General features: G+C 35.7%; 4 protein-coding genes across 4 annotated transcripts; 1 reads left to right on the top strand and 3 right to left on the bottom strand.

Annotated features, from left to right (window-relative positions):
• Positions 1-12,713: 12,713 nt before the first annotated feature.
• Positions 12,714-20,186, top strand: LOC145639059 (uncharacterized). Its single transcript, XM_081690177.1, has 3 exons — positions 12,714-13,198; positions 17,696-17,844; positions 19,271-20,186. Exons 1-3 carry the CDS (start codon positions 12,943-12,945, stop codon positions 19,943-19,945), a joined length of 1,080 nt encoding a protein of 359 aa, XP_081546303.1. The 5' UTR covers positions 12,714-12,942; the 3' UTR covers positions 19,946-20,186.
• A 1,447-nt stretch (positions 20,187-21,633) lies between these two features.
• LOC145637915 (putative serine/threonine-protein kinase At1g54610) lies at positions 21,634-26,596 on the bottom strand. Its single transcript, XM_081688918.1, has 8 exons — positions 26,069-26,596; positions 24,961-25,245; positions 24,503-24,820; positions 23,729-23,956; positions 23,125-23,225; positions 22,718-22,826; positions 22,337-22,636; positions 21,634-22,213 (listed from the first exon to the last, which is right to left on the bottom strand). The coding sequence occupies exons 1-8, from the start codon at positions 26,594-26,596 to the stop codon at positions 22,010-22,012; spliced, it is 2,073 nt and encodes a 690-aa protein (XP_081545044.1). The 3' UTR covers positions 21,634-22,009.
• A 3,511-nt stretch (positions 26,597-30,107) lies between these two features.
• LOC145640307 (uncharacterized) lies at positions 30,108-31,784 on the bottom strand. Its single transcript, XM_081691607.1, has 4 exons — positions 31,613-31,784; positions 31,424-31,530; positions 30,974-31,328; positions 30,108-30,892 (listed from the first exon to the last, which is right to left on the bottom strand). The coding sequence occupies exons 1-4, from the start codon at positions 31,782-31,784 to the stop codon at positions 30,108-30,110; spliced, it is 1,419 nt and encodes a 472-aa protein (XP_081547733.1).
• A 4,610-nt stretch (positions 31,785-36,394) lies between these two features.
• Positions 36,395-42,796, bottom strand: LOC145639060 (uncharacterized protein At1g51745-like). Its single transcript, XM_081690178.1, has 3 exons — positions 42,002-42,796; positions 37,994-38,910; positions 36,395-37,665 (listed from the first exon to the last, which is right to left on the bottom strand). The coding sequence occupies exons 1-3, from the start codon at positions 42,211-42,213 to the stop codon at positions 36,749-36,751; spliced, it is 2,046 nt and encodes a 681-aa protein (XP_081546304.1). The 5' UTR covers positions 42,214-42,796; the 3' UTR covers positions 36,395-36,748.
• Positions 42,797-72,089: the final 29,293 nt, after the last annotated feature.

The following is a 72,089-nucleotide window of genomic DNA, read 5'->3' on the forward strand; positions in this document are numbered from 1 at the left end:
ATGCGGAATTTAGTGGGAGCGTCTCTTAGTTATTTCCATAACCGGTTAAAACAACTTTGACTAGTTTAATTAGGCGTGTTAATTGGATTAACCACCTAGATTAGTTACTAGTTCTCGCGCGTTTTATGCATTGTTACTTGTTTATCGTTGTAAAATGCATGGGCCATTCACAGATAGTGAATGGATGAATGGAATGTAAAATTCTCTCACAGGTTTTATGAAATGGCAACTAGTGGGGCCCGATTAGGATAGAAAATACGGACTGTGATCCGTGATGTATTTTTGTAAATCTAAATACGGTCTGCGAACCGTTGAGTATTTTTGTACCTTAATATTTAGATTAGTCCTAATCGTAGATACTAGCAATTGTAATATTTTGGTCAAGTCTTGAAGACGGGGTTCTTAGAAGACAAAGCCATGAAGTTGCAAATGAAGACCTTTTGAAGACTTGAAGATATCAAGGGGTCATGCTAGTTGCCAAATGCATCTCTATTTATGTTTTCGATATATATTTATGTTTATATATATATGAATTATATGTTAGATGCATGTTTAGGATTTCGAATGTTGAGATGATTAATTAAGTTCACTTAAATCAACCAACATAGAAACCCTAGGTCCCTAAAATATTGAGTAAAACTTGCCATTCCAAAACACACTTACCAACTGAACGAGGGTAGTGGTGGGCTACGCCAAAGCGAGGCATCACTACTTCTCCAAGGAACGTAAGGCATACCGGGTATGCAAGGTGGTTTTGGTTATACTCAACGATATGAGTGATGGAGTCCTAACATGTCGTGGCAAAGTGAATAAATTGTTTAGAGAGCATTGGATGCGACGATTTATTCAACCAAGAGTGGCTTGGAGCCATTAGCAAAGCGTTGCTTACCTTAGGAGATTGAGTGTTAAGACAAGCCAAAGCATGCTTAACCACTCTTTATTTCTTTGGATCTTGGAATCGACTTATTCTCACCTAAAATGGGGACAATCTTTAATGTGTGAATAAGACGTTTTAAATAAGTTTGATTAAAATGCATGAATTCAATCTTATTTAAGTATAATGAATGGTTTTTCATTTCAAATTCTTTCAATTGTAGAATCATGTCTTCAAATAACTCAAACAACCAATTCTCGTTACGCTCAATTCTCGACAAGGAGAAGCTGAGTGGGCCAAATTTTCTTGATTAGCAAAGGAACTTGCGAATTGTTCTCATGCAAGAGCAAAAGGAATATGTCCTTGATGAGGAAATGCCCGAGGCTCCCAATGAGGAGGTGACTCAAGCTGCCCTAAATCGATGGCAAAGTGCCAATCGAGATGTCAAATGCATCATGTTGGCCACAATGTCTCCTGAGCTTCAAAAGACTTTCTTTGAAAAAGAGACGGCTTTTGAGATCATTTCTGAATTGGAGAATATGTTCCAAGAGCAGGCCCGAACTGAAAGGTTTGAAACCCACAGGCAGATCCTTGAGAGCAAGCTCAAGAAAGGAGAGCCAGTCAGCCCACATGTACTCAAAATGATTGGATTGTTTGAAAACATGGGAAGGCTTGATGCGGGGTATTCAACCGAGATGGAAATTGACATCATTCTCCACTCGCTGCACAAAGGCTATGATCAGTTCAAGATGAACTATAATATGCACAGCATGAAGAAAACCCTCACCGAGCTTCATGGTATGTTGAAGCAAGCTGAGCAAACGCTCAAGGATGAGGGGAAGCATGATATGCTCATGATTAAAAAGGGCAAGCTGTTCAAATTTTCGGGCAAGAAGAAGAAAGGCTTTAAGGGGAAAGGTAAGAAGAAAACTTTTCCGCCTAAGTCTAAAGCTACCAAGGATAAGAAGGTAGCGTCTTCTAAATCTGATTCCGAATGTTTCTACTGTAAGAAGAAGGGACATTGGAAGAGAGATTGCCTCAAGTTCAAGGAAGATAAGAAGAACGGAACCGTTGCTTCTGAATCAGGTATATTCGTTATAGACTTTAACTTCACTAGCTTAACATCATGGGTATTAGATACCGGATGTGGCTCACACCTTTGTTCCAATTCTCAGGGACTAAGGAACGCTAGAAGGCTAGAGAAGGGAGAGATTGAACTCCGGGTCGGCAATGGAGCCAGAATTGGTGTCGTATCCGTAGGAACTCTCAGTTTGTCTTTACCCACCGGGCTAGTTTTGGAACTCGATAATGTTTATTATGTTCCTAACATTACCAAAAACATTATTTCAATTTCGGCGTTGGACGCCAAAGGTTTTGAATTTCGAGTAAAGGACAAAGAATGTTCGTTTTATCTCGATAATGTTTTATATGGTATTGCACATTCTGAAAATGGCCTTTATGTGCTTTCTTTAGACAAACAAGTTTATAATGTGAATAATGATACCAAAAGAGCTAAGACCATAGAGTCAAATCAGACTTACTTGTGGCATTGTCGTCTTGGCCACATTAACATCAAGCGCATCAAGAAACTTCTACAAGAAGGTGTTCTTGACTCTTTCGATTTAGAATCGTTTGAGAATTGCGAGGGATGTCTATTAGGCAAGATGATTAAACAGCCATTCTCCAAGTTGGGAGAAAGGGCAAGTGACTTATTGGGTCTTATACATACCGATGTATGTGGACCAATGAGCTCAACCACAAGAAATGGACATCGATATTTCATCACTTTCACAGACGACTATAGTAGATATGGATATGTCTACCTCATGTCGGATAAATCTGAATCATTTGAAAAGTTCAAAGAATTTCAGAGTGAAGTTGAAAATCAGCTTGGCAAGAAAATCAAAGCCCTTCGATCGGATCGAGGTGGTGAATACTTGAGCCAAGAATTTGATGACCATCTGAAAGAAAAGGGTATACTTTCAGAATTGACACCTCCAGGAACTCCTCAATGGAACGGAGTATCCAAAAGGAGAAATCGGACCTTGTTAGACATGGTACGATCAACAATGGGTCTTAGTGATCTTCCTATCTCTTTCTGGGGACACGCACTTCTAACTGCGGCACTAACACTGAACCGTGCTCCATCAAAAGCTGTAGAAAAGACTCCATATGAATTATGGACGAAGAAACCTCCCAGGTTATCTTTTCTAAAGATATGGGGATGCGAAGCATATGTCAAGAAATTGATTTCTGACAAACTTCATCCCAAATCTGACAAGGTTTACTTTGTGGGCTACCCAAAAGAAACCAAAGGGTATTACTTCTACAACAAATCGGAGATTAAAGTGTTTGTTGCTCGCGATGGTGTCTTTTTGGAGAAGGAGCACCTTTCCAAAATGACAAGTGGGAGGAAAATCGAACTCAACGAAGTTCGTGAGGATGAGCAACAAAATCATAATGACAGTCAAAGTGCTCAAACAGCATCTGTTGACGCAAGTCAAATTGATCAAAATGTGCAAAGTCGAACCGACAATGCAAATGCTCAATCCATTACCCTACGTAGGTCTCAGAGGCCGAGATCTCAACCTGATAGATATCTTGGTTTAGTATTAACCGAGAATCAGGACATCCTAATTATGGATGGAGATGAACCGGCAACCTACAAGCAAGCGATGGCAAGCACCGACTCTGCTAAATGGCAAGAGGCCATGAGATCTGAAATGGATTCCATGTTTGAAAATCAAGTCTGGGACTTGGTTGACTTACCCGAAGGTTATACACCTATCGGATGTAAGTGGATTTTCAAGTTGAAAACCGATAAAGATGGAAATGTATTCATTTACAAAGCTAGATTGGTGGCAAAAGGTTACAGACAAGTTCATGGTATTGATAACGATGAAACCTTTTCACCAGCCGCAATGCTTAAATCCGTTCGGATCCTCCTAGCGATTGCTGCATATTACAATTATGAAATATGGCAGATGGACGTCAAAACCGCCTTCCTTAATGGTTATTTGGAAGAAACTGTGTATATGACACAGCCTGAAGGTTTTGTCGACCAAAACAATGCTAGGAAAGTTTGTAAGCTTAAGAAGTCCATTTATGGACTAAAGCAAGCAAGCAGAAGTTGGAATCTGCGATACAATGAAGCCATCAGTAAGTTTGGTTTTATCAAGAATCCAGATGAATCTTGTGTTTACAAGAAGGTTAGTGGGAGTGACATCGCCTTCCTAGTCTTATATGTCGATGACATATTGCTCATTGGAAACAGCATTCCGTTGTTAGAGTCTGTAAAGGCCTGGCTTGGAAAGTGCTTCTCAATGAAAGACTTGGGAGAGGCTCAGTACATACTAGGCATCAAGATCTATAGGGATAGATCGAAAAGGATGATTGGATTGAGTCAGAGTACTTATATTGATAAGATACTTGCTCGATTTGGCATGGAGGAGGCCAAGAGAGGTCACCTGCCAATGTCACATGGCATAACCCTAAGCAAGAAGTAGTGTCCACAGACACTTGATGAGCGGGTAAGAATGAATCAGATTACATATGCTTCGCTTATTGGATCGATCATGTATGCCATGATATGTACTAGGCCAGATGTATCGTATGCCTTGAGTGCTACGAGCCGTTACCAATCAGACCCAGGAGAGGCGCATTGGACTACGGCCAAAAATATCTTAAAGTACCTGAAAAAGGAACAAGGATAAATTCCTGGTGTATGGTGGTGCAGAGGATTTAGTTGTGGAAGGTTATACCGACGCAAGCTTCCAGACAGACAGAGACGATTTCAAATCGCAATCTGGATATGTGTTCTGTCTAAATGGAGGGGCATTTAGTTGGAAGAGCGCAAAGCAGAGTACAACTGCAGATTCTACAACTGAAGCCGAATACTTAGCAGCTGCTGAAGCAGCTAAGGAGGCTGTTTGGATTCGTAAGTTCGTTGGTGAACTTGATGTTGTACCCTCTATAAAGGGTCCAATAGCCTTCTATTGTGACAACAATGGAGCTATTGCTCAGGCCAGAGAGCCTAGGGAACATCAGAAGGTCAAACATGTTAAACGGCGATTTCACATGATTCGAGAATGGAAATCAGAGGGTGAAATCAGAATTTGCAAAGTTGGAACGGATGACAATGTAGCCGATCCACTTACTAAACCTTTGCCTCAAGTGAAGCACAACAAGCACGTTGAGGCAATGGGAATCAAGCATGTAGGAGACTGGCTTTGATTTCCTTGTTTAGTGTTTTAGTTAATTTTGAAAAAAATTAATGTAAGACGCTAAGGAAAACCATTCATGTTTTGGAGTAATGTAAAATTTCATGCAATATTTTATTACTCCGTTATGCTATTTAATTGTGGTTTAGGATTAAATAATGAGTCCATTCGATTTTGAGAATATTCAAAATAGGGTATCAAGACCAGTCTTGGTAAGGAAACACCTATTAAGTGAACATTGAATATTATAATCGAAAATTATCCCTAATCAAGGTCATTTAAACGATGGAAGATTAATGACCGATTGAGATTAGTGTGTAGTTTGATTTATAGCACCGTTTCATGTGCTACAAGGACATGATTATCATAAATCATTTGCACAGGTATTGGTTTAGAACCATACTGGATCGACCTATAAGAATACTTTAAGAAATTAAAAAAAAAAATTGTCATAAGTATACTTCTCATTATGGCTATCGGAACCTATTTCCTCGACCATGAGTATTGTGAGTTCTCTTGCTTGAGTACTAGTTCGCTTTGATGTTGTCAAACGTCTGCCGTAATAGGGGATTATAACGGCAACACTCGGGCGACTAGGTCCTCTCAGTAAGAGGAACTACATTACAAGACTGGGAATGTCCCCCTACTAAAATAGGGAAGATGTCTTTGTTGTATACAAGGCCTCTCGTAGAGCGAGACTGTAAAATGCATGGTCGTGCTCGGATGGATTTTAGAAATCATCTGTTTATTGACAGTCGGACTCGGAATCGGGAAACACTTCTGGACGTAATAAGGATGACAAAATAAATCTTACCTTATAGTTCATGAAGAGACATTAAGCGACATAGGAAAAAGGTTGTACACAAAATGCACACTTGTCCGGAAGGACAAGTGGGAGATTGAAAGGAATGGTGTCCTTCAAACAAGTGTACTATTCCGTTAGTGGGTTCAGAATTATTAGAAAGCTAATGTATTCAGTGAGGTCAAGTGATCGGAATGCCTGGGTGGAGGCCGCTTCCGATCAATAATATTAATGAATAATTAATATTACAGCTTAATCTTGACTGAACCCTTCGGGTCACACCCAAGCATTCAACAAACCGAAACGACGAATTAATTCGGAAGGAATTAATGAGTCGACCGAGTAATATTTATTTAGACATCGGAAATTCGAGCTTAGAGCGTCGGAAGTCGAGTCGAAAAATAGTAAAAGATGAGACGAGAAATAGTAATAAATCAACAAAAAACAAAATACCCCTAGCATCGGAATGCCCAAGCTAACCGAGTGCTAAGGGCGTATGGCCTAGCATGGTGGCTAGCATGCGCACCAAGCCTAGCCTAGGCTGGCTGGTGCGTGCTAGCGCACCCATGCTAGCATCGAAAGGCTAGGCGTTGCCTAGTGCGTGCTAGCATGCTAGGCACAGCCTTGTGCGCGCAATGGCTAGCAAGCCATGCCGCAACAAGCTGCAGCAGCTAGCACGCTAGGCGCGCCAGCTCGCCACAGCTAGCAGCGCTGGCCAAGGCACAAGGCCAGCAGCAGCCCACACAAGCATGCTGGGCTTGCTGGCCAGCAGCGCCTGGCAGCCCGCATGCGAGTGTTGGGCTTGCTGGGCGTGGCTGCCACGGACAGCAGCACATGGCAGCCCACCTTGGCTGCCTTGGTGCCCAAGGGTGGGTGCCATGTGGCTTGTGGTCCTTGAGTGTGTGTGGAGTGAGGTGGCCGGTTATGGGAGAGGGAGTGGGGAGCAAGTTTGGTCCCCCCCTTCTCCAAGTGGTCCTCACCTAACCACTCACATGAGCTTGCCACTTGTTGATTTATTACTAGCTTGATTATTAATTTTATTTTAGCTTTAAAATAAAATGAAAAAATCATACTATCCCACATTGATGGGAGAGTAAATGATACTCCCATCATTTCCTATAAATACCCAAGTATGGGCATTGGGAATGATGCTTGAGTAAGAGTTGGAAAAGGCATCACAATTAGTGAAAATCTTTGAACTTAATATAATTACTTGGGTTTTATTGGTCGGGTCTTGATAACCCCAAGACATTGAACCTAGTCGGTTTTGTTGGTGCGGGTGGACTTCGTTGGAGGTCTCCGTGTGAGCGGGACTTGAAGCTTTCAAGTAAGAGCTCATTTTGGAGCGAAGCACGCGTCAAAGGTAATTAGCTTATCTTAATCTTGTGATTAATTTAATTATGTTTATGGTTTTATTTATTGCGAGTGCGGTCTTGTTTTTGGGTTTGTTTCCGCGGTGAGTCGGACTCACCAAACCCCAACAATCCCACCGTCAGACGGGAAACTTTCCCGTGACACGGTACAAATTTGCGTGACACGAGAAATATTTAGAAAACGGGATAAAAAAAACGCGTTAAGGGTTTACGCGGAAAAGACACGGAATGTCCCGTGTCACGGCAGACCTCCCGTGTCACGGGAAATCCCACCGTCAGACGGGAAGGATTCCCGTGACACGGTAGGTACCTGCCGTGGCGCGGGAAATTCCAGCCTGTTTTTCCGTCTAAATACATTTTTAACCCTAATTTCCTTCGGCATTTTAAGTGCCGATTGATAATTTCGGGCCTTTTCTGACTTTTTATTATTCGGGCTAAAATAAGAAAATAATTAAATAAAAATAAATAAAGGGTTTGGGCCAAAAATAAATAATAAAACAATAAAATAAAAAGGCTTGGGCTAAAAATTAATTAATAAGTTTGGTCTAAAATTAAAACTATGCTTTTACCAAAAATCAAGACTAATCCATGGACTGTTCAAAAATATGAATTTAATAAAATACGATTTTTTAAGCACTCTCGGGATTAAATACTAAACCCGACCAATAGTGGCGGTGAAAGGTTGTTCATCATCGGGTTTGATTTTGGGGAGACATTTTTAGGTGTCTACATTAAGGTTAATAGACCCTCCTCATAATAATTGAGCCATAGGTAAGACTCGGTTTGGGTCCAGTTTAGTATTTTGGCCATAATTTCGTCGTTACAACTCGGATTTGGGCTTATAATATATCGTTGGAAAGCTCTTTTCAAGCCCCATCCAACTTAACCATTTTTGGACCCGGATTATGGACTAAAATAAACTTGGTTTGAACGTTTTTATAAAAAAGACACGAAATGAATGATTTTAAGGACAAGAAATTATTTTGAATTAAAATATTTAAAGAAAGGTTAGAAAAAAGGAAATTCACGAGAATCTTCAACTCTTCACCTAACTTTATAATCTAATACGTGAAAGGTACTCATCACTGGGTTAAATTTTTAAGGAGAACCAATTAGGTGTCTACACTAGGCCAGTTCGCTAGTCCGCCTTAATTGAGACCATCGAGTCTGTTTGTCCTATTAGATGTTCTCCTTAGCCATCATCATGTGCTATAGTCCCCATAGGCCTTCTTATGTCCAAGACTACGCCCATGACTCTTAGCCATAAGGCCACCCTTTGCTCGGCCACCAACCCTTGTGTGAGAAATCACCCCCTATAGAGCTTTAATTATTTGGTTTGGCTAAAAATTTACACCGAATACCCAACTGACAATAACACAATAATGGGCTCTTGGGCTTAACCCTTGAACCCAAACTTTACCCTTCAGCCATGTATGAGCTATTAGGATCCTAATAAGTCCCCTCAACTAATAGTAAAGGTTGTTATGGAATTTTGCTCATCAAAACACTCCGATGTTCTTTTATTGTGCTCGCTTTAGCCACTAGCCTAAGGCCTAGTTGGCTAAGCAGTTGCTACTTGTTAGCACCAAACTTTTGTAGGGTTTTATGTACTTTTAAGAGGAATTGCATGAATCATATACATAAGCACCTAAAAAGAATCTACAAGCATTACACATAAAGAACACATAATTGTACCTTTGAAGCGTGATTCCACGAGTAATCGAGCAAGAATTATAAGGAGAACAAGAACCCCAAACGTGATTCCTCTACTAGGTCCATAGGCAAATATTGAACCTCCACTAATGCTAGTTAGTTATGATTGTGATAGGAATGGTGTCCTTCGAACAGGTGTATGATTCCGATAGAGGGTTCGGAATTATTAGAAAGCTAATTATTCAGCGAGGTCAAGTGATCGGAATGCCTAGGTGGAGGCTGCTTCCGATCAGTAATATTAATGAATAATTGATATTACATCTTAATCTTGACTGAACCCTTCGGGTCACACCCAAGAAACTAACGAACTGACGCGATGAATTAATTCGGAAGGAATTAACGAGTCACCCGAGTAATTAATATTTAGACGTCGAAATTCGAGCTTGGAGCGTCGAATCCGAGCGTAGGAATTCGAGTTGAAATAATAAAGGACGAGATATTAAAATTACTAATAAATCAACAATTTACCAAAATACCCTTAGGTACGGAATGCCCCGAGCAAACTGATGCCTAGGGGCATTTGGTAAAAGCCGAGGTGGCTAGCAAATGCACTAAGCCGATCCTAGGCTAGCTGGTGCATGCTATCACACCACGGCTAACAAGGTTCCAGCCACGGCAGCCGGCCAAGGGCTGCAGCCGCACCAAGGCCAGCTAGCTGGGTCGAGGTTGTAGCCGCAAGCCGCGCCTTAACCATAGTTGTTGGGCCGTGGCAGCAAACCCAAAACCGGTTGCCTTGGTGCTCCTCTTGGGGTTCCACGTGGAAGCCGGTGGTTGGTTATGGGAGATGATAGGTGGCCGGCCATAGAGTGCTCCTTGGGGATCAAGTTTCGTCCCCTCCCCTCCTTGTAGTCCTCACCTAACTCTTCTCCTAAATGTGGCACTTGTTGATTTATTAGTAGCTTGATAATTAATTTTATTTTTGATTTAAAAATAAAAGGAATAATCAATTCTCCCACATTAATGGAAGAGAAAATCTCACTCATGATTTTCCTTATAAATACCCAAGTTGGGGTATTGGGAAAATCACTTGAGTAAGGTGTTAAAAAAGGCATCTCCATTGAGAAAACTTTTAAACACATATAATTACTCGGGTTTAGGTCGGACTTAGCTAACCTCTAAGCATTAAACCTATCGGGGTTAGTTGCGGGTGGACTTCCGTTGGAGGTCTTCTTGCGAGCGAGATTTAGAGCTTGATGTAAGAGCTCTTGTAGTGAGCGAAGCACGATTCAAAGGTATTATTATTTTTCTTAATTCTTGTTGTTTAAGTTAATTATGCTATGTGATTATATTAATTGTGAGTATGGTCTTGGCTCGGGTTTTCTTCCGCGGTGAGTCGGACTCATCGAAACCCAATAGATTGAACCCTTCAATAAAGCTTCTACGGAGAGGAGATGAACAAACAAACCACGAACCACCACCACCACCGTGTGCCACTAAGGGCCAGCGTCCATACGCTATAGACAGGGAGAGAGGAGGAGAAAGGCGTGTGAGAGAGAGGGGAAGAGAGTTTGGTTGCTTGCTTCACAATTCTACTACTTAGAGTAAACACAATGGTTGACCACAACCATTGTGGTATAGGTTATTTTATTAATTTTCTCCATCTTCTACCTCATCTATAACCACTTTTATACCCATTCAATAACCAATGTATCCTAATAGTTAACCACAACTTTTTGATTATACATTTTCTTACTCCTACTTTTACCCAACCCTACCACACAATATCTCTCTTATATCATATCAAATATAACTAATGCACTTGGTAATAATCAATCAAAACTAATAATTATTACGGAGTATTAGCATACATTAATTAAATAAAATGACTTATGTTTAAAATTAATGAATTTTATTATTTAATTAATAAGTAATTAGTCATTAATTAAGAAATATACAATAATTGTAACTTTACTAAATTCGATAGTAATAAAAATAATACATATTTTATCAAATGAAAACAATCTTTAAAAGATAACAACGAACCATGATTAAGTACAAATACAATAATTAAATATTACGATTATACAACCATTAACGCAAATTATTTTTCCTACTGGATTTTGTAGGGTTTTTTTTTTCTTATTGGATTTTGGAATATTCATCTCTACACAATTTGATTTACGAGAGAGTAATATTCACTTTCATAAAAAAATTTTCAAAATACCTTAATATTGGGCTCATTTTATAGAGCAAACAAAATAGAGCCATTGGTATTTTTTTTAGAATTATATTTTAAAAATTATGATCGTTACAAAAATTACAACGGTTATTAAATTCATAATGAATCTTAGCCATTGATCAAATACATGAGTGTCATAATCTTCTTGTGCCACGTCATCATGGGTAGACATAAAAACCCATCAACTTGCAAAATTTTATTGCATAAACACAAGCAAATAACCGGTTATAGGAATAACCTGGTTATTGCAAATTTTCCCCAAGATTTTCTCTCTCTTCATTTTTTTAATTATTTTTTCAGTTTCTCCCTCCCAATAACCAACCCCAATGGTAAATGGTTGTGCATGCTCTTAGCTAGGTTAATTGTAACGTGTGTACATAACCTAGGCAAGACCTCTATTTATATATCATATATATAATTAGAATCCATGTAAAGCGTGTTTCAAAAAAAAAAAAAAAAAAAGAATCCATTTAAAGCCCAAACTCCCATCTTAATCCAAACTACTCTAGCCTTACAACTTACATGGCTTGTCATGACCTCATGAGACTCATTAATGGGCTTCGTAGTTGTTCAATTCAATACCATTGTGTGTGACCTCATAGGATCCATTCTATTAGCCTTTAGACTATTTGATTAGTCCAAAGATAATTTATTATATTTAACAACAGACAATGACGACCAAAAAACTGAACTAATTATCTTCATAATAATGATCCTATATATATTTAGAAATTGCACGTGACGAAGACATAAATCCTTCAAGTTTAATCTCATGGGGTCATCTCATATAACCTTACATGCTTTAAATATGAGTGTGTGTTGCTTAACTGCTTAAGCCTCACTTGGCTCATTCTCCTTGAACCAAGCAAGCACTTGCTCATGTAGGCAAGTGGGTTCCCGAAAACCTTGTGTGCCTATGCTTTCTTAAGTTGTTATTTTGTGTAATTCAGTTTCGTGTGCACTTTTTTTAAGTGAGTTGTTATTCTTGTTAACCTATTTTCTATTGGGCTTTGTACTATATTACTTTGTACTCCAAGAGCACCTAAGACTAAGGGCATGTTCTGATTTACTAAACTAAGCCGAATTGAATTGAGCTGAACTGAACTGATTGAAGCTGAACTGAACTGAAATGAATATTTTATGAAAGAAGGAAATTTTCCTAAACTGATTGGAGCTAAACTAAACTGGATTGAAATTAAGCTGAAGATAACAAGCCCTAATTGATGTTTGATTAGCATGATTTAAATTCAAACTAGACTTGAACCATTTTTTCTGGACCAAACTCGACTTAGTGACCCAACTAGACTTGATTTAACCCAAAATTGACTTAAACCAAAATTAGGCTTTCACAGACACAATAATTTTGCATAACTCTAATTTAAACTAAACTCAATGTGACTAGACTCAACTCGATTAGACCAATCCCAACCTAATGACCTGAATTGACACCACCGTAACGGGATACGGTTTTTCTACTGAAAGCCCAAGTCGTCATTTCTGTTTCAACCAAAAAATCGTCATTTGTATAATTGTATCATTGTATGTAATATTAAAAAGCATATTCTCTCTCCTTCTCTCTCTCCTCTCCCTCTTGTGTCTGCATCCATCTCTCGTCCTTTTCATCTCTCCTCTTCTCTTCTGTTTCAACGTAATTAATTGGTTAATGCTCTTAGATTCTTCTGACCCTCTTCTCTTTTCCCCTTCACTAACTTCCTTCTTCCATTTTCCACCCAAAATTCAGCACAAATTAAGCAATACTCACCATTTTTTGATCGCAAATCATGGATCTGTGGTCTGTTCATGTCAAATACAGTAACCCAACTCCTATTTTTGCTCGAAATTCATTTCTTGATAAACCCACTTCCTTTAATTTTGCCAAGAATTCACCATTTTCAGTTGAAGATTGTGGGCGTTTATTTGATATCAGTATTAATTCTAAGCGCAAGCATTCTTTTTCTTATGGGTATAATACTTGTTCTTCCTTCGTTGTTCAAGCTAAAGGGAAGAAGAATTCTGATAATTTTTCATCTTCTTCAGGTACCCTTTCTATCATTCTTGTGAAGAATTCTTCTGAGTTGCTTTAATTTTTGCATTTGAATTTACCTGTTATTGTTTTTAGTGTTGATTTTATTTGCTTTTTTACTTATTGTTATTGCTTTGATATTTGCATTTTGTTATTGGTTTTCTGGGTTGTGTTTTAGGCATTATCGTAGTTACGGATTTTGTAACGAGTGGATGTCAATTAGCTTAGTCGGGTTTGTACCCAAGTCCTCGGATCAATAATTTCCATTTTTGGCTCTTTATACACCAAGAAAATGTATACGAAATATTCAATAAAAATGAAGTAGTCATGCAGTATAGTGACTATTACTTGGGAATATGATCGGGTGGATGTTTGTGTATTGGAAGCAATTAGCCAATTATTACGTCTTCTTGAGTGTTCAGGTTTCATTTCGAGGTTTTGCTACATGGTTTGGTACTTGTAATGGTGGAATTTGTTACAAAAGTCTGGACTCTTGGTTTCTTGGCTTTCGATTAGGTGCGCACTGATACAAGCCGAGTTAAATGTTGCAAGTTTTGGTGCTCGAGTTAAATGAATCACATGAACATAAATATAGTTTGTTGGAAGTTCTTTGTTCTAGCTTAATCATCAACTTTGTACTAGTTATATCTTACTATTTATTAGACACGCAGGTGATTGGAATGACGTTTGAGCACGTACTACTTTGAAGTTTGAACTATTGGAAAAACATATTCCTGAAAATCGGAAGGGTCTCATCTTAGTTTGAACTACTGAATGGAACTTGTTCAATTTATGGCTTCTTCCTGTAATGTTTTGGTACTTGTACTGGAAGTAGTGAGTGAACACAAGGACTAATATGCAATTAAAAATTTGATTGAAAAATAAGGATGCAGAATTTCTCGAGAACTTTCTTTATATTTTGTGCATTGTTTGGGTCTAGAAATGTTGTGTACATATGAAGTCAGTAATTTGTGATTCAATGTGCTCTTTATGTTACTTTATGATGACATATGCTAGGATATGTTGTATGAAAAAAAAAAAATTTAAGACAAGTGTGATATGGTGAAGTTGGAGTCAAATTTGTTGAAGAGAGTGTTAATATTCTGCTTATATATTATTCACTTGATACTGAAGATGGGTTATCTTATAGCCATGTTGTAGTTTCTCAGTTGTAACATGGAAGGTATTCTCCTGAAAATGTGCCATATTTTTTTGATCTTGTGGTTCAGGATTTATTAAGAATTCTCTTTCAATTGACGAAACAAAATACATTGACGAGAAACGCGCAGGATGACTTGTTACTGGAATATCTTACCCATCCCACATCCCCTATCCATGAATTAGTGATAACTGTGGAAGAAAATGCTGAGATTTCTGACAGGATAAAGAACTAAAGCTCTGTCTACTGCCTTCCATGCCCAACATTTTACCACTACTTCTTTATTATCACATGCAGTAATCTCACTATTGTCTGGATTTTTATGAATTACCTGAGGTTTATGGATAGTCTAACCTAGTACATAGGTCAATGAGAAGAGCTAGAGTTTGGTTTTAATGTACGATGTATTCCTTATGAAGAGGTTATCAGTGTGATGGTTCTATTTTCAGAAATTTGGAGTTACTGAGAGTATCTTATGTAGAAAGATACAATTATTATTCTTCTATGAATTTGATGTATACATTGAAGTGCAAAAGGTTTGGATGGGGATTTGGGGACTGAGAGTCTGAGATTGACTGCTGTTGAAGCGGTTTATATAGCAAGTTAAGTAAGGCAGCGAGCTTCAGATACTATTAAGGTTTGTTTGAGTAATAAACTGTATTTCATTTATTTATGGGGAGGGGATAATACTTGTTGCAGTTGTATTGATTTAATAAGGAGCAGGAATTTGAATCCTTATTCTGTTGTGGGGTGAGAAGAACTAGATATGATATTTTCTAAAGAAAGGGAAACATAATTGTTCCGATGGAATCAACAATTCATCGAGGTTTTTTTTAAACTTAATAAGTTGTCTGCACACATGGGCATAATGACGGAAAAAATAATATGTAACTCATAATTAAGGGTAGATCTATGTAGGATCCAAGGTGGCATGTTCCCAATTTTTATAATAACCTTTTGATGCAATGTATGATACAATAAATTAAATGTGTAAGCGTTACACAATTACACATCGAAACAATTATTTTATTGGTTGAGTCATACCCTGCACAGCACACGCACAGAAGTCCATGTTTCTGGAGATCTTTGGTCTTTGATCATAACTTTTGTAGTTGTAAGGTCTAAGGTATTGAAAAGCTGCAATTGCTTGGAATTTAATTGTAGTTATAGTGAAATTTTTTGGATCATAAATATTTGAAACTTTGAAAGCTTGAATGTAGAGATTAATCAAGATATATTTTTATTTACATCTTTATTGTATGTAAATTTCTTACATTTTATTGTTATTGGAAGACAGAGTTTGTAGAGACATATAAAAATGTACATTATGAATTGTCTTACATCTGATAAGTTGAGAGAAATAACTAATCTATAAGCTACAGGTAAAAGCGATTATTGGTTTTAAGTTTCTTATTTTTATTTTGGCGTACCATGGTTTCAAATCTCCCTTTCTGGGCACCAAGATATAAAGGGAAATATATAAAAATCAAAACATGGTCCAATTTCAGCAAATTGCCTCCTTAAATATCTTGTTATATTTTATTACATCGAAACAGACCTTTAGTTTTGCTCATATATATAAGGAAAATTGAAAATTAATAATCCCACCTTTCTCATTTCTACTCGAAACAATTCCACCTTTTCGAAATCCGGAAACAATCCCACCTCACCCCATCTGCCCAAAATGATACTTTTTACCTCTTTTTCTACAGGTAATTTTTTTTTTTCCTTTTTCTTCAATTTCTTTCCTTCTTCTTCTACCTTGACCACCTGAAAAACTCCATAACAACCACTTCCTTCCCCTTCTTGGCGAAGTGCTCACACATGGTATGCATTTTTTTTTTTTTTTTATTATTATTATTTTTTCTTTTTATTTGTGAACATGGTTGGGTGCATGAGAAGATGGGGTGCTACGGTCAAAGGGGAAAGGAAAAGGGAAGTTCCAAACGGAGGACTCACTCTGAAGGGGCAATTGAAGGATTTTTCCTTGCCAAATTACTAGTATTTTCCAAAGAGCAGTACCAAAAAAATATTGATGTTCATGGCCAACACATTATGTCATCTCTCACTCAAACTTCATGGTTTTGTTCTCTTCACTCTACCAAAACCTTTCAACCCACCCAAAAAAAAGTCTTTTTTACCCCACAAATCCCCAATTTATCAATTTTAAACCCTTGAAATTCTCTTCAATTATTGCCAGAAATTCGAAAGATGAATTGAAGGAGCCAGAAGGGAAGGGGGGAATCGGGGAAGAGGCAAGGTAGGGGAGTTCATATTTGGAACGGGGTGGGGTGTTTTCGGCGGGGAAGGGGGTGCTGTGGCAATGAGGAGGGAATCGGGGAAGAGGCAAGGTGAGGAAGGGGTGGGAATAAAGGAATGGGGTGGGGGTGTTTTCGGTGGGGAAGGGGAGTGCTTCGGCAGAGGTTCGGGGGTTTTTGGTTTAGATGGATATGGATCGGGAAGAGGGAAGAGGAGCAGGAAAGTAAAGAGGGTGAGGGCTGATTTGTTTTTCTAATTATTTTTGTTTCATATTTTTTGTAATTATTAAAAAAAATTAAATAGGACCAATTAAAAGGAGGACATGTGACACGTAACTTCACCTCATAATCCGGTAAAAGGCTTGTTTTTAGAATATGGAGGTTAAAGGTGGGATTGTTTCCAGATTTCAAAAAGGTGGGATTGTTTTGAGCTGAATTGGCAAAGGTGGGGATTATTAGTTTCCATATTCCCTATGTATAAGCACATTGAATCAATCCACCAGCTGAAAAATTTTATTAGAAAATGAAGCATAAAATGAAGTATAATAAATGCTTTCTTGTGTATCCAATCAAAACCAAAGAGAGAATTGGGAGCATGGTATCTTTCTCTCTAATGTATCCATCATCTTGCTCCTCCTATTTTTAATATAATACATTGACCTTATATTAAAAGCCAAAAATATAATACATTGACCTTATATTAATTCCTCTGGAGCCCTACCCAGGTGGCATGGGGGTGCTCCGCTTTTCGGAGCAGACCAATCTTCCGAGGGAGGGAGGGGTTGTATGTCGGTAGTGATGTCAAATTGGGCACCTAGGTCAGGTTCAAGCCAAGTCAATTGCATTTGGCTCATGCTAGATAAGTATTTCTTGAAGATTGAATTTATGTTCAGGTCACTTTGGATTTGGTCTGGTTGTTCTCAGATCTGTATCATATAGCTATAGATGTTGGCAGCCATATTACGTAATAATAGGGAGGTTGTTTCCAGTTGACTTTTTATTCAATATACAATGACTATTTGCAAACAAAAATTCAATATGATATCTTTGGGTCATTGAAAGCCTTGTTAATTGTGGATGTGATTGTAATGTAGGAAATGGTGACCATTCAAAATCAGGGGGGAACGGTTCCAAAGGAAATAATTCTGATGGGAAGAAATCAAATAACAATGCAAATCAAAAGCCTCAGCACTTAATCCAAGACTGGAGAGAGTTTAGAGCTACACTCTTTGCTCGTGAGCAGGTAATTCATAGTATTTTGGGTTTTCAGTTATCTTTGTTGCTCTATTCTTGCTGGTACCCTGTAAGATATCTATATGTCCAAGATTGCTATAGATAAGTTTTACAGTCACAATAATTCTAGAAAGCTTTGCAATGTCTGTGATGCTTTGGTTGCCTGTCTGGTCATTTGGTCCTGCCACGTCTGAAACTTGAATAAATTTACTCATGGCTCCTTTTTTGTTTTATGCCTGTTTTTGACACTCAATCTTGTTCCAAATATGTATATTAGTGCGTAGAAAATTACAAGTATGCTAGAATATGGATCCTGTGTACGATTGCCATTTGATTTTTTAAGTTTATTGCTGAAGATATTTGCACTGTTTGTAGAAATATTCTTAGCCTTTGCAACATTGAAAAGATTTTAAGAAAAAGAAGATTATGGAGTTTTGCTGATTGATGGTGATTTTTTTTTATTTTTCTACTTTTTATAATTTAACAAAAAAAAAAAGATTGGGGTTTTGATTGGTGAAAAATGAATAAGTGGGGATTGGTTGATTAAAGGTGAAAAAAACTTTTATTTAGAGACGGAGGGAGTAAGTCTTAAAATTTTGATTTTGATTATTAATGCATCCAAAAATTCCTTGGGATTATTAATGCATCCTTGATGCCCCTTTTATTTTTATTATTTCTCATTTTTCTATGAGGCTGCTCTAAACTGTTTGCTGTGATCTCTTATGGATTTTGATCGCTAAAAATTTTCGTGATCTTGTTTTATGAACTCTTAATTATTATTGAGGAGTTTATTTTGTTTGGGTTCATGTCATGTTCACTGATTATCGAAAGTAATGGACAATGATGTCGTTTTGAGTTAGGAATAGTAATGAGAGCCAAATTCTAATTTGGCAAGGGAATTTATACAGTTGATGCATAATTTAGTTGCATCTTTGGACGACAGCAACTAAATGTTTACCAGCTAGATATTCTGGAACTCACTTTTAGTTCCATGCTATTTAATTACTGAATTGTTAGTAAATTTTCAGTTGACAAGTTAGTTTTTGATGATCTCAAACATGGTAAAGCATTTGGTAAGATGATTGAAAGACATTGTGTACAATGAGTTACTTCTAGCTCGAATTTCCAAATGGCTTCATTTTAGTTGTTATGCAATATGCTTTTATCCCTTTTGTTAACTTTGCCCTCCTATAAACCCCCAGTGTGAACTGCTACTATCTTTAAATACCTTTCTGATAAGGATATTTGACTGATTGAGTCATATTATGGGACTTCTTTTTTCATTTGCATAATGCTTAATACAGCAATTGGCTTTGTTGAGGGAGTAATTCAGACTGATTGTTGACAGTTATTTTCTTGTGGTATTTGCATGGGTAACCTGGTGCATTATTACTATTCCATCTCTTCTCCTGATCTATGCTTGTAAATCTTATTAGGCAGAATCAGTTGACTCCAGCAGTCATGGCCATGACGGCTCACATACAGAATCAAAACCATTAGGCATGAAGTGGGCCCATCCTATTTCAGTGCCAGAGGCAGGCTCCGTTCTTGTTGCCACAGAAAAGCTAGACGGTGTTCGTACTTTTGAGAGAACTGTGGTTCTCCTCCTCAGATCTGGGACTCGGCACCCTCAAGAAGGCCCCTTTGGAGTTGTAATCAACCGTCCTCTTCATAAAAAGATCAAGCACATGAAGCCCAATAATCTTGAATTAGCCACCACCTTTGCTGATTGTTCATTGCATTTTGGTGGGCCCCTTGAAGCAAGCATGTTCCTGTTAAAAACAGGGGAAAAACCCAAGATTCCTGGATTTGAAGAGGTTATCCCTGGCCTGTGTTTTGGTGCTAAAAATAGTTTGGATGAAGCAATGGGATTGGTGAAAAAAGGTGTGCTTAAGCCTCATGACTTCCAATTTTTTGTTGGTTATGCTGGGTGGCAACTTGATCAATTACGGGAAGAAATTGATTCCAAGTATTGGCATGTGGCTGCATGCAGCACAAACTTGTTATTCGGCAGTTCACTTGATTCGTCAGAAGGTTTGTGGGAAGAGATTTTACAATTGATGGGTGGTCAGTACTCAGAGCTCAGTCGAAAGCCTAAGCAAGATCTGTAATTGTACTTTTTTTACGGTGCAGGGACTTATATACTTAGTAATAAGCTTGTGGTGGAATATGAATGAGTACGAAAGTTTGTATGTTGAAGTGTTAAACTGAATGTACATAGAAGGTTGGAGAATACTTTCAGATAGTAGATTGCGCTTTTTAGTTAGCCTATTCAGGTATTTGTATGTAGTTATACTGCATCTTCTTTAATTTTAAAGACTCATTTTCTATAGAGAAAATTAGCCCAAATCATTCAGAATTTTGCTGCTCTGCTGTTAATTCGAGTTTGTAAAGTATTTACTAGTACTAAGCAGTACTTTGTAATATATAAACTCCCTCATGCTTACAACTGCATCGTGTAATCTTAACAGCTTGAGTAAAAATAGTCCAAGTTATGTATTGACTACTTAGTACTACTACTTACTCCTATATACGAAATATATCTATGTTTGGCTTTCTAAAGTACCTTTGGCAGTAAATTGCTCTTATTTTATACCGAGTATTCACTTATCTTATCATTGCACTTTGTAAGAAATATGGGATATGGGAAAGTGATAGTCAGAAATTTTGGCATTAAAAGTCCATGACACATATATTAAAACGTTGTAGTATATTATAAGGTACGAGTGTGTGTGTAACTGGACCAAAATCAGCTTAGATGCTTGATGGTACAAAATTCTGTTACGGTTAGAAACAATCAAACATGCACAAATTGGTATTAGCAATGACTTTTGGTGGGGGGGGGGGGGGGGGGGTAATTAGGTTGGTAGTCATTGAGAGAATTTTAAACAAGGGTTCTAATGATGGTAGGTGGCGCTAATTAGGATGATAATTCACAACAAGGTTCTAAAATATGGATTCTAAATATGGCAGGTAATGCTAATTAGATAGACTGATCGTCACCATAGGGATATGTGGATTTTAAAGATGACAGGTGAAGTTGATTAGGTAGGTAGTCACAACTGTTTTTTTACACGCGGATTAAAAAGATGGCCAATGAGGCTAAGATGGCAAGTGCATAGATTAGTCGCTACTCGCTAGTCACAAAATAATTCAAAAGTGTAGATGCCTCTCAAATTATACAGAGTACCATTTGTAACGTAACAAGCTAAGCCATTTGTTCCAAAGAGGATGAATGTAACAGATATTAATTTGCTCCTTTGCATGGTTGAAAAAATGGGACTGTATAGTTGATACCTTATGATATTATTGATGTCCATACAATGTTCTTCATATTAAAAATATCCAGATTTGTTCATGTAATTTCCCTTTTAATGTTGATACAAGTAAATAATGGTAGAGATAGTAAACGAATAAGGAACACTCTGTTAACAGCTTAACACAAGGTTAGTTGGGCCAGATTAGGTGTCACGGCAAGGTTTTAAACATGAATTTTAGTGATGGCAAGTGTGTTAATTAGGCTGCCAGGCTGGTAGTCATGGCATGGTTTATAAATGTAAGAACATATAGAAGGTTGCGTGGGCTCAGTTGATAGTAACAAAATAATATTAAACGTAACTAGCACGAGTCATTGTTCCGAAAAGGATGTACATATCTGATAAAGCAGTTGTAATTTGCTCCTTTACATTGATGGAAAGATGGAACTATGTGGATGATACCTCATAATACTCTTACAAAGTTACAATGTAGTATATATAACTGGACCAAATCAGCTAAGACGCCTAATAAGATGAAAAGATTAGAAACAACCAAACAGGCACGAACTGGTATTAGCAATGAAATCAAACTTTCAGGTACATGTAAATATGGACATATAAATCAGCACTCTACATTGTATACATATACGTGTATAGGCTTTGGATTTACAATTCCCCTCATCTCTTACTCTTTTCCTTTACAAATAAATCTCCTCATTCTAAACACTTGGAATACACCAGGTAAAAGAGTTTGTCAATCCTATTCTTCTCCGACATTCACTGGAGCTCTGTTCGAATCCTGGTTGATTAAACTTTTTTAGAATGTATATACCCGCTTCTCTCAAATGTCATGTTGAGCTCCTTTGTCATCAGCCAAGTTCACGAGGAGAAACAGTTTCTTTTGTGTTATACTGTCAGTTACCAGCCATTTCTTCCATTAGAGTATTGCAGCTGAACCTCCCCAACATCATTATTGGTTTTGTTTCTGGCTTTCTCCATGCGCGATTTTCTAACAGCCTGCTGAATTTGCCTCTCATGCTCTTTCAACATATCTTCAATATTTCCCCCAGGAGGAACAAGAGGTCCAGAGTAGTGAATTCTGTTTTTCTTCGGCACGTAACCCTTTTACATTGAGAAACATAAGAAGATTAAATATGTGAAAAAGCACCATTTGTATCTGAGTAAAGTAAAGAATGAAAAACTTTTGGATACCCAAATATAATTGTGATTGTTGAGGATACTTACATTGTCTTTGCCAGAAGGCCAGTCATCCCTTGTGTATGAGTCTGCTCTGTCTGGAGTCACAGCATGTTTTTGAGACCTTGAATCAGGTCTATCTTTTGAAGCGCTGTAAGCCCTTCCTGGGGCTTGGTGTGCATCATTTTCATCCTTAGCCTTTCTATTCCATGCCGATCCAACAGCACTTGGGTGAACCATTGAACTGCAATGAGATAGACCATTGGCTGTGTTTCGCGTTTGTGCATCAACTGTAAAGGCATTCCCTCCATTTCCTTGAGCATTGTAATTTCTTGCACTTTTATCTCCCTACAATAAAATGTTTTCAAGCAAAGTCAGGTAATGAGGCACATGAAACTAAAACTATCAATTGATTGAGTGGAAAAGTACCTTTAAAGAGACTTCTCCATTAGCATCATACTCTGGGGTTGGTTTGGAATCTCTTGGACCTCTCCTAACAGATTCAGGCCCTCGTCCTTTAACAGCATCTGCCTTTCGCCTGAAATAATATTACAGGGAATTTAAACGTAGGATGAGTTTTAATAGCCATTAAAATTAAAGGACGGGCTTGTAAGTAATTAAATTGTAGTGGCAAGGTAATACATGCATCTCCTTCTATGCTGTTGATTGTGATATTAGTGCTCCAAATAAGGCTTAATTTCTACTGCGTTTTTCTGATTGCCAGTTTGTTAATTATTCTTTTGGAAGAAATGAAAATTTTTCTTCTTCAAGGAAATTTATAAATGGTGAGAGCAAAAATACTGCTGTTAAATTGATTACTAATGTTTAGTACATACCTTCTGGCTTCTTCATCACGGACTTTTATGTCGAATTCCTTCGTTGGAGGACATTTTGGCAAGCATAATGGATCACAAGGAAGTGGATGCGTTGTGAAAAACTGGATGGGAAGATCGTGTTAAATGAAGTTTTTACAAAGTGGAATAGACAATAAAATGCAAATAGATTGCCACAGAATAAAGTTCACTGACTCCTTGCTTTGATAAGAAACAGTTGCAACTATGCAAGGTCAAAGCAGGCTAGAAGTGGAGCAACTTAAGAAAATGATATAACATTGACATACATAATATTTGAGTGATTAAAAGACAGTATAAACAAACCTGTTGCAGATGTAACCTTGTTATCTTTTTAATATACCAAAGGTGATTTTTCACAAATTTGAGTGTAAAACAAGCATTAAGAAAAAATATGAGTATAAAACAAACATTAATACAAAAATAATATACAAGAATATGATTTTCACAATGTCTGTCCTTCTAGCACTAGCAAAGTCATGGTTCAGACGTTCAATGAAAAATGCACAGCAGGATCAAAATGTCAAATTTCATTATTGAGCAGTGATAGTAAAAAGAAAATGAAATAAACAAATAAAACGGTAATCACCTCGCTTTTTAAAGCAGCTGAAGCGGTTCCTCTTCTTTCTGGTTCAATAGAGAGAAGGGCATCAACAAGCGTTAAAGCTGAAGCAGGAAAGTCTTTAAATGTCTCCATGAGACGGCGCTTATATGGTTGTGAGGGTTTAAAACTAGTTGCATGCGGGAATTTTGTCCTCTTCCAGTATAATTCAGATGGTGAGCCACAAAGCTTGAAAATCTTGTGCATTTGTTCCACCTATACATGTTCACAAATGATCCATAAATATTTGAATTCTGATGTTGGTTTAAAACAATGATATAGCTAACTAAATACTTCGTATATAAGTTCTAAAAGTAAGGTGTTCATCAAGAATAAAATTGATGCAATCGAATTTCTGGCTAGAATTTGCATTTATTTGTGATGAAGTATTGTGATCTCCAACTGAAATTTTTAAAGCGCTGGAAATAGGAATAGCCATTATTATTGCAGACAAAAAAGATCTCAATATCAATACTTTGTGACTGAGTTTATACCAATTTCTCACTTAAGCTTCTCTTAGGAAACTTGAGGTTTAAATGAATACTCAAGTTAAAGAACATGAATGTAAAGTATGACAAGAAGCATTTTTTAGTTTTCACAGGACGTGACTCGTGAGGTGACCTAATGAGTAACCTTTTTGCAGACTAAAGATCCTTACTAAGAAATGGGGTGTAATTGACCCTCTTATTTTTAGAATTCAAAGTTTGCAATATCAAAGATTTAATAGAGGAACAAATGAATTTCTGGTTCACTTCAGATTACCTCTGTTCTTCCTGGCATGATTGGCTTCCCAGCGAATAGTTCTGCAACTATGCAACCCACACTCCACATATCTACAGCAATGCCATAGTTAGTTGAGCCCAGCAAAAGTTCAGGTGCCCTATACCATAAGGTTACCACACGACTTGTTAATGGCTGCTTTTGGCCAGGCTTGAAGCAAGTTGCCAGACCAAAATCTGCAATTTTGAGCACACCGTCATTGTTGATGAGAAGGTTTGAACCTTTGATGTCTCGGTGAAGGACTCCACGACTATGGCAGTGTACTAGTCCAGAGAGCAGCTGTTGCATATAGCACTTGATCTGAAAGAGTACAAAATTAAGATAAGAAAAAAAAAAAAAAAAAAAAAAAAAGGATATTAACACAAAAATATGGATCTCTCTTGATAAATAATTAAATAATAAATAGTATACAGTTTCGTGAATAAGTTGACAGGAAGTACCTGTGGTTCTGTGAATCTATTACCAGGCCTTGCTAAAAGCCCAGCTAGATCATGCTCCATGTACTCAAACACTAGGTACAAGCTTCCTGACATCCTTGATGTGACTAAACCCTCAAGCTTCATAACGTTTGGATGATCTAATTTACGTAAAATAAGTATTTCCCTAGCCATGAACCGAACACTCTCTGGATCCATGTTGACAAACCTCACTTTCTTCATAGCAACTAATTTCCCAGTTTCAAGGTCACGAGCCTTATACACACTGCTGTAAGTTCCTTGTCCAATCTGTGTACAAGTAGCAAATGAACTGGAATAAATAATCTAGACAGTTAAAACTTGGTTAATAAACTTCAGAGAGACAAGCTTGTGTAAGCACTAGTGCATTTATACAGGAAGATGCATGTTACAACAGATAACTAAATCAAAAACACAAAAACACCAGAAAAAAGTCGGCATTGTTTGTTACCTTTTATTATCCAAATGCAATTCAATTAAATCATACCCCTAACTCTATATCCTACAATGTAGGAACCTTAACTCTGAATACAAAATCATGCATGCATGGATATTATTGTCTTGAAATCCCTAGTTCATTTCTCAGTAAACATTGATCTCAATTGAAAATATGCAGACTACAAGAGTAAAGTTTTTCCTTGAAGAACAATTCAACAAGATGTTGAGCTCTTTGGGTTCACATCGTATGACATTTTTAATAAAAGGCAATTAAATTGAACAAAACTAATTGATGGGAGATTCTACAATTCTACTTATGCATGTAGCATCAAGAATACATTCTTGCACTTTTAATGCTGCAAACAGATGAATAAAATCTTTATTTAAGGAAAAACAAGCTAAAGAAAGATGACATAAGTAACAAATGAGACACAAAGCACAAGATACAAAAACATTCTTGAGAGGAATCGTGAATGGAAAACTAGAATAAAAATTATGCAAGACACAAACAGAATTCAGCTGCAAGACAATGGAAGCAAAAATGCAAGCGCAGTCAAAGAGTCACAATAATCTTAACATGTCATAATGAACTATCATAAGAACCAAATGTATACAAACTAAGAAATAAGCAAGAAATAAAGAAAATCCAACTGACTTTGTCCAACTTCTCAAATGAATCTGCCCTTCTAGGCACCCATCCTTGTATAGCCTCTCCGGCAACAGAACTCAACCAAGAAGGCCAGCCAGCAATAACTTGCTCGCCATGAGGGCCTCGCGGTATACTAACTATCCCGTTCACAGGCTTAGGACCTCCATTAACTCCTAAATCCACGGTAGCCCCCCTTCTATGATGAGACCCTCTAGATGATGGTCTTTCTACAATAATTGTCTTAGGTTTCTCCCCTTGATCATCCACTTGTTTATTGGATAAAGAACTCGAATAGCCATTCGACAAAGTACCCGAATTGACCTTTGAAGGAGGCCTGCTAGACCCACTCAGGGAACCTGAAAGATTGGCACCAGAAGGTACCCTTGATGGTGGCCTACTCCTAGTTGACCCGTCACCAAACCCATTCGAATTCTCCCTAGTTGTTGAGGGAAGCAAATGTACTTGAGACTTATTCACCTCTCTTTGTTCATTATTACCAGATGATTCCTTAAGAGTAGAACAAATGCAGCCCATAATAACAATCAATCCCCTTCTAAGCCACCTTTCTACAAACAGGTTATGTGCAAAAACTCTAACTCGACCGCCTTTTGATAATGTTTTGGCATTAAAACACCAACTTAAACCCTTTTATGCCCTTTAAACCAATACGGGCACCCTTCAATTTGGTCAAATTTCACAATGTACCAAAAATTTTCCAGGTTTGTCAATTGGGTTCTTCAAATTACAAGAGAAGAACTCAATCAACAACCCGAAAAAACCAAAAAATACCCAGTGAATTGAATGAAACCCGGAAAATTGAATGAATGGAATAAATTTGACTTGCCAATTTGGCAATGTATGCTAAAAACTTGATTGAAAAAATTAAAGTCAAAGGCAATATAACCCAGATGATGATATTGATCAAAAAAAATGAATGAAATGATCAAAAAATTATAAATGCTGGAAAAGATAGCAATGATGAAAAAGAAATGATCAAAATGTTGAAATTGTACTCTATTAAGATTTGGTTTAAGGAGAAGAAAATAAAGAAATAACGAAATAATTGAATAATTCAATGTTTAAAAAAAAAAAACCCAGACCAGAAATCCAAGAAAAAAAATAAAGAATAAATTTGAAAGACAAAAATACCCAAAAAATTAAATTATGAATTAAGAGTTTCTGGTCTAGGTGGGCCCTCACTGCAGCTTCCCAAGAACTCAAAAAAAGCTTAAAAATCTAAGGAAAACTCCATTAATATAAAACTCTACAAGAAATTAATTAATTAATTAATAAAAAACAGAGGAAGAAAAAAAAGATTAAAAATTAAAACAGGGTGAATATTTTAAGTCTTTTTTTTGTTTATTTCACTCAATTATTTTTTTATTTTTTTATTTCCAGATGGATTTGTTAGTTGTTTAGGGGGGTGTTTTGATGTAATCCTACAAATGCGAAAAGCCACAAATTATGATGCAAATTTTAGAGAGAGAAAGTTAGAGAGAGAAAGAAGAAGCAGCATGAAGATGGAGGGAAGAAACAACTCAAAACAAACAGATTCTTTTTTGTTGTTGGTTTGTTTAGTTTCAAATATTCAGTTAATAAAAAGGTGTTGTTTGCCACGAAGAAATGCCACGTTGGCTATTAAACTAACGTTAATAAATAAATAAATATCTAAATAAAAAGAATTGGCACTTCTTAAAATGAGTAATCCGTAGTAACTAGTAAGCTACCCCGTAATAACCTAGTAATTAGTTGCAATGTGGTTTTTAAACTTATGAGTTATGATGGGTGCGGCTAATTAGGTCCGTGTTCATGGTTGATTTTTAATTTAAACGTGAATTTTAATGGCTAGATGGTAGTCACAACAAGGTTGTTAAATGTAAAATATAGGTTGAGGTTGATTAGGTAGGTAGTCAGGTTTTAACACATAGATAATAAAGATTACCGGTTATTAAAGTTGGTATTACATTAAAGATTTTAAACGTGGATTCTAATGATGACATGTGGGGCAAATTGTTTAGGTTATTTTTAAACACAGATTGCAAAGATAGCATTTAGAGACGTATATCTAATTAGGTTGATAGTCATAACAAAGTTTAACTAAAAATGTGATAAAAGATGGCTCTTCACAAATGTTCTCTCTCTCTCTCTCTCTCTCTCAATGTGCTAGAAATTTTTCTTCCATCAATTTTTCATAGGGATTGAACCTCCAACTTAATATTTTACATAAGTATGAGTTATTATTTCAGAAACGATGAAAAATATAAAGATAGCTTTTATATGTGAATTATAAAGATGGTTTTGTAGAGCTGATTAGGTAAGTAATCACAATAAATACATAGGATTATTACAACTAGGCTTATTTAGGTTGGTAGTTAAGCCATAGTTAATCTCTATGATGTTCTTCATATGTAATTTACTAGTTAAACATCTTTTTCTTATCGTGTTAAAAAATATTTAATTCGTTTAATATGCAAGTAAATTAAGACACCGGATATAATGAACAAGGAACCACAACATTATCAACTAAAAATATAATTAGGTCAATTAATCACATGGTTTTTTATTTTTAAATTTTTTTTTACTTAAAATGTTTTTTTTTTCAATTTTCTCCCTTCCTCCGTTAAATCCGGCCACCTTGACCCTCACCAGTCACCACCTCCCTTTCCAGCCACCCTCCCCTTCACCTCCCTTTTCAGCCACCTTGTCTTTCTGGCCACAACCCGCCCAAAACCGGCTAATACCCACCCCAAAAACCCACACCCTTGAAACCTCCACCAGCCACCATCTTTCCTATCACTAGCAAACCCTGAAACCCCCTATCAACACGCTACTATCCTCCTTCGACAGCAATCGCAAGCAGCCGCCACCAATCGCCCCCGCCCCTGCTGCTCCCTCACGCAGCAACCCGTAACACCACTCACCTGCGAGCCCTCTACTTCCCAGTACTAGCACCACCTGCTCGCAAGTCACAACCCCTCGCGTAGCAGAATCGCGCCCACTAGCATCCACCAATTCGAACAAGCAAAACTGTAGCCCACGGAGCTGCAGAGTTGACAGGGAGGCTGAGCAGGAAGGTAGAGAGGTAGGGGAAGGGCACTAGGGCAGAGAGAGTGAATTGGTGGTTGTGGCCTGTGGGGAAAGGGTGGGTGGGTGGCTGAGAGGAGGAAAGAAGGATTTTTTTTTCCTTTATTTATTTTGTTAAATTGAAAAGCAAGAAAAAAAAATTACTTAAAGTGTAGGTAACCAGTAATCTTGGCCTAATAAAAACGAATAGGGTGTAAAGCTTGGATTATTCATAAATAACCAAACGGTCAGATTATTAAAAATAAATGGGATATTCCCATTGATACACTCCAGGTTTTGACTTTTCTCAATGGTACCACAATTTTTTTGACTTCCTGCTGATACACCCAAGGTTTTGACTTTATAATTCACGTACCTAAGTCTGTTAATCAGACGTTAATAACTTGATAAATTAACATCTTAGGCTTAGTAAAAGATGAAATGACTAATATACCCCTTTTTTAATCCATTCCCTCCAAATTTTCCCCCTTAAATTGTCTGTTATTTCCCTCCAACTTCTCTCACCCTATTCCCTCCCTAAAAAAAGCCACTTTCCCCTCTTCTATTCTCCATTAAAGTTCTCTTCCATTGTTGCAAACTTATCTCATCTCCATTAAAGCTCCCTTGCTACAAACTTATCTTCTCTTATGACATTGCTGCAAACTTATCATTGACTGTGTATGTTTAATATTGAGATCAACTAAAATAGACAAAGTAACTAAAATGTGGGACAAATTGAAATAGACAAAATGACATCAGTTGCCAACATTCATAAATATATATAGGTTATTTGGGAACATTGCAAAATCCAACTTTCAATAGTAAAGTTGTCTACTAAATTACCAAATAACAACAGCAAAAATCATCCCAAATGACCAAAAAACAGAGTTAACTACAAGCTTTGACTTTCTATCAAATTATCAAAATGCATATGCCACTATACTGCAGAACAAAAGGCTTAGGAGCTTGGAGAATTTGATTTTCATTGAGACATAGGCACTGGTTGGCTAGGCAACTGTGAAGCTGTCAATACTGTTGCTTGCTTAGTTGAGGGTCTGCCCTTCTTTCCCTTTGGTTGTTTAGATGAAGCTGCAGACTGAGATCCAACTTCTTCAGATTTCTTTGCTGCCTTTGCTGCATTGCTTTGGTCTTTGACCCTAGGATTTTTTATGACAAGAGGCTCATTTGACTTCAGTTCTTTCCTAGTTAAGCCTCCCTTACAAGTTGTCTTATTATGGCCAAAGCAACCACATTTGCTACATTTGACTGTTTTGGACCTTTTTCCAGGTTGCTCTTCACCTTCCTCCCTCTTTCTATTCCTACTTGGTCTTCTAATTCCCCTCTTCATCTTAGGAGGCATGATGATTGTACCTGACTCATCTGCAGACCATTGTTGTGTGTCAGGAATTGGGTTAATGCAGACACTATAAGCTTGCCTGTAAGTCTTCACAAAATACCAGGAACTGACAAAGTCATGTGGGTCAAGCTTTGCATCAATGCAGGCCCTAATGGCATGCCTACATGGCACACCTGATAGTTGCCATGCCCCACAGGAACAAATCTTCTTGTTTAAGCTCAAAGGAAACTGTGATCTTCCTTCATGAATTTCATATTCTCCTGGACTGGACTTGAAAGCTCTACATTTTGAGGTATTTTTACCTATTTCTTTCACTAGCTTCACAATTTTAGGAATAATGTCTTCATCTTTCCAAGACCTTGCATTCTCCATCCTTGTTGCAATTCTCACCGTACAAACCCTTCTTATTCCTGCATTCATTATCATAATTAGATGTCTTACCAAACCAGTTTGAAATAACAATGATATCATAGCATGTGAACAATTAATACCTTCTAGCAAAGTCAAAATAGGCCTACACCTATTCACCCCAAGTGTAGAGTTGAAGCTCTCTACAAAATTAGAGGTATTGGAGTCATTGCAAACATTTGGGTCAAATGCATGCTTACTCCATTTAGATTGCTCTCCCAAGTCTGCAAACCAAGACATGACATCATCACCTCCTACTTTCTGCAACTTTTCCATAGCTTTCCTAAATGTGAAAGCTGAAAATGCATTGCAAGATCTCCAAAAGAGAACATACATCATAGGGCCTGGAAAAAGTTTCTTGAAGTTTCTACTGAGATGCCTACAGCAAAACCTCCTATTAGCTTTAGGCCAGACTTGTTCTAATGCAAGTTCAACTCCCTGATACAATGAGTACACAATAAGCATGTTTAGGGATAAACTCATATCATAGCAAAACAATCAAAAAATTGAAACACAAAGAGGAAAGTACTTGCCTTTTGCCTATCAGAAATAATGGTCCAATGCTCCCTTGACGAGTCTTTCACAATGTTCAACAAATGCCAAAAGAAGTATGTCCATGATTGCTTGTCATCTTGGCCAACTACAGCATATGCAATGGGGAAGATCTCATTATTTCCATCTATTCCCACAGCAGAGAGCAATACCCCCCCCCCCATAGTTACCTTTGAGATGGGTCCCATCTACACCAATTAAAGGTCTAACACCTCTAAACAGACCTTTCCATTGTCCAGTGAAGGAGATAAAGATGCTTGTAAGTTGCAGCTGTTTAGGGATAGACTCAGTTTCATTCCATGCACAAAAAGCTTTTGACTCTGGGTTTATTTCTATGCACATCTTAGCATATTGTGGCAGCAGTCCATATGACTCATCATGTCCTCCAAACAACTGCTCAATCACATAGCTCTTTAACCTGTACAAGGTTGACTACCTCATGTAGATGCCATATCTCTGAAAAAGAAGTTCATTGAGTGCTTTCCCAGGATTGTCTCAGTTAGCCCTGATGTCTTCCATGACTTTTTGTGATGCCCATTTTACATTGCATATGGGGTTGTAAGTCTCTAAGACCCTGCAAGTGTGTACATTAGGCCATATTTTCTTGATTGCCCAAGTTCTGCCATCTGACAGTCTACTGGCATGCAATCTCCAATCATAGCATTCAGATTGGCAAACTGCACTGTACCTTTTGTTGTCAGCATACTCTACATTGATGGCAAATCTTTCTTGAACAGCAAAATCCTTCAAAGTGTCCTTAAAGTGAGCTTTGTCAGTAAAAATCATCCTAGGAGATGGTGGTTGCATTGGGGTTGTTTTGGTGGTACTACTCTTTTTATTCTTTGTAGCCTTAACCTTCTTAGACTTTTGTATCCTGTCCATAGATTTCTCAAACTCTATTCGACCCTTGGTATACTCAGAAGCAGATTGAGGATTATTTGTTTCTTCTTGGGGTGAATCATAACCCTCATTATACCTAGGTGGAGAGGACTCATTATTTAGGATTATCTCATCAATAGAAGGCTGTTTATCAATTTGGGAAGTGTAGACACCTAAAAATGCCTCCCCAAAACCAAACTCGATGATGAACAACCTTTCACCGCCATTATTGGTCGGGTTGAGTATTTATTCTTGAAGTGCTTAAATCCATATTTTCATTTCATAAAACCAACCCAATTTCTAGCCCATTTCCCCAAACCATAACTTATTTTCCTCTTTTCGTGCCTAAACCCAAAATAATTCATTTCGTATCCTTTAAAATCATTCATTTCGTGTCCTTTTTATAAAACGTTTAATCCATTTTATTTTGGTCCATAATCCGAGTCCAATAATTTAATAGTTGGATGGGGATTTAAAAGAGCTTTCCAACGATATATTATAAGCCCAAATCCAAGTTATAACGAATAAGTTATGGCCAAAATATTAAACTGAACCCAAACCGAACCTAAGCCCACCTTACCTACGACCCAATGATCATGTGGAGGGTCCAAATTATTTAATCCCATTCCTAAACCAATTAGGATAAATTAAAAACTTCTATAAGTTTCTAAAATATCTTAATTATTCCTTTTTGAAAAGATAAGATTAAAGAGTTTGAAATTGAATAAAACTCTTTTTTTTAAAGTCCTAATTTTATTCGAATTGAAATACGTTCAAAGATAGACATATATTATTTTCTTGCCTCATATTTTTTATCCAAATTTTATATGGTTTCATATCCCTTGAAATTATCTTTCCAATGATATATTATAATATCAATTCCGAGCTATAACGGAAAAGATATGAATAAAATGTCAAACTCTATCCAAAACTGACATCGTCTCACTATTTCGTTCATATCTTTTATTCTATAAAATATTTTAATCTGATTAAAATTGGGTTAGAAAGTATAATTCAATAGATTTCCAATGATATTTTATTCATCTTATTCCGATTTCTGGATCAAAAGATATGATAAAAACAAAAACCGCAAAAACTGCTGTCTATCGCAAGAGTTTTATCCGATTCGAATTCTTATCTTTTCTTGATTCTTCGACCTTCTTTTTTCTCTATAAATAGAGGTCATATCTCCCCTTTTCCAATCATCAACAAGCTTGATGATCAAATCCTTCTCTCTTTCTCTCTTTGACACCAAAAATCATTCTTCTTCTCTCTCTCATATTCTAAGCCTTAAACCTATATTCCTAATTACACCATTCTTCCCCTAAGCACTCCAAGGAGTCCATACTTTAAAAAGTTAGAATTAACTGAGGGTTTGGACCAAATCAAATCTATATTTATTTAATTATTTTAATTAGATTTATATTTTAATTGAAGTTACTAACAGTTTATTCATGATGTAGCAATTTAAAGGAACGCGCGGAATGTAAGTAATTAATTAATTTAATTACTCTTATTTTATTTTCTTATTGCTAGTATCATGATTAGGGTTATTTTATATTTGATTTGACTAATGATATTATTGTTAAATTGCTTCCTATATTAATGTTTATTCTATTATTTTTATGATCACCATATTGCATGTTTAAAGGGAATATGTAATTGAAAATCATGACTAATAAGATAATTTGGACAACCGATTTAGGTTCCTTTTATTCTTTTTGCTTAATTCAAGTGATCAAAAATATTTTAGAATTATATGTTGCATTAGTATTCAACCAATTTAACCTAATAATAGTTTGGAGCAAATTGAATATTTTGTTTGTATGCCTTTGAGATCGCAGAAATCATTTTTCACCATAAGAATCGAGTAGAGGCCAATACGGGCGAATGTGACTCCATGACTCACTTCGTACCATCATCCCCGATCCTCCTTTCGTGGTTCCGAACCATATGGAGTTAGTAATCTCATGGATTATGAATGGGGTGTAACCTTCACGGGTCAATCGTTGTTGCCTTCGTTGCCCCTTTATCGTGGTTGCCTTTTATGATCCGTGAACGGTTTACAAGTTCCTTAAAAACTTGTTGGCGGCTCCCTACTTTCCTTGTCCCTAATCGTGTCCCTTATCGTATATGTCAATTCCCACTTCCTATGAGTGCCAAGCATATTCACACATGCTTTTACGTAGGCGCACTTCGAACAATGACTACAGGAAGGGTCAAATTGGAATGGTTCTGTTTGGGTTGTTTCATTTTGAGTGGGTTGATCTGTTTGGAGTGTTTCATTCTGAGGGGGTGGATCAGTTGGTGGTACAGTTTGGGAAGGTTCATCATTATGGGGTGGTACAGTTTGGGAAGGTGCAGCAATTGGTTGTGTAGATTTGGATTTGTTCCTTAACTTGTTGATCATTCTATTCAAGGCACTTGGTTTCTTGGCAAACCCAACCCAAATGTGATGCATCTCACAGTCACCTAGGGTATGAATCATCTTTAAAAAATCAGCATCATCTAGTAAAGGGTGATTCTTTTCATTGTGACCATAACCAAAGATAGGGTTGATTAAGGGATACTCAGTGTCTAATGCAGCAGTGTCCTCAAAATCCATAATCAAGTCCATAAAATTACATCTATCTAATTCAACATCAATATCAACATGTTTATCCCAGTAATGAAACCTTATCACAACATCACCCATTCTGCAAAATAAGGTAAACAATGCACACACTTACAACATGCAAATTAATTCCAATTCAATTATCCAACAATCAATCAAACATGATCATGGCATTTCATTCAATTTAATTCCATATTCTAAACCAATAATTGAACAAACATAAGCCCTCGCCTAACATACATGAAAGAACCCTAAAATCGCACAAATATACATCATTAAAATCATGAATTAAACCTAAAATCGCATAGAAAAACAGAACATCAAACAAATGCACCAAATCATGCATAAATGAACAGTAGTAGTGCTAAAATACCTGAATTATGCAAGATTTCCCTCTCATGGCTTTGTAGACCAACGAAATTAGCAAATTTTTCCTTGCAAACCCTTCGTGAATTCAACATAGAGCGTAGGAGAGAGAGATGAAATTTGAAAGTGAGTTTGGTTTATGTCAAATCGACATAAATGGAAGGGGAAGGGGGTTTTGATCGTTGGAGGGAAGGGTTTAAAAGGGGGTAAATTAGTCTTTTCCTTTTTTTTTTATCAAATTATATTTTAACCTAGATTTACTAACTTATTAACGTCTGATTAACAGACTTAATCACGTGAGTTAGTAAGTCATAAACTTGGGTGTATCATTAGGAAGTCAAAAAAAAATGTGGTACCGCTGGGAAAAGTCAAAACCTGGAGTGTATCAATGGGAATTTCCCAAAATAAATCAAACAAAGGTTGGATTAATTACATCAAATTTTCCTTTTCATAAGGAAAAATTTGCAAATTGCAACCATTTAAAGTTCGTATTTTGCAAATTGCAGTCATTTAAAATTTCTTTTGCAAATTGCAGCCCAAAAGTTCGTATAAATTGTAAATTGCAGCCCGATTCAATTTTTTCATCGGTTTACATGTTCAAAAATCTTCGGTTAAGGTTTTAGGGGTCATTTTAGATCTTAGGGGAACGAATTGAGCTCGGAATTAGCAAAAAAATAACGTAAGTATCTCATATTTACAGTTTCCCACAAATCGATACATTTTGTTACGCAAAACGAGATACTTGCATTTTTTTTTGCTAATTCCGAGCTCAATTCGGAACCCTAATGGCCCCTAAAACCTTAACAAAGATTTTTCAACTTGTAAACCGATGAAAAAGTTAAATCAGGCTGCAATTTACAATTTATATGAACTTTTGGGCTGCAATTTGCAATTTTTTTTTTGAATGGCTGCAATTTGCAAAATACGAATTTTAAATAGCTGCAATTTGCAAATTTTCCTTTTATGATGTTAATATTGAACTTTCTTTTTGCACTTACCAATGTAAAACTTTGAACATCCATATCTATAACTGTTACCATAAACAAAAAGGCACTTTCCAAGTAAAGTTGTCCTAAATTGAAAGGATAACCACAGTAAAGATAGCAGCCAACACCACATAATCTGCTAGTCACACCTAATAGAAGACACCAGATTGGCAAATATACAGGTAAACCCTCAGAATAATTACAATTTACGACAAACATAGGGTTTTAAGCCAGTAATAAAGGATTCCTGAAAAAGGAAGATATGGAAAACTAAAGAGAAGACAGAGCTGTAAGTTCAGAAATTATATTTGTAACACTTTGGACTGCTAAAGCAGAAATTAGACTATCCCAAAGATCCTACAATTTCTAAGGAAAAAAAAAAGAAGAAATAAATCTAAAAATGAAAAAGGTAAAATCTTTTCACCCCAGCCTACTGTAAATCGAACCTGGGGGGTTTACTGTTATGTGCCGTTCAATGTCACAGCACGGTGAGCTGATCGCGATGACCCATTCAATGCCTCATGAATCCTACTGAAAACTATCTTCAAGGGAACACAAGCAAGTGTTGGACCCTTGGAACTCTGAACCATCGGCTTCCTTTTCCCTAGGTTTAGCTTTAAAGGACTAGTTAGCGAAGACAGCCTCCTTGTCTTCTTTGATGAAGAGCCATGCCTCTTTTTTGACTTGGACTTGGAAGATTTACCCTTGCGTTTACGATGAGAGCTATGGGATCGGAGTTTGATGTGCTTAGGTTTACGCACTTGTGGCTCAACTACATAATCCATTTCTGTATCTTCATCGTCCAACTCACAGCTTCCACTTGCAGGGTAATTTGAGGTCTGAAGATCACAAAACCCGTCTTCCAAGGCTTCAACTGCAACTGGATGACCTGTGATAGGTTTACAGCTCAATTTGCTCATAAGGGAGATATATGGAACATGTTGTGTCTGAGGCCTGGTAGCTTCCACTGTTACTTCAACCTCAAACAGTGATAAACCACCAGGGGACTCCCAGCTGGACGGAAAGAATCGGCGTTGACGATACGAGAATGATCTATCGGAAGGACCAGACACAGAAATGTGTTTCCTCAGACCTGTGAGCCCATTCATAAAGCCATTTGAACTTGGGGGGAAGTGGACCGGAGCCTCAAGACCCATGCCATAAGCATCCGACTTCTTTTGGGAACTCATTTCGTCGTTTTTGCACAAAAATCTTGCCTTCCTCTTTCCTTTTGACTGCCATTTGGAAGCACCATGTTCATCGGCTGCCTCATGCTCTAAAGACGAGGTTTGAACAGTTAAATTGCGACTGCATATCCCTTTGAAAGTACTAACACGAGGTTTCAAGGGGGAAGAGGGTCGCCAGACTGGAGAGATACCTGATAAAGATAACCACAAAATACTTCATTAATCTCAGCAAACATACTTATAGATGAACATTAATGAGTGATAGAAAAGCATCCAAAGAAGCAACACACCGGATATCCTATAAGGTTGACTAGTTCTAAACATATATTTCAAGTTTGCACACCAAATCAATTAACAGCATGCTTGGCCAGAACAATAGAAAGCAACAGAACATTGATTGGGAGTTGGGCATAAAAGAATGAATTCTAATTCAGAGGAAAATTGTAAACCAGCAATAACTGACATGTTGAACATTAATAGTATAATGCAATTGTAGATATAGACAGACTGCAGACATACCAGATTGGGGTACTTCTTCATCAATAAATGGGGCATCAAAAAGTGTGTCTGGAGAATCAACCTCAGGAAGGTGCTCGTTCAACAGATCAGTATCCTTGATACCATCTTTACTATCATAAAAAGGTGATATAGCATCAGATCTCTCAAAAGGATTTGCAAACTCATCACAAATTATTCGAACAGGAACCATTGTTGTATTCTCCAAAACCTTAGTTAATGGCCGCCGACGATTTTTCCTTTTCAATAACTCATGAATATGTACCACTTGTGATCTCTTTTTCTTAAAAGTTGGCACAGCACCTCCATTTGTTAGAGTTCCTACTGCTGTACAATTAGCAGAACGAGTATTATGTAGTGATACACTACTTGATTGACCCGGATTAGACAGCGCCAACACTCGAATTTTTCGCTCTGAGCCTACACCCAGGTCATTGAGTCCTTTCATACACTTAAACCCTTCATGACCATCATCTTCTGAATCATTTGGGGTCTTCCTCCTCTTTCTTTTATGTTGCTGCCCCTGCAGGCAGGTGGACCCATTAGTCTCATATGATATACCAGAGTGAGACAACTCCTGCGTAGAATTTGAATTCTCTTCACATGCAATTGTTTCCTCTGAACTTGTTTCTTCAGAAGAACATTCACTTCCTTTGTTAGCATGAGACCTGGATGCAGAGCCATTTTCGCAATTGACCGGTGCTTCATTGTCTGGACTACGATCATGGTTTGAATCAATTTTTAATAGGCTAGATTTTTCAATTTCAAGAGCGTAAAAAATAGCAATTTCTCTTCGAGGATATTTCAATGATCTCTTTAAAAACTTAGGCGCAGAGACCTTTGCTTTCTCAATGCAGGTGTCATATTCTCCACAACGAAATGCCTTGACCCCTTTAGCTGTGTCAAGATCATACCATTCCCTGAAAAAAAACAGAAGACATAAAACTCACTTAAAAATTCAATCCGGAAGGCTCAAAGATCGGTGTCCTAAAAAATTTAGTTTGAAACACGCAAGGAAAACAATCTTCATAGAAACAGCACAGAAGTCCAATAAATGATAAAAGCCTAAACAACCTAAAGATAGCTGCTAGCCAACACAAAAGACCATACATTCATCTAGAGCAAATACATTACAAGATTTTGCTATTCGGGCAACCCAAACTTAATTTAAAAAAAAAAAAAATTAAAGACCCTAGTACCCAACAGAAACTTTCCAGAGAAAGAAACACAAGATAGCATCTGTAATCCAAATTCCAAAATCTGCAAGTTTGCAATAATAAAATAAAAAAAAAAAAAAAAAAAAAAAAAAAGATTCCTGCAAGCTGATGCCAAAGAGTTACATTGAGGTCTTATTCCCACAACAGAGTGATATATTACCAAATAAATGAGCAACCATACCACATTGATCAGCTTTCTCCCTTAATCCTCTAATACATTACTACATAGCCTTAAATAAGGCTCAGCGAGAACAATGTGTCATTCAAGTAACCTAAAGCCCTTCAGAACATAGAATCTAACCATCACCAAATAATATTGTTTGCACCATGTCCATGTCATTTGTAACCCCCCCCCCCCCTTCTCTCTCTCTCTCTCTCTCTCTCTTCTCTCCCCAACCGCCTTTCTTTTCTATTATCTATCCAGCATTGCAGTTATTAAAAGACCTTGACTCTACCCTTTATGATGTGAAGAAACCACTCTGTCCCCTGTTTTGTTCCATTACTTGTAATTAGATTCATTGAGGGGCTTTAATCATTTTTATCTATCTTCGTTTCTTCCTACATTAAGAGACCAGACACTTCAATGCTCAGCCAAACACTTCAAATCTTCAATTATCATCAGTGGCGTATCCAGAATTTAATTTCAGGATATGCACAATTATATCTCCATAAACAATAATCCAAACCCGATTTCATTATTCTATACTCCATATATATTAATTAACCATAGCTACTTCCTTATAAAATTGCATTACGTCTTTTTTCCCTCATTAAATAATTTAATGGGAAAACAACAATTGTCCATATTTATTCTTAATAAAAAAATAAATTTACAAAAAACAGGAAGAGCAGACATAGGCGTAGAAACACGTTGAAGAACGAAATAGAAATGGTTGGAAAAGATTGACTAACAATATCATAATAAATAGGGAATAAATAAAATGTGTCAACTAGATTAGAACTCAAGATTACAAAGAACTAACAATCACTCTTAAGACAGTAATTTACCAGCATGCTGCACTCACTTATTTACTCAAATTTCCCTTCAACTTGATTTTATTTCAGCACCTAGTGTATGCAAGTGCCATAGTCTTGGTGTTAATTGTATCCGCCCATGATTATCATGAACCACACATGGTAGGAAATAAAAAATAAGTTGAAAAGAAGAGTATGTGGGATATGACTTCAGAAATGGGCTTGAGAAAAGTTTTTAACAAGAATAAAAAATCAAGTTAGCGTGATGTATATGTATGCATGTGTAAACATTAGAGCTCATGCAATAAGTCTTCTATAAAAAATTTACAAACATATGCCCTGTCCCCGCACCATCTTGCCCAATGTCCCGACGTTCATGCCCATGTCTAAATAACTTAGTCCATTAGATTAATCCAACATATTCAAACTTGCAACAAAAACTATGATTAGTTTTTGAAAGTCGAGCAGTAAACACACAGCTAAATACCTTTAGAAGTCAAGTAACCTATTATGTTAAGTTTCATTACCGGCATAAAGGAGGTTAACACATAATTCTCAAGAGATAAATGCTCTGACAAATCATCATTTACTACAGGGACTAAAAAAGGAAAATAAAAAAAAGAACCAGGCAGTGAGAATCTTGCTGGGATCGGTAACAAAGGGAAATCAACGTGTATTTGCTACTGAACTACTAAAGTTAAGTGCATAGGTTTTGATATCCCTATAAAAAAAAAATTCACAGAAAGTTCAGTCGTTGGCCTTGTGGCCATATATAGACCAGCAAATATGAAATGGCTGGACTCCACAAAACTCAATAAGAAGGATAAATACTTGCACAGAATAAAAGTCAATGGCAAAAAGAAAGGTTTATCTAGCACCCATTATCCTTTCACTCTTAATCAATGCATAAGACTAAGACCCCATTGTGGTTGCTATACGATACAAAACACACAGCATTTTGGTATATTCATTAGACTTTCAGTTAAAGAATCACCAGTAGAAAAGACTTCAAAACCTTAAAGTAGAACTTCGCACCAAAAATCTTCACCACGCCTCAATGTCAAAGAGTCACAGTGTATTATAAGAGTAAGAAACATGCTACTTTAACACATAAAACATTTGTAAAAACAATCATTACCCATCCCTATTCTTTCCCTCACAATGCCTAATGGGTTCCACCTACAAAATGCTATGTCTATTATCTTCGGTAAAGGGGAAAAACCAATAGACAAACTAATAGAAATAAAGATAATAATAGCTTCAATACAGGCCACGTTATGATGTATTATCTGAACTACCCTGTGCACTTTCAACAATTATACAATTAAAATAGTTCAACCACAGTATCCATGATGAAACATGATATCTACGATAAGCTAACCCTAACCCACAATTTGGTCATTGACCTCAGCGTTTTTAATGCTGTTCTGTCTTTTTCCCTTGAGCGGTCTAGCGAATTTTCTAGAGCCAACATAAACTTTAAAGCTCAATGCACAAAAGGACATAGTAAAGAAAGATTAATCTATGGCCAACAGTAAGGTCACTTCTTTCAGGCTTTCCATGCAAAACAGCTTCAAGAAACATCAAATAATCCCAAAATGTAAGACAAACGTACACATTTCAACAACAAGCGGCAAAGAACATATACAACAAATGCTTGCATTCAAACCTATGACCACAAATCCACAATGGAGCAACACAAACTAAACATTGGAAAATCAACAAACTAATAATTACAGTGCTGGAAAAACAGGCTAAACATTCAAAACAAATATAACAAAAAAAAAAAAAAAAGTAAAATGTAAATGAGGGGACTCACACACTTGAGTCATCTCGACCCAATAGCCTGATGGGTGTCCCGGATCTTGGCGAACCCGAACCCGAACCGTTCTCCGGCAACTCATCCAGACCCATAATCTGACCCGGCCACCAGCACCCATTTCGCCTTTGAACCCAAACTAATGCTCCAACTGTTGTATCTAATCCCTTTTTCCTGCCTTCTTCCACATTTGAGCCACCATTACCCACCATTTCTCAAACCCCCTCCACAACTCTAGTATCAAGAACACCCCAATAAAAAATCAAAATTAAAATTAAAATAAAAACACTGAAAAATAATTTTTAAAGGAAAAAACTACACTTTGACATAAATTTCAAAGCCCCTGCTCAAACAAGAACGCTTTCTACAAACTCAAACAAATTCCAGATTGAAACCATTACCTATAACATCAAAAAGAAAAATCAAAATTAAAAAAAAAATAGATAAATGGATAAATTCCTAGCATGCGGCAAAAAATCAAAAAAAAAAAATTACAAAAAATGATTAAAACAAGAAGAAAATACAAAAACCCCAAAAAAATAAAAGAAAAATAGAAAAACCCTTTACTAAGAACTACAGCAAGATTCTGTGGAGGATCTGAGAAAGAAAGAAAAACCCCAAATTTACAACGAAAATAAACAGATGGGGTTCACAAAAAAAAAAACGTTTTTTTTAATTAAATTTATATTTTTTTCTTATTAATTTGTTTTTCTTCTAATTTACTTGAACTTCAGAATAAACTGAGAAAAACCCAGATTGAGATTTGATGATGTCGGTTTTTTTTATTTTGTTTTGCTTACTCATAGTGAAGAGGGTTTTTGTCAAAAACCCCCCACCTTTGTTTTGTGAAGTTTACCAATATTATTAAGTTTTTTTTTTGTTTTTTTTTTTTTTTTTTTTCTTTTGAGAAGGAAAAAGTTTAGGCAAATGTTTTTGTATTAGATTGAACGTACCTCCTTTTATTCAACAACCAACGTTATTATATGATATAAAAATCATATAATATATGATGAAGAATTGATGATGGTTATGTATCCTCCAACCTTGCCACAAGAGAGAGAGAGTTGAGGGGTGGAGAGAAAAAAGAGACTTTTTTTTTGTTTTGAATTTTTTTTTTTTCTTTGGGATTAAAGGGAAGTGTTTAGAGAAAATAAAATAAGTTTAGGAGAGGTTGATTATGGAGGAATTTATATCTTAACACATGTCACTCATGCATTATTGGTCTTGTGTGGGGCCCATTTAAAGATTACAGTCAATGATATTTCAAGCTGGATCCCTCCTCAAAATGAGGTTGTCATAAGAATAAATGTTAGCTGAGGTGGTAACTGATAATTGTTATGCTAGCTGTAAGTTTATAGCTATTTATTTTTAAAAAGTTATGGAATAGATGACAAATAGTTTTGGTAAGTATGTTGTGTTATAAAGTAGGTTTAAGAGGCAAAAATATAAAGCAACCAAGTACATAGAGTTTCTGAAAACGACTAAGTTACATCACTGTAAATTTTAGGGGGAGAATAATGTTCATCAATTGTTCACTAATTGATAATTTGATGGTACAATAACTGTTTTAAATACAAACTTGGCCGGTAACTACCAACGGTAGCTGATATTTTACCTTTACCATTTAATGCAAGAATCAATATGACATGCATTACTGCATATACTACGTGAACACAATCTGTGGCGTAATAATCGAACTTTACACCTTTATTATCTTTCAATGCATTGTTGTTTGCATAGATCATTAATGATTTTTTTATTTGCGTGTATGTGAATCTCCCTATGTATTTGATATATATAGTTAAGCACTCATATTTGCTCAAATTTATATTAAAGTCTTCAATTCTTATGTTATTTACATATTATTTACTATATAAAATTTAAAGTTTCACTTGGAGTACATTACATGTTAGATATAATTTCTTGATATTGATTTTATTAATCCATTATGTCATGAACTTTTTTTTGTTGATTCAATAAAGATAACAGAGCAAAGCACAATTAAGAACTATATGGCAATAGTATATTAAAAAAATATCAATTAAGATGAACGATGACAGTGATTAAACATACATTAATTGAAAACATGACTCTTAATATTTGTATAAAGTACTAATAACACCAAAATAACCTTTAAAATCTCCTATCATAGGTAGGTGCTGGTTAATGGAGTGATTTTATATTATGATCCATAATTTCATATATGTTACATCTCTAATAATTTGTATTATAGAATACCTATTCAAGGCAAGTTGTTATTTAATCAAGCTTTTCATCACCAATATCGTTAATAATACCAATAGGAATTTGTAACCAATGTTTTCTTGATTACATCTCTATATATTATGTTTATTACTAAAGATATTGTCATATGTATCAACATCATTAAGAAAAAAAGGTTACATGTGTTCAGAGTAAACATACCCCTTAACATGGACTAATTAGAAGGTAGCAAGTAATATTCTAACATATGGCATTTATCTCAGTCCAAAGTTTAGAGCATGACACGTGCCACCCAATAAATCACATAATAATGAAATACTTAAAAGCCCATGAAAACGTACCTTGAAAATGATGACAACCCTAGTTCGTGACACTCAAGTACATATTGGGAAGTCAATCAGAAATGCACCTTTTAACCCACGGAGCACATAATATTTTTATCATTATTAATGGGACATGTTACATTTATTGAAAACAACAAGGCACTGCCCACGAAATGTACTAACATCTACATAATTTATCTCTTTATAAAATAATTACACCAATGACTAAATTAATCAGTAGAATCAGTATTTTAGTCATCGGGTATTCATTGTTTTGCAGGTGATTGTACGTGAGCTTACGACATGACTTTCGTAATCTCCCACGAGATCGCAAAAAATCTAAAAACAACTTGCATAGTATTTTTTCCTTAGATGTTGTATATCATATCACTCGAATATAATATTAGTAACAAAATGTTATGCTTTATGTAAATCATAAATATATATTTTTTTACTATATATGGAAAATAAAATATAACATAAAAATAACTATTTTATACATTTTAAGTTTTTCATTTTTAAGTTTCTATCACTTTTTTTTCAAAAAAAAAAAAAAAAAGTTTCATCCTTTTTTTTTTTTTTTTTTTTGTGATATTCTCTCATCAAGTGCTCTACATGAATGTATGTTATTAATTAAGTTCACTTCAATGTAATGTAGTCTAGTTTTTAAGTGAGTTGATATAAGAAAACATATTGGGGTTTCACGCATGATAAATTGACACGTTAATTAAGGTATTGTACTAAGTTGCTTAAATAGTATGTGAAACATTTCATTTACCGAATAAACTAGTCACTATTTTAAATTAATTTGAAAGTGTAGTAAAAGACTCGATAAATATTATTTATCATTTCTAAAAAAGGTTCTATTATTATACTCCACAAAATTTATATTGTGTATTGGTTGAAATATTTTTTAGCTAAACATGAATGATTAGAAAAAATGATTTTGATCTTGTGGGTTTATTTACTCAAATTAGTTTTACATAATTGATTTTTAGGCATTAAACATCTATAATAAATCTTATTAACAAGCGCTCATGCAACACTAGTTACCACCAAAAATGCTATTACGCTTTTACCAAAAAAAAAATATATATTATCTACATATTTATTAGATTACACATACACCACATCCATGATAATTTATTTCCTCTCTTAATCCCAACCCCACAAGTTTGTATTGTAAATAACAAGGCCTAGATATTTTTTTTTTAAGCATTACTCGATGTGTCTTGATCATCGAGTGGTATTTGTAAAGTCATATGAAGATGGTAAACATTTATGATGAAGATATATACATTGAAATAGAGCAAGATGGAATGAAAACTTATAGTGGGTTTAATTTGGAAAATAGCAAATTTTGTTCAACACTTTCTATAAAAAACCGTCACAATATCATCACCTTTGATAAATTACAACTACCTCAGCTCATACGGTTATTAGCACACATAGAAGCAAATTCTCTCTTTAAGATGCATACCTCTATTTCTTATTATTTGTAACAAAGGGGTAACATTTGTAAAATTTTAAAAAATCCTTTGTTGTAGATAATAAGAAACGCGGGTATTAGTTGGAAAATTTGTCTTTAAACACCATAAAAAAAAGACCCAATTTCTTATTTAACATATAAAAAAAATATTGTTTTAACACTAAAAAAAAAATCAAAATTTGAATTTCAGGACCAAGGATTGCATTCGTGAATTAATCCGCGCAACATTTCACATTTCTCCCATATTTTACCTTCATTTTCATAATATTTTATCTTCTTCCACCTTCATTTTAATGATTTCTCTGTTATTTCACTTCGGCCTTGTTCACTTTACCTTATTTTTACTGAATTGAAATTATTTTTACTGAACTGAAATTATTTTTGTTGAACTTAAATTATTTTTATTGAACTAAAATTAATTTTACTGAAGTGAAATTATTTTTACTGATATTCTATTATATTTCTTCTTTAGGTATACTTATTTTTACTGAACTGGAATTATTTTTATAAATTGAAAATACTTTTGTTAAACTGAACTTATTTTTACTGAACTGAACTTATTTTTTCTGAACTAAAATTATTTTTACTAAATATTATTTTTTTAAAGATGAAATGAAAAAAAAATGAATATGGCCTTCATTACCTAAATTCATATCTCAAATTCAATCTCATTCACCTTCTAATTCCTTTGTTCTTCATAGTTCATATCTCAATTTTCTACCTTCTTCGTTCCACCACCGTTTTCATAATTTATCCATTATATTACTTCTTTTACCTCAGTACATAACTCAAATTCAATCTCATCCATCTTCTTCCTTAGTTCTTCATAGTTCATACCCACAAAAACGGAGTTTTTTTTTTTCCTCATAAACTCTTTACAGACACAATGAAAAGGAGCTGAGAAGCCCGCTTGGCGCCACCACGTGCTGGTGATCACCACTAATGGTGGTTGTCGACAAGAGAAAAGATAATGAGAATAGAATTTCTTGAATTTGTTAAAGAAGAAAAGTAATTTAAAGTGAATATTGAATGAATGAAGATGGATAGATAAAGGTTGGGAAGTGAGATAAAGAATCGTGGAAAAGGAAGAGAAAATTGATGAAGATAAGCCCTGACAATGGGTTTTGTCCATGAATCCATTAGTGATGCTGAAACTCAAATTTTAATTTTTTGTGATGTAAAACAAAACTTATTATTATATTGTTAAAGAACAAATCGAGTCTATTTTATGGGTGCTAAAAGTCAAAATTTCCTTGTTTTTTTTTATAACGATTATATATTTCAATGAATATAAATGTTACTCTTCCTAAAAATGTACCACTTCATGGATCCAAATCAAAATTTTGATTTGCATTTTCTTTTAAACTTATGGAGAACTAATCCTAAATTACATTTTCTTATGAATTTAACTAAAAATGACCGATCTCAAAATTCTCAAACCATTATATAGGTTCTATACTGTAGAAAAGCTAACCTAGTTTCACAAACTTCAAATAACATTTTAACTAGTTAGGTTAGACTATGTACAATGTACTATTATTTAACTTTCAGTATGGAAAATATATTTTATAAATTTTATGGGAATGAGGAGTTTTTATTGTTTAGATGAGAATATGCAGCCCTAGAATTTCAATCAAATATTTTGCATACTCTTAACCAAAATATATATTCCTTCCAGGTTTTTTTTTTTTTCATTTTTGCCCTATTTACTTTTTGCACAAATTTCAATGCAATATAGTAATTAAAAAAAAATTCCAAACTATGTATTACAAAAAATATATAGAAATTACATGTTTGAAAACTATTAATCGAAACAAATAATATAACAAGATCTCATGTGGACATGTTTTAAAGTATCATGTTACATTATTAGATTTTATTTGACAAGGAATCTCTCAAGATTATAAATGTGACTAACAAAAACAAAACACAGAAAGAGTGTGAGTGTATATATACATAAAACAAGGGCAGAGAAAAGTAACAACACTCCTAAAGATATTGTGTACAACTAACTCACTTATGGCAAGAGAATGGACTGAAGAAGAATAGAGAGAGAATCAAGGCTTAGGATTTTGTAATTTGCAATTTGACACTCCACTTAAGGTCTAGAGTACTTTTAGGATTAACATCTTTATAAGGTAAAAGGCTTGTTGTCATACAATTAATCTAATAGTTACCACAAAGAGTTAAAGATCAACGCAAATTAGAAATAAAACATAGAAGAGGTACACTTACCATTCATTCAAGGTTTGCACTAACTAAAAATACTTTAAACTTGACAATTATAAAGAAACATGATGGGGATAATTACTGCTATCTTCTTCAATACAACGGAGAAAAAGTAACAAACTTAATAGTTAATACATGAGATAACTAAATAACTAATCTAATCTAGGCTACTATGCCTAGAGGCTAAAGCTAGGTATGAGAGCTAGGAAAGTACAAAAGAATAATTTTGTTTGATTTGTCTTACATGTCCTTCTTCATGATCTTTCGTTGCTATTTATAGAAATCGTGAGTGGTGACATTTTTCTAAGTTTGCACTTTGAATTTAATCATACAACTTTTGAATTTGGCGCTCCTTAGATAATTTTTTAACTACTTTGTTTATGTGCTAATGGTTTCAGTTGATTAAATGATCGTTTCATCCACTTTTTCCGCTTAACTCGAGTGCTACTTTGATTGATCATTGAATATGGATCGTCACTTGACTCACAAACTCGGCTTCTTCAAGTACTTTTGGGCTTTGCATTGATCACCAACTTACTATATTACTATGCCCCCATCGCCAAGCAAATTTAAAAATAAGTGTACAAATAATAGTATATTTATAGGTTTCTACAAGAAAGAAGAGAGAAAAGGAAACCCTTGAAAGAGAATAGTAAATATACACTTAAAACCCTTTACATAAACAATCACTCCCCCCCTTCTTTTAGTATTTGATTCACTTTAAACGACACATTTGCCGATACAAAATTTTGACCACTAATATCATTAATGGTCTATTTGTAAAAATTAAAAAAAAAAATTAAGAAAAAAACATTGTAACTAATCCAATGATATATTATAAGAAAAATTGTCAAGAACTACTCAGCTAATAGGTCATTTTGTTAACAACTACTTGCTAAAAATTTTTATCAAAAAAATCTACCCACTACATTTATAAAGTTTGAGTAGCACTACCCATTTTAGTTTTCCGACAACAAAATCCAGAAAGTGTGGCTGGATTTTACTTTTTATTTTTCCTTCAAAATTTAAGCCTAAACCTCCTATATAACAACCAACCTAATCTCCTTTATAAAGACTCCCCCTAAAACACACATAATTTTCAATCTTTCCCAATTAAAGAGGGCAAAAGTAATTATGATTTTATTCCCTCAAAAAAAAAATTATGATTTTAATTAAGAAATACGTAATTAGGGGTGAGCACAACCGGGTACCTGGTAAAAAACTAAGGAACTGGTCCCGAAACTAGTTTGTACCGGGTCCAAGGTTTTGGAACTGGACCTGAAACTGGTATAACCGGGTCCAAATTTTTTAATTGAAACCGAAACTGGTGGTAACCGGTTCCAGACCCGGGTACCCGGTAAGCATATCCAAAGTATTAATCAAGTTTTTCGTTTTTACAAAGTGATGTATAAAAAAAATCAACAACCATACATATCATATAAAAATTGCAGAAAAAAAGAAGGAAACAAAATAGATCTAAGCATTTAAAGAAGATACATTAGCAAACTAGAGTCATATTATATAATCATTATTTTTTTCATCAACTTATTAGCCCGGAATCACACAAATCATCCCAAAAACTCAAAATAACAAAATATGTAGCTCGATTCGTATTTACATAAAATTAATTCTTCATCAACATTGTTTGCCATCTTCATCACCTTCATCTTTTACCTCTTTTCATCGCACAAGATGGAAAAAAGTGAGTTTAAATAAAAGAATTAGGAAAAGGGTAAGATTGGAGTGATTAATTTAATTTGGTTGGGACAATCATCAAATTAGAGTTTTTATGTACTAAGACGGATGAAAGTAAAATGATGACTTGGTGTTTGATGGCTGATGAAAGGAAAGAGATGTCAGTTAAAAAAAAAAAAACACTTCTTATATATGGTGGTTGATTATTAGGTTAAAATAAAGTGTGGGCTAGGAAATTATAAGGGCCCAATAGATTATTATGTTCCTTATGTTCAGAATGGGCCACAAACTACATATTTTAATGGCAATGCAATTGGTACCGGGTACCCAGTGGGTACCCGGTCTATAAAATCACGAACTGGAATTGGATCCGGTTATGACCAGTTCCCGATTTTTGGACCCGGACCCGGAACTGGAGCAACCAATTCCAGTTCTGGACCCGGCGGGTCTTAATTAACCAGTTTCGGGACCGAGTACCCAATATTTTTGCTTACCCCTATACGTAGTGCCTCTAAATTGATGTTAAATTCACTTGTTTTGGCTTTTTAATTGAGTGATTCATCATTTCGTGTTTAAATTTTGGAAGAAAAAACAAAAGTAAATCCCACTCGCTGGATTTTGTTGCCGGAAAACCAAAATGGGTAGTGTTAGTCAAACTTTTTTAAATTTAGTGGGTAGTTTTTTTGATAAAAATTTTAAGCGAGTAGTTGTTGACAAAATGACCTATTAGACGGGTAATTCCAGACAATATTTCCTATATTACAAGTAAGATAATGTTTATTCATTTTATCATAGTAAAAAAATTAAGTCAAATAGAGTATGTAATTGTGAATAAGTGAAAGTGATGTAAATATTATAAAACATTTGAGTACTACTTGTTTATTACAATGGAAACAAATAATACTTTACATAAATCTCCAGTATTCTCAAGATTAAACTTTCTGTAATACAATAAAATAATCATTTATTTGATGTTAAATTCTTGAAATTTAAGTTAAAGTTAATTTTAATCATTATATATACATAATTCTAAATTCACCGGCTTCGGTAAGAATGGTCGCCGGAAAACTCACTAAAGGTGCACTTTGCACCCAAGTCATTAGTTTGTGGTGTTTTGACTACTAAGCAAAGTACAGGGTGCTTGGTGCACCCAAGCCATAGTTCAGAGTGTTGAGGCCAATTTTGCCTTTTAAAAATAATCATCATTAATCTTTCTTTTTAATAATTTTTCTTAATTGGTAATTTAGGAATTCTTGTATCAAGCATAAATATCCATAAAAGAAAAAAAAAAAATCCTTTTGTACTTCATTTGTTGATTTACTCTAATAATAAAAATCATATATTTTAATATTACAAAATGAAAACAACATTTATAGCTATTACTTTTTAAAAATCCAATTAAGAAACATATCTTTTGATATCTTTTAATTCCCATGTTATCTCTAACCTGTTTAAGGAAATAATTTTTTAGAATCTTTTATAAAGTGAAATTATTGATCATAATTGACTAAAAAAAATTATTAATATAAATAATGGTTTTCATAATTATTGTGAAATCTTTTGAAATAAATAATTATTGAATATAATTTTTGGAGATCATTGGTGTAATACCCTAAATCATATTTAGGAAATAACCAAAATATTACTGCCACCGTGATAACGGCTAAGGCTATTTTGAAAGTCACATAACGGAAGTCTAAAATATAAATCAACTTTTAAAAATAAAGCTTGAGTTCACGACCTCAAAACAAAAGTAAAACTAAATTGTACACAAGTTGAAACCAATTCAAACATGACCTTTTAATGAAAACCAACTTAAAAATTAACATAGCAATGTTAGTCCATAATCCATAAATTAGTTTTCTAAAATATAAAACTAAAAAAGCATAACAAGTAATTCTCTGCTAGGGATGTCAGTGGGGCGGGTCAAGTGGGAGACCTGCCCTATCCCCGTCCCATCCCCGCCCAATGGGGTGGAGATGGATCTCGGTTTGGCAGGTGGTGGGGCAGGGGTAGGGATAAAAACCATACCCGCCATGGGTAATGGGGTGGGGGTGGATTTTAGGTTGTACCCGCCCTATCCCTGCCCCACCTCACCCGCCTCACTTCGTACCCGCCTCATCCCCACCTCATAGGCTCATACAATCATACCCACATCTTTATATTTTTAAAAACAAATTATATAATTTTATAAAATAATTATGTAAAATAAAATATTAATTACAATACTTCGTAATACACTGATATTATAAACAAAAAAATGTGTAATACTCCCTCCGCTTCAGATTACTCGCAACAGTTTCCTTAAATGGGTGTTTCACATTACTTGCAACAACTTATTTTCTTTCCTTTTAAGTAAGTTTTTTCCTACAAATTGACATTTTTACCCTTACTTTTTTATAACCCCATATTACTACCACTACTACAATTTCCGTATTTTTGGACGCTTTTCTCTCGACGCTGTGGTACTAGTGTCATTAGGATTAACCTTAGTTTACTTATTTTAACCATTCCCACCAAATTTATCTAAATTCTTTTAAAACCCCAATCTCCCAACTACCTTCATTCAATGATTCAACATTCAATTCAACTTAAATATGGTTGAATGCATTCAATTATGTGTTTGATTTTTCCAAAACACACACCCACTCAACCCTAGTTCTTCATTTACCCCCATTCTCTCTCTATTTCTCTCTCCCAAACGCTCTCTTTCTCTCTCTTCTACTACTAACCTTTCTCCTTTCTCTCTCCTCCTTTCTTGATTCTCCTCTGTCTATTTGATACTCTCACTAAAAAATGGGTTCTTCAGATGAAGAAAACCTAGATCTTTAAGGCTACGAGTCCCTTTCTGCTACTACTAAACTCTCCTCTCCTCGTCCATCTTTTGGTACAACGTACATTCGGCGTCGTGGTACTAGTGTCATGAAACCACTTCGCCGCGCTTCCATCATATCCAGGAGGAGGATAAAGGGTGCAAAACTAGCAGAGTACATCTCTAGTGATAAGGAGGAGAAACCAGTCAAGGCTTTTGGATCTAAAAGGGTCGCTCCTCCTACTGTCGTTGTAGATCCGGTCGAAAAATCTACTATTGTCGTTGATCCGGTGGACAAACCTGCCGATGATAGGGGTGTTCAGATCCGGGTACCCGGGATTTCAGCTACCCGGAAATGCGGGTACCCGAGTTTTCCGGTAGTCAAGTACTCAGCCCATGTCTCGACCCCCGAAATCCGGGTACCCAGTTAACGGGTACCCGAAATCCTCGAGTCGGGTCAGAGGGTACCCGAATAAAAGTTCAAAAAAAAAATTTAAATAAATAAATAAAATTTAATGCTTGCAATTGAAAGCATAAAAAAAATCATACACAAATTGAAGATAATCAAGATTCAACCAAGTAATTAAAATAAATTGAGAATAAAATTTAGATACAACCACAAATAATATACTGACAAAACACCTTAAACATTCACAAATAAACTAACCATTGAGAATTTATGTCAATTGGATCAATCTTATCATATTTGAGCAAAATACTAGAGAAATCATTAGATTTCTTAACATCAATAGGAGTTAAATTATCAAATTGAACTTGACGTGGAACTTTCTCCGGGGAAGTGTCGGTTGTCGAATGTATAAATGGCCAATTTAGAAGTAGTATTGCTAGGATTGATAGGTCCACAAGTGAAGCTTGGCTGAGAAGGGAGTCTGGCGGTTTTCACCGAGCTTATCAATGACGATTCGTTCTTGGGATCGAATACCTATTGCATGGTTTCGTTTTCTGGGTTGACAAAAGCTTTCTCTTGATGTTTGCTATGAATTTGCTTATTTGCAATAGGTGAGTGAAGGAGAGAGAAAGAGGAGTGAAGGAGAGAGAGGAGGTGGGTGCTTGAAGGAGAGAGAAGGGGGGGGGGGAAGAAGAGCAAGTGAATGACGCCTGATGGTAGTGCATAAAACCCTAATTCCCTAGCAAGTAGCAATATATATATATATATATATATATATATATATATATATATATATATATATATATATATATATATATATATATAGGACCGCATTATAATGAGAACCAATTGTAAAATAGGAACTAGGAACCAATGAGGACCGTCAGATCTAGGAGAAGAGGCGCGCGATCTGACAGCTTATATTCGTTCAGACAAATTAAATGCAAAAATTCATTTCAGCGCCTTTTCTCTCTCCTCTCTCTCTCTCTTTCTTTCCGCGATTTTCTCACTCTTACACGCCATTTTCAACTGCAAAAACCTTCGAAAACCGCCATAACCGTAAAAATCAACTGCTCAATTTTGCTATAAAGTAACAATTTCATGTTCAGCTGTCTTCATTTTTCAATTTTGGAACAAAAATTTTCGAAAATTGGCGAAAATTGACGAAAATAAGGTATTTTATCACAACTTCGAAGTTCATACTATTTTGTTTATTTTTGTTGCAATTTTTTTACTTATATTTGTGTTTTTTGCTTGATTATGTTGAAATTGAAGTAGTAGAAATTGAATCGGAGAAATTCGAAGTTCAATTTTGGTGTTTTCAGTTCGATTTCTTCATAATCAGGTATTATCGCAAATTAGTTCATTTTTATTCAAATTATGATTAATATACTTATCATTTCTGTGCAAAATTTGTTGTAATTTAGGTTAAAATCGACATGCATGAGAAAATTATTCAAATTTTTACTTATATTTGCATTTTTTTTGCTTGATTATGTTAGAATTGAAGTAGCTGAACTTGAATCGGAGTATTTGAAGTTTAATTTTAGTGTTTTCTCTTCGATTTCTTCATAATCAGATATTATCACAAATTTGTTCATTATTGTTCAAATTATGATTAATTTACTTATCATTTCGGTGCACATTTGATGTAATTTAGGCTAAAATAGACATGCATGATAAAATTATTCAAAGTTTTACATAAATTAATATTAGGTTTTTCATAAATTTTGGTATAAATTTTAATAAAGTGTTTTTGATAAAAAAAACTGTAGATCTGTTTATATTTATGTACTTAAGTAATTTTATTTAAGCTCATACTAATTTATAATAATTTTGTTTAATTTATGAGTAATTTTTGACTGCATTATAGTTGCTATAATACTTTTGTTCTACTTGAGTGTCAGAAATTTGCTAAGAGTAAATAAAAAATTATTAAAAGTAAGTAAAAATTAGCTAAAAGTAAATTATAAGTAGTTGTTTGAGTTTATATAGTTTTGAGTGTATAATTTTTTAAAAGTAGTTAGAAATTTGTTAAAAGTAGATAGAAATGTGTTAAAAGTATACAGAAATTGAGTAAATGTGTATATAAAAAATGATGTTAATCTTTGCTCATTGCATTACCCTATACATTATTCTTGATCATATTATATTTGTTTTGAATTGCTCACAGATTAAAATGGCCAAAAGAACAAAGAAAAAACCAGATCCACCAAAGGATATTGCTTCACCAAAGAAGGCTGCTGCAAATAAAAAAGTTACTGCAGCCAAGAAAACTCCTGCACCCAAGAAATCTCCTGCAGCCAAAAAGAGTCCTACAACCAAGAAAGTTCCTGCAAATACAAAGCAATCTCCAATTAAAGGTATATAATATAAAGTAAATGGAGACTGTTATAAAGTGAATAGAAACAGTTATAAAGTAAATCATTTATCTGTATAAATCTGTGTTACAAATAATGCATACTATTACATTATTGAATATAAAAAGTAAATGGTTAGTGTAGTAAAGTAAATAAAAAAGCTTATAAAGTAAATGAATATGTTTTAAAAGTTTTTTAATATGTCTGTACTTATAAACTGATTGTGTAAACTAAATGTAATAGGTGCTAAGCTTCAAAGGATTTCAAAAAAGCAAATATTGATAAAGAGAAGAATTAAGGAACTAGAAGCATCAAAAGGTTCATAAAAGTTTATAAATTAAATTCATATGTTATGTATTACAGCAATGTATTAATCTATTATAAAGTAAATAGAGACTGTTATAAAGTAAATAGAAACTGTTATAAAGTAATTAGAAACTGTTATAAAGTAAATATTGAAGTAAATAGAGACTGTTATAAAGTAAATATATAGATACTGTTATAAAGTAAATAGAAACTGTTATAAAGTAATTAGAAACTCTTCTAAAGTAAATAGAAACTTTTATAAAATAAATTGTTATATAGTGAGCTATTTCTTGTTATATGTCTACGATGTTTATTGATAACTTTAATAAAGTAAATATAAATGTTATCAAAGTTGGTTAACATGTTTTAACAAATTATAGGAACAAAGAAAAGGGTAAAATCTGAATTGAAAGATAGCAATTATGAACCAGAAGAAGATCAGAATGAGAACTTTGATGGTTCATCAGAAGAAGACAGAAAAAAGGGAAAAGGTCATTTAAAGAAGAAATTGAAGCTTGACAATTCTGAACATGATGTACATAGAGTTATTGATATTAATGATGATAATGATGGTAATCTAGAAATCAAGAAAACACACTGCAGACCCAATGCAGTTGTTGATTTGATCAAGGATTTTAGTGAGCAGCAAAAAAAAGATGTCATAAGTATTGGTTTTGGAGGGCTGCTTCAGCTAAAATTAACAAGAATTTCAACAAAAATGCTTCCATGGCTTTGTCACCATTTCAATGAAAGCAGCTGCATGTTCAAGATTGACATGCTGAAGGAATTTCAGTTAGTTCCTATGATGTTGAAGATATATTCTTGCTTCCACATGTAACTGAGAACAAGGTGAGTTTTCAGTTAAGGAAGCAACCTCTATCTAACTTGCTAATTCAAAAAGAATGGAAGAAGAAGCTAGGAATTCCAGAAGATGATGAGATAATTGTGAATAATTTGGAGACCAAATTAAAGACACTAAAGGAAGGAGGGGAGGATTTTAAATGATTTTTTGTGATGTATGTTTGCAGCACATTCTTAGCCCCTGTTGCAAACAGAGTGATTGATTACAAGATAATCAATTATGCAGACAATGTGAAAGAAATACATAACCTAGATTGGTGTGGTTATGTGATGAATAATCTGTGCAAATCAGTGAGGAGCTTCAAGAACAACAAAAACAAAGATTCAAGATCAGGAATCAGTGGATGTTTCCTGATTCTTCAACTTGTCTACTTTCATCATCTAGCATTCGGAGGTCAGTCTGAACCTACAACACTGCCATTGATCCAAAATTGGACAGATGAAAAGTCAAAGAAAGAATTGCAAAAGAGGCAAAGGCATCTTTTGGACAAGGAGAACTTCAAAAAGATGACTATCTAGTTTGTAGAAAAAAGGGAAAGGAAGCATTCTTGGGAGATGTAATTGAGAATGCTTATAGAAATTTTTCTGATAGAGAGAAAAGATTGGTGTCATTCAACCTACCAGAAGGTGTGATGACTAATAGTGAAATACATGAAGCTGCAAAAGATGTGAGTAATTTTTTTTTAGTTACAATGATTTACTTTAAAATGAAATGCAGTTACTTTTATCTCATATTTGTTTACTTTTATTATATTGAATTGCTCTGTTTCTAGTAGTAATAATATATAGTTAATGATAAACATAAAGTAAATAATGTTGACTTAAAAGTAAACAAATTAACTTTAAAAGTAAATATTATTTGTGTTAGAAAATAATGTACTAATAAATTGTGGTTACTTATTTTCAAGGAAATTGAAGAAGAACTGCATTTGTTGACTAGAGATTCACAACTCTTTGCAATGATACATGCTGAGCGTATAGCTGCCATAGGAGAAAAGATGAAAAAGCAACAAATGAATGTGAATGCATCTAATTCTCAACAAGTTTCTAAAACCCAAAGGTTGATGGAAGATCCTAGAGTACAAAGGGCTATGGATGAAATAGTCAGGCTTTATGATGATCTAAGAGATGTATCTAGTGTGATTCTGTCAACATGGGAGGAGCAACATAAAACAGAAACAGATCCTATTGAAGAAGATGCAGTTGATCCTAAAACTGTCTATTTGGATGTTGATGATGAAGATTTTGATATAGAGGATCTGGATGATGGAAAAAAAGTGAAGGATGACAAAAAAGAAGATGATGAAAACAAAAAGGAGGAGGAAGAACAGGATGAGGAGGAAGATGATGAGGAGGAGGAAGAAGAAAAACAGAAAAAGAAGGAAGAGGAAGAAAAGGATAAAAAGAAAGATGATGAAAATAAAAAGGAGGAGGAAGAACAGGATGAGGAGGAAGATGATGAGGAGGAGGAGGAAGAAAAACAGAAAAAGAAGGAAGAGGAAGAAAAGGATAAAAACAAAGATGACAACGAAGAAGAACAAAAAGAAGATGAGGACAAAAAAGAAAAGGAGGAAGAAAATAAGGAAGACAAATAACAACAGGAGGATCAGAAAAAAGGAGAGAAAGATTCTGATAATGAAGAGAAAGGAGAGAAAGATTCTTATAATCAAGAAGATGATGCTGATAATAAGATGTTGTTACTGATAATCAAGGTGTTGATCCTGATATTACTAATGTAGTACACTCAGTCACTGAGAGTATACTAAATCAGGCAACACTTACAAAGGAAGCAACACAAAAACCAATTGAAGGTAAGTTGTTAACTTTAGTAAATATTTAATCAATACATAGTCAATAGTGTATCATAATTTTGTAACTATATGTGCTTTTTTTTATTACAGTTGTTGCCGAAAAACAACTTCAAGAAGAAACAACTACAATTGAGTATAAAGACATTCACAAGGAGATAGTTTCAAAAGTTAAAATCAGTTTAGATTGTGGAGTGAAAGATGTTGTAATTGATTTTGTTTGTAAGACAATGAAAGGAAACAAATCAAGAGTGAATGAAATGCCAGAGCTTTATCAAGTAGTGGCTGATTACTGCTTTGTGAAGTACAGCCCATTCAAGCAGTAAGTAATAAATTATTTAATTCTAAACATAGTTTATCTACTTTAAATTATATGTAGTTTACTTTAAATAATATTTTATTTACTATAAATGTTTAATTTTGCACAGTGAAGAGATTGTGAAATTTGAAGGTCCTCTCATGATAACAAGAGATGACACAACATCCTTAGCTCCTACAGCCCCTGCTCAAATGATAAAATCTAATATTGTTCAATGTTGGTCATTTCTAATGAATGATTCTCGATTGATAGAAGATCCTTCATGCTTTTTCTTTAGCATTGATCACAGTGTAAGGTTTTAAAAATACTGTTAAGTTTAATCATAATTAAATATGTATGATCTCATAAAGTAATGTGTTTTATGTTCTCATTAATACACAGAGACCTTTAGAGTTGTCTCTCAGGTCACAAGATGCTTCCCAGCCAACAGATAAAACAGAGGTGAAGTCTCCTTCAGTACACTCACAAGAATTGAATCAGGAATGGTACGATTGGATGTGCCTATGTGATGCAAAGGAGAAAATTATAACAGCTCAGTTGGTATGTTTTATTATTCATGTTTATTAACCTACATTGTATGGAATTATGATTTTGAATTTGTAGACTAATAATTGTAATTTTAATGACAGATTTTTATTCCAATCTGTATGAGTAACCACTATAGTTTGATAGTGGTTAACTTTATGAATCAGACCATTCAATACTTGGATTACAGGGAGTATGATGACAGGCATAAGTCTTTATACAGAATTCTTGGATCTATTGTGGTAAGATTTTTTTTGGTTTATAAAAAGTAAATTATTAAAGTAAATAAGAATACTATAAAAGTAAATGAATATGTATTAAAAGTATAGATTATAATGACAGTTTAAACATAAGATAATATATAAAGTAAAGGATGTTCTGATTTAAGTAGATAATACTGTTATTAAAGTTAAAGAATAGCTATTAAAAGTACACATTGTATTTCCTATAAATATATAATATAAAATATAAAGTAATAGATGTTTTAATTAAAGTAAATCATATGTTTATTAAAGTAATTATACTATAAATTTGTTTTACTTATATATTGCTTTACAAATGTTAAAGGTGGAGGAAATGTTAAACTTTCTGAAGAGAATTAATCATGAAAAAGCTGATGAAATTCTTGAATATGAGTTTGATGAAGTTAACTTCAAGTGGAAGACACCAAGATATACTCTTTTGATCCATATGCTGTGTTTCTCTGGAGAGACTTTTGATTTTGACCTTGATTTAGCAAATAGGAGAAAGGTGTTGTAGACACCCATTTGTGTCTCCCCAAAACCAAACCCAGTGATGAGTACCTTTCACGTCGAATCATAATCGAATGAAACGAAAGTGTGGAAAGTCTAGTGTTGCGGAAAGTTTTTATTTATTTTCTCTTCTCTCTGTTTTTGAAAACTTATTTTAAGAAAACATCCAATAAAGTTTGGTTGGTCCATGATATGGGTCCAATAATAGTGTAGTTGGATGGGGCTTGCAAAGACCTTTCCAACGATATATTATAAGCCCAATTCCGATGAATATTGAGGAAGTTATGGCCAATTTACCAAACTGGCCCGGTTTGAGCTTTATGTACGGCCCAATGATCTAGGGGAGGGCCTAATATGATTTATCATTCCTAATGCAATTAAGAATGGTTTTAGTCTTCTAGATTCTTCTAGAAGGTTCTTTTCATTCCTAATTCGATTAGCATTGATAAATTGACTTTTGTTGACTTTTCAGAGTTTTAATCAAAATCAAATAGCATTTTCGAGGAAATTATATTATTTTATCCTCCAGTACGGTAAACTTATCGGATTTTCGAAAACGCGTTGGAATCAGGCTTGGCGCCTAACCCCAGGCCTTGGCGCCTGGAACCAGGCCTGGCGCTAGCCATTGGCGCCTGACGCTAGTGTTGGTGCCTGGCACCAGCTAGCCAGGGTTGGCGCCAGCTCTGTTTTCTGAGCGTCAGACTCTGTTTTGTCTAATTTATCTTTTTGGCTGATTTTCTCTATAAATATCGTATTAAAAACTCCGTTTTCATTCATCATCTAGATTCATTCATCGTCTACATTCATTCATTCACCAATGATTTTCATTCATCACCTATTCTCTTAATCATTCAATTCTTTCTTCAAACTTTGCTTTTCATACAAAATTCCGCATTCACAAGATCTAGAAACACCTAGCCATATTCGAAGTTGCCTTTGCTCTAGACGTGAAAGGTTTTAATTTCTGAGGGTTTGGTCCCAAATCTCTCTTTCAATTATTTGATTTAATTGTTTGATTTATTATTTTCCTTGAAGTTACTAACGTGTGTATTTTGTTATTAGAAAGAGGTACGAGGCATCAAAGTAAGTACTTTAATTGATTAATTGATTTATGATGTAGATATCATGTTTATGTTGTTATTATGATATTCCTAGTATCATGTCTAGGGTAATTTTAATATTGAATATGATTCCTACGATGCCTTTTATTCTCTTCCTAATATTTATGATTGTTAGTATCATGTTAGGGCTAAAGCTTTGATTTTTATTGCTTAGTGACATGCTAGGGTTTGTTATTAATCTTGTTAGTATCATGCCTAGGATCTTATTATTGTTATGCTTTAATATTAACATGAACATGATTATGATTATAATTGTTATAATTTATGATGATTATGATTATGATTATTATAATTTTATGATGATGAGTATTATGATTATTTCAATTGTGATTTATTTTTATGATTATGATTATGATTATTTATTATGTTGATGATATTTATTGTTATTGCTTGATCACACCCTTTATGCATGTTAAAGGGAATTGGTACTTGTAATCACGCTTAATAAGATAATTAATAATCTTGTTAGGGTTAATTTGATTATAATTTCAAGTGATCGCCAATAATAGTTTATTTGTGCATTAATATTCAACCAACATAGATTAAACAGGTTTAGGGTTAAACCTATTGATTGCATGCTAATCAGAAAGCGCACATGAATACGATCAGAATAAAGTAGAGGCCTATTATTAGGGCAGGTTCAATCTCTTTTAGGTTGGATTTGTACCTTCATCCCCGAACCCTTATTTGGTTCATGACCTTATGGAGTTGACGATCTCTTGGATCGTTAAGGGGTGTAACCTTCACCTCGTGAACGGTTTACAAGTTCCTAAAAAACTTGTTGGCGACACTTTTTCTCTATCTTCTTCCCTTTTAGACGCCACCGTACTTTAGTGTATGATCACAGTGGGGTTCAAGCTAGTGGGATTTTTAAAGGCTTGAAATTATTCCCTACAGGTGTATCGTGCAGAAATATGTGCTGCTCTTGCTTTGGCAGACATAAACACAAAAAGAAAACAACTTGAGAAAAAAATTTCAAGGTTCAGGGTAGTTAGAAAACTAGAGAAGGAGAAAGGAGTGGAAGATATGATTTGTGTTTCTGATTTCTTGAAGAAACACAAGGATGTAATGGATAACATGAGTTTGCAATGTCACCAAGTGATTGATTACTTAGCAATCAATGATGGTGAAAACTTTCCAAACAAGAGGTATGTTTTATACTTCCTGAAAAACAAATAATCATATTGCATTAGTTATAAAGTTGTTTGGCATAAGTTTAACTTTAACTTTAATTCTACATTACAGTGAAGTAGTTGGCTGGTTTATAGATTCAATTGAAATAGTAAGGCAAGATTGTAATGCTTTTCTCAATGAATGGAAAGTTTCAAGTAATGTGATCACTGCTTGGTCAAACCACCTGAATAACATTGAAATGGAAAGAGACAGGTCTGAAAATGACTTGGTCAGATACTTTTTTGGATTTGACTTCATGGTAAAATTTCAAATTAACTTTTATAATTTAAAATTCTACATTAAATAAATATTAGAAATAATAATTGGATGTTTTTTTGAAAGGATGCTTTAACAATGTGTTTGAATGCTCATGGAAAAAAGGGAGTAACAAGTCTGCAAAAGCTATGGATTGATTGGAACAGTTCACAATCATTGGACATGGATGCAGCTCAATGTGTAATTAAAGTAATTAAAAATAGGTTTAAAGTAACTATATGTAAAACAAATCTATATGTAGGTAAAACAAATCTTCAACAGGTTTAGTGGTGGTAGTTGATGTTGCCTTATTTGAGTATATCTTGCCAGTAACATCTGGGTCCCCAAATAGGCCCCTTCTTAGATGCATTGAGTCCCAAAACATGTAATGCATCATTGTTAGTTAGGTCCAAATGATGAAGGGACTCAACTGCTAGCTTATTGTTTAGTGTGAAGGCTCTTGTGACTTCTTTTTGAAGATGCTGTTGAGGTACCCAGTGTCAAGATTGCTTTGAGTGACAAAAAAACCCTTTCTAATGTACTGGTTTATAATTTCCATTCATTAAATAACTTGTGTTCCATACAAAAGTTAAAACAATACTCTTTTGAGCCCTAATACATGACTGCCTACAACTAAGGAATAAGTATTTAGCAAAATATACATAACCAACACTTAAACTAAAACAAAAAAAAAAGTTTAGGGTACAATGGTTATGTGTGGCAGTCTATGAGTCCCCAAAGCATCTTCGTTGTTCCATGAATGCTTAGTCTGCATCCACCTCCATGTTGGCTTTTTGTTGATGGTTGCTTGTTGTTGGCACTTCAATTATGTCTAAATATTGTACCACTGTGTTCAAAAGCTCCTTGTCTACCTCTAGCAAGTCTGGAAGTGGCCCAAGGCTGTAACACCCTCAAATTACTCTCTAATATTAACAATAATAATCCAACTTTAGGGAGTAACTTGAGAATATTACTGCCACGTGATTACGTAAGGCTTAACAGAGACTTGAAGCGGAAGAAAAGTACTTATTGTTTTGGGTAATTTTACCCATGCCATGTGGCCCAATCAAGCCTTGACACGTGTCATGCTCTGGTTGGCCCGAATTGGGCCAATTTCCTTCTGACACGTGTCTCTCCTAGAACTTGGGAGTAAAAGGCGGCCTTCAACGACCCAAATCCCGAGAAAGCCGTAACGCGGCGTAGCCCAGAATAATAAGGTTAGAATGACCTAATCAGGGGCACATTTCCCAAAGACCCTATAAATAGGGAGATTTTCCCTAAATTTGGGACATCTACAATTATTACAGCATACCCTACATTCTCTTACATCAGAGAATCACCTGATCTCGGAATTCGAGAAGATTTCACCTCTTTTTTCGCACTTTCTCCCATTATTCTTCAAGTACTAACTTGACCGTCGGAGGCGGAGCTCCAACCACCCGGAGTCTTCGTTGTTTTGCAGGTACAGGCCGCACGCAACCAGTCTCTGAGCTGTAACTCTCCCGAGGGACAAAAACACCCAAAACATTTAGCGCCGTATGTGGGGAGAGTACCTCAAGGATGGTTTAAGAGTCTGTACCACCTCTTGACCGTCCGGTTGACCAGCCGGAGGTCTTTACTAACCAAGAGGATGATGATCCTCAAGTTAAAACTTACATTTCCAAAGATGGATCCCTGATCACTAAATGCATCCTTCCTAGAGACACTCTAGAACGGGGCGAGAGCCAGGCGGGTACAAGCCGACCCCCTGTTCAGCCGGAAGGGGAAACCCATACGGTAGGCGGATCCACCCCTGTCACCCGGGACGAACTCATGAAATTCATGACTAGTTTGAAGGGTGAAATCAAGGATCTGATCACCAAAAGTAAGGCTAGCCCAAGCAAGGGTTAGTTGGCAAGAAAGAATCCTCATGGGAGGAAAAATCCAGTCATGGACAGGCAGCCGACTCCGCATCCAAAGGACAAGGCAGTCGGGACCCTCGACTGGTCAAAGATTCTCCTACCCCAGAAGCACACAAGAAATCCCCGCCGGGTTGAACAGTCGGAGGGAAACAAAAAATCAACTCCTGACGCTCGGGAAATCATTACCCGCAGAAGAGGCCAGCAGCTGTCTGAGTCAGCCTCTACATCGAGCTTTCCAGACAGCTTCAAGAACACATCAGCAGGGAATACCCAGTCCTTGCATGAGGGCCATACAGGCGGTACTACTGTCCACTATGGCCTTCAAATGATTGGGAATGCACCGTATGTACCTCCTATGGTCTACGGTCCGTATTCCCCTCACTTCATGCAGCCGACCCTCTTTGGGGGTCAAGTAGCATATAATGTCCAGCCTTTGGATTGGCAGCTCAGACTGCTCAAAGTTGGTGAACAATCTTCTGCGGTCACCAAGGAGATAATTGAGGCGGCACAGCCGACCAAGGTTAAGAATATGTTGGTAGGTGCTTATGATGGTACCACCAACCCGGAGGACCACCTCATGGCTTACTCCAACCTCATGCACATGCAGGGGTTGGAGGACGCTATGTGGTGACGGTGTTTCCCGGCTACATTGAAGGGCATTTCCCAACAATGGTTTGGCAATCTGCCAGCCAATTGCATCGACAGTTTCAGGAAGCTTTCCTTCCTGTTTGCCTCCAACTTCTCGATGAACATCCCTGCTAAAAAGACAAGTCTCGACTTGAGCACCATCCGGCAGAGAGATAGAGAAAGGCTCCGCTCCTATGTCAGGCGGTTCAACCTGGTGAGAATTCAAATCCAGGGAATGTCTGACAAGGTAGCCTATATAGACTTCTTCAAGGGTATGAAAGACAGGTCAACCTTTAATTTTGACCTTGTTTGTAAGAGGGTTTTCACCCTTCAAGAGGCGTTGATAGAGGTAGAGAGCTTTATTCAATCTACCGACCTCTGCTCATCCAGCCATCAATCGGACTCAAAGAAGTTTGACAAACAAAAGGAGAGTTGGTCTGCTAAGCCGACTTAGAAAGCCGAAGAGAGAAAAAAGAGAAAAGAAGTCTGGGCGGTTAAGGAACCCGATCAGCCGTCGAACAAGAAAAAGAAAGAATTCAAACCGTATGTCTCGCGGTATGAATTCAATAAAGACTGCTACACCATCTTTACAGAGGTGAAGGACCGGCTGACTATTGAGAAGCCGGATCCTATGAAGAGTTTCATTCACTCGCGGAACAACAATAAATTCTGCCACTTCCATCAGGAGGTGGGCCATGACACCAATGACTGCTATAGTCTCAAGCGGACGTTGGACCGTCTGGCTGACAAGGGCTTGCTTAAGTCCTATGTCTTGAAGTCCAAAGCGGCTTCTAAGACGAATCCGGGGCAATCATCAAAGACTGTCCAACCTACTAGTAGTTCGGATACTGAAGAATCCGGTTTACACCATAGCAGGCGGATTCGCAAGCGGTGGCCCGACCATTCGGGGCACCATGGATCATCTGAAAAGGATGATCTATTCAGTTGATGATGGGAAGTCGTCCTCAAGTGGGACATTCCCAAACGTCCTCATCACTAAGAAGGATCGAAGCAAGGTTCGCCGACCGCATGACGACCCAGCCGTCATTGAATGCAAGGTCGCCAACCAGCTGGTTGGCCGAATCCTAATAGACACGGGTAGTTCTTCTGATCTCATCTGTGCGACGTCTCCCACCCATTAGTTGGCTTTGGGGTAGGAGTCGTGCACCTAGTCGGACAAATTGACATTCTCATCCGGATGGGGGAGGAGGGACAAGGGCGGCACATGGTCGTCCGGTTCCTTGTGGTTAAAGAGATGACCGCCTACAACATTATTCTTGTCCGACCTACTCTGAACGAGTGCAAGACCGTCATCATCCTAGATCCCATGATTCTCAAATATGAAAGGGATGATGACACTGTTGGCTCCCACAATGGGGATCAGAAGACGACAAGAGAGTGCTATCTCTCAAACGTCAAGCCGACAGCTTTTGCAGCCAGTTAGATGAAGGAGCCAATAGATCTTGGCGATGTCAAGGACCCTAATTCACCCCCTCCATCAGCCGTAAAGAAAAGAAAAATAAAAAAGCTGGTGGAGGTGAAGAAGTAAAAGAAATAGCAATCACTGACTGGGGAACTGTTAGATGATCTTCGTCCCCAGTTGGCTGGTGAACACATTGATATCCCTCTAGAAGACAGTCGTCAAGAGCGGACAGTTAAGGTGGGGACGACTGTCTTTGAAAGGCTTGGTGCAGATCTGCACCTGCTGCTGAAAGAATTCAAAGACTTCTTTGCCTTTGAAGTGGAAGAGAAGCCAGGCATTAGCCCGGATCTTGCTGTCCACAAACTCGCTGTGGATCATAAAAAGAAGCCCATCCGGCAAAAGAAAAGAAACCATGGCGAGGAGAGAAGTCAGGCGGTAGCTACCGAAGTAAAAAAGATGCTGGACGCTGGGTTCATTCGGCCATGTAACTTCCTCGACTGGGTTGCGATTGTTGTGCTGGTAAGAAAACCGAATGGTACCTAGTGTATGTGTGTTGATTACACTGACCTCAATAAGGCATGTCCAAAGGACAGTTATCCGCTTCCAAAGATCGACAGTCTGGTCGATTCTACAGTCGGTCATGCCTTGATGAGTTTTATGGATGCCTACTCCGGCTTCCATCAGATACTCTGGTGGAAAAAAAAATCAAGAGAAGACGACCTTCGTCAGTGATCAAGGGTTATTCTGCTATATTGTGATGCCGTTTGGCTTGAAGAATGCGCCGGCTACTTTCCAACGGATGATTAATACAATCTTCATTAATCAGATTGGAAGGAATGTAGAGGCGTACATTGATGACATGATAGTAAAATCTAAGCTACAGATGGATCACCTTGCTGATCTCCGAGAAACCTTCACCACACTCAGGCGGCATAAGGTCATGTTAAATCCCAAAAAGTGTGTTTTTGGTGTTGAGTCTGGGAAGTTTCTCGGATTCCTAATTGATCAAAGGGGGATAGAGGCTAACCCCGAGAAGATACATGCGGTGATTGACATGAAGTCACCCCGCACTTTTAAAGAAGCTTAGAGGCTTACCGGTTATCTGGCTGCGCTTGGGAGATTTCTCAGCCGGTTAGGTGACAAGTGCTTTTATTTCTTCTAGGCAATCAGGAAGAAGACTAGATTTGAATGGGGGGATATGCTGAGGCGGTGTAGGGAATATTTCAAGCATTATCCCTAGCTAGAACCCTACTGTGATCATACACTTAAGCATGGTGGCGTCCAAAGGGAAAGAAGATAGAGCAAAAGAGTCGCCAACAAGTTTTAGGAACTTGTAAACCGTTCATGAGGTGAAGGTTACACCCCTTAACGATCCAGGAGATCGTCAACTCCAATAGGTCTGGAACCATGACTGGTAGTTCGGGGATGAAGGTACAAATCCAACCTAAAAGAGATTGAACCTGCCCTAATAATAGGCCTCTACTTTATTATGATCGTATTCATGTGCGCTTTCTGACTAACATGCAATCAATAGGATTAACCCTAAACCTGTTTGTCTATGTTGGTTGAATATTAATGCACAAGTAAATCTATTATTAGCTATCACTTGAATTATAATCAAATTAACTCTAAAAAAGATTATTAATTATCTTATTAAGCGTGATTACAAGTACCAATTCCCTTTAAACATGCATAAAATGTGTGATCAAGCAATAACAATAAAATATAAAGCAACATAATAAAAATCATAATTAAAATAATCATCATAATTATCATAATCATTTTAAAGCATAAGAATAGCAAGATCCTAGGCATGATACTAACAAGATTAATAACAAACCCTAGCATGTCACTAAATATCAAAGATAAAAGATTTAGCTCTAACATGATAATAACATGAATATTAGGAAAGAAATAGGAAAGCATCGCAGGAATCATGATTGATATAAGAAAATCACCCTAAATATCATACTAAAGAAAGCATCCTAACATGATACTAGGAATATCCTAAACATGATACTAGGAATCAATAAAACATCCTAACATGGTACTAGGAATTAAAATAACAATCTAAGCATGATTTCTATATCATAAAATCAATAAGCACTTACTTGGATGCCTCATACCTCTTTCTAATAACAAAATACACACGTTAGTAACTTCAAGGAAAATAATAATTAAAACAATTAAATTAAATAATTGAAATAAAGATTTGGGACCAAACCCTAAGAAATTAAAACTTTCACGTCTAGGGAGAAGGCAACTTCGAACTTGGATAGGTATGTCTACTGCTAATGTATGAGGAATTATGTTTGTAAAAGGGGTTGGTTTATAAAAAGAGAGAGAATCAAGAAATTCTTGATGAGAGTTGATGAGAATTAGAAAGAATAAAAATTGATGAGAATTGATGATTGAAAACAGAATTTTAAGAGGCTATTTATAGAGAAAATCAGTGGGATGGATAAAAAAACGAATTAGAGTTTCAATGATAATAAAACTCGATTAGCGCCAGACGCTGGACATTAGCGCCAGACGCTAAAGCTTAGCGTCAGGCGCTAATAATCAGTTTCACGTGTTTTTGTTTTTATCATATCTTTTGATCCGGAAGTCAAAATAAGGCATATAATATGTAGTTGGAAATCTATTGAAGTCTAATTTCCAACCCAATTGAAATCAGATTTAAATATTTTTTAGATAAAAAGATATGTCCGAAATAGTGGAAGGGTGTCAGTTTTGGATAGAGTTTTATGTCTCATTCATATCTTTTTCGTTATACCTCGGAATTAATATTATATTATATTATTGTAAAGATAATTTCAAGATCTATCCAACCATATAGAATTTGAATAAAGATTATGAGGAACGAAAATAAAATCTGAATATATTCCACTTTGTACAAAACAAGGATTCTTAAAAGGAGTAGTTTTATTCAATTTCAAACTCTTTGAAACATAATCATCAATCCTAACTCCATTAGGATTTAAAAGAACCTTCTAGAGTATTCTAAAAAACTATAATCAATCCTAATAGCTTTAGGAATGATAATTAATAATAGGCCCTCCTCTAGATCATTGGGCCTCATATAAAAACCAAACTGGGCCCAGTTTAGTATTTTGGCCATAACTTGCTCATTATTCATCGGAATTGGGCTTATAATATATCGTTGGAAAGGTTTTTTCAAGCCCCATCCAAATACACAATTATTGGAGCCTTATCATGGACCAAACTAAATTGGAATGCATGTTTTTAAAAAATAAGGTAAGAAAAGAAATATTTTCAAAAACAGAAAGAAGAGATATTTTAATAAAAACATACTCATCACTAGAATTTTCACACTTTTTCTTTGTTCGATAATCAAATGACATGAAAGGTACTCATCACTGGGTTTGGTTTTGGGGAGACACATTTGGGTGTCTACAGAAGCCTCCCCTTTGACTGATTTTTGAGAAACGCAAGTTTCGAAAACGAAAGTCAAAGTATTGATAGGGACGAAGAATGATTCAGAACGTTCTACGATCCTAAATCATTCTTGTAACTCCGATACCTGCAAACTAGCGTTAGTTAAAACAGATAAGAGAGTTAAAGAAACGCGTATCTTGCACCGTCGAGCACACGTCTTTGGAGGTAACCGATTTGTTGCTGCCTTTGCTGTTGTGACAACTTTCCACGATCTAGGGAACGTCATCCTGCTGTTTTAATGTTCACTCGTCTCTGAACAATAGAGCTTTTTTGGATAGGTTCACGCGTCTCTTAACAAAGAGCTTCTTTAGATAGGTTCACGCGTCTCTGAACAAAGAGCTTTTGAATGATATGCCCACGCGTCTCTGGAGCAAAAGAGCTTGATAATAGGATGCCCACGCGTCTCTAAGCAAAAGAGCTTGAAAGAAATGTCTACGCGTCTCTGAACAAAAGAGCTTGAAAGAAATGTCCACGCGTCTCTGAAAGAAAGAACTTGAAAGAAATGTCCACGCGTCTCTAAACAAAAGAGCTTGAAAGAAATGTCCACGCGTCTCTGAACAAAAGAGCTTGAAAGAAATGTCCACACGTCTCTTAACAAAAGAGCTTCGATGATATGTCCATGCGTCTCTGAACAAAAGAGCTTGAAAGAAATGTCCACGCGTCTCTGAACAAAAGAGCTTCGATGATATGTCCACGCGTCTCTGAACAAAAGAGTTTCGATGCTTGAATGTTTGTTCCGATAATATTCCGAAGAAAAACTTCCGAAGACCAACGCTTGTCGATCTTTAAAGCTCGCTTGAACTTTGCTTCCGCTATGCCAGTACGTCGGCGCTTTTGATGCTTGTAAACCAGTATGTCGGTGCTTGAATTGTGAACATGTATGTTGGTGTCTTGCGATGAGCCAATGTTTAGGCGCTTTAAGCTAAGTGAGACGATCTTTCGTCAGGTTGATCACTTATTGCGATTGTAATCAAACCAACTACTTAATCATGAAAAATTGCTTATAGGGGCTAACTGGCGTACCAAGGAACCCGAAGTTGCTGTATGAGATCGAAATAACCATTTTGAGAGGCTTCGAGCTCTGTCGCTGCTGGAATATTTCTGGTGCCAAGGCACTGAAATCCGTTGCCAAACGCTGGATGATGGAGTCGGGTCTTCCCTATTCTGCTCTTGCTGCCGCTGGGATGCTTGGTTTTGCTCCGAACTTTGATCTTGGTCGTTTCCTTTCAACCAAATCCGCTCAAATATTTTGTAAATTAAAGCTCTTCATCTCTAATTTACTGATCTATGTAATTTTGCTCAAACTCCTCTCATCTTGGAAGAATCTCATGCGGCGTATTCGCGGTTTTTTTTTGAAAAAAAGATACGGAAATGTTCTTGCTTGCTGGGATGTACCTGCATTTATATCTTTGACTATAGGACTTTTCTAATCTCTTTACTTATCTTAGGATTGACCTAAGGTTTAATGTTACTTGACTCATTGACTTGACATGACTCAAGGTATAAACTTGACTTAATGGTGACTCACTTCATGTGACTCGTGTGTGCATAGACTTAACTCGATGTGATAACACGGTATGACTTAATGTGTACAAGACTCGTGTGTGGATTGCAATGTGATCGTGTGACTTGAAAATGCAAAAAGAAAAAATGCAAAAATTTTCCGTCATTTTTGTGGAGGGTACCGACTTTCTCCCGAAAAAGAAAGTCGCGAAAAAAGAAAGAAGCGAAGTTTTTTGAAGGTGCATGTTGAATGAGCTTAGTCAAATGATGTTTAATACTATTTCTCAAGGTGCAAGGATTAATTCATCCTAGGCTATCTTAATTGTTGACTCCATGATGAAAGTATTTGGGTAACTTAGGCACGGAGGCTAAGCACTTCATACTTCATGATGCGATAACGATTACAGGTGATGAGTTATTTTGATATGACAAGGCATGCTTCAACGTCGTGTTAAGATCTCATGACAAAGGGTTCCTAAGGGAAGGATTATTTGGTCATGTATATGTGATGTGTG

This window comes from Chenopodium album, chromosome 7, assembly GCF_948465745.1.
Source record: "Chenopodium album chromosome 7, dcCheAlbu1.1, whole genome shotgun sequence".
In the NCBI taxonomy this organism is placed as follows: Eukaryota; Viridiplantae; Streptophyta; class Magnoliopsida; order Caryophyllales; family Amaranthaceae; genus Chenopodium; species Chenopodium album.

Excerpts from the sequence above, each read along its gene's own strand:
- LOC145639059 (XM_081690177.1), top strand. The coding sequence starts at position 12,943 with ATGGATCTGTGGTCTGTTCATGTCAAATACAGTAACCCAACTCCTATT. Across the intron at positions 13,199-17,695 it reads TAATTTTTCATCTTCTTCAG|GAAATGGTGACCATTCAAAA; the intron begins GTACCCTTTCTA and ends ATTGTAATGTAG. Across the intron at positions 17,845-19,270 it reads CACTCTTTGCTCGTGAGCAG|GCAGAATCAGTTGACTCCAG; the intron begins GTAATTCATAGT and ends AAATCTTATTAG.
- LOC145637915 (XM_081688918.1), bottom strand. The coding sequence starts at position 26,596 with ATGGGCTGCATTTGTTCTACTCTTAAGGAATCATCTGGTAATAATGAA. Across the intron at positions 24,821-24,960 it reads ATAGATTCACAGAACCACAG|ATCAAGTGCTATATGCAACA; the intron begins GTACTTCCTGTC and ends GTACTCTTTCAG. Across the intron at positions 23,957-24,502 it reads TCATGCCAGGAAGAACAGAG|GTGGAACAAATGCACAAGAT; the intron begins GTAATCTGAAGT and ends GAACATGTATAG.
- LOC145640307 (XM_081691607.1), bottom strand. The coding sequence starts at position 31,784 with ATGTGCATAGAAATAAACCCAGAGTCAAAAGCTTTTTGTGCATGGAAT. Across the intron at positions 31,531-31,612 it reads AGATGGGACCCATCTCAAAG|TTGGCCAAGATGACAAGCAA; the intron begins GTAACTATGGGG and ends CATATGCTGTAG. Across the intron at positions 30,893-30,973 it reads TATTTTGACTTTGCTAGAAG|GAATAAGAAGGGTTTGTACG; the intron begins GTATTAATTGTT and ends TAATGAATGCAG.
- LOC145639060 (XM_081690178.1), bottom strand. The coding sequence starts at position 42,213 with ATGGTGGGTAATGGTGGCTCAAATGTGGAAGAAGGCAGGAAAAAGGGA. Across the intron at positions 38,911-42,001 it reads GGTCGAGATGACTCAAGTGT|GGAATGGTATGATCTTGACA; the intron begins GTGAGTCCCCTC and ends GTTTTTTTTCAG. Across the intron at positions 37,666-37,993 it reads TGAAGAAGTACCCCAATCTG|GTATCTCTCCAGTCTGGCGA; the intron begins GTATGTCTGCAG and ends TATCTTTATCAG.